The sequence below is a fragment of the Haemaphysalis longicornis genome, unplaced genomic scaffold, assembly GCF_048455015.1.
Source record: "Haemaphysalis longicornis isolate Haplotype H1 unplaced genomic scaffold, Haemaphysalis longicornis Haplotype H1 scaffold_6, whole genome shotgun sequence".
In the NCBI taxonomy this organism is placed as follows: domain Eukaryota; kingdom Metazoa; phylum Arthropoda; class Arachnida; order Ixodida; family Ixodidae; genus Haemaphysalis; species Haemaphysalis longicornis.
The window spans coordinates 172,980,630-173,052,718 of NW_027526407.1; the positions used below are offsets into that span (position 1 = coordinate 172,980,630).

The 72,089-nt window shown below is 47.4% G+C and overlaps 2 protein-coding genes across 2 annotated transcripts in view; one reads left to right on the forward strand and one right to left on the reverse strand.

Annotated features, from left to right (window-relative positions):
• Window positions 1-18,318, forward strand: part of LOC144141273 (aspartate aminotransferase, cytoplasmic-like) — a 101,211-nt gene extending 82,893 nt beyond the window's left edge. Inside the window, exons 7-9 of the mRNA XM_077672851.1 lie at window positions 11,230-11,395; window positions 17,696-17,838; window positions 17,965-18,318. Coding sequence (XP_077528977.1) covers window positions 11,230-11,395; window positions 17,696-17,838; window positions 17,965-18,110 — 455 coding nt within the window. The 3' untranslated portion in view covers window positions 18,111-18,318. The remainder of the gene's footprint in view (window positions 1-11,229; window positions 11,396-17,695; window positions 17,839-17,964) is intronic.
• Window positions 18,319-35,780: 17,462 nt separating this feature from the next.
• LOC144143376 (endothelin-converting enzyme 1-like) lies at window positions 35,781-56,953 on the reverse strand. The gene is made up of 4 exons (XM_077675141.1): window positions 56,909-56,953; window positions 55,877-56,221; window positions 39,390-40,561; window positions 35,781-36,270 (listed from the first exon to the last, which is right to left on the reverse strand). The coding sequence occupies exons 1-4, from the start codon at window positions 56,951-56,953 to the stop codon at window positions 35,781-35,783; spliced, it is 2,052 nt and encodes a 683-aa protein (XP_077531267.1).
• Window positions 56,954-72,089: the final 15,136 nt, after the last annotated feature.

Consider the following 72,089-nt stretch of genomic DNA (forward strand, 5'->3'; position numbering starts at 1 on the left):
CAACCGTTTGAAGCCCTACCACGAGCCCATCGTCTCGCCCTCGCCATGAAGTCGCCAGGATGGCTCCTTGTCACCCGGGGGCGATTGTAACGAAGAAGAGAGGTCCGGGTCAAGGGATTAAAGCTCAGGCCAAAATTCAAGCTGATGCAGGGCAATCCCCACGGACAATCCCCACGCATCAAGTGCGCAGCATACGCAGCGTGATCGAGTTCAGTTCTGGCTGCCCCTGCTTCTTCGGCTCCTCGAGCTCCTTCGGTCTCCGTCGCTTGAGCCCCTCGGTTCCTTGGCTGTCTAAATAAACCCCACTACAATATATATATATATATATATATATATATATATATATATATTCTGAGGGGATGTATTGCTCAACGCAAGATAGCAGCCGACGAAAGGCCTTTAATGACCGTTATCCAAGATGGAGCGGGTTCAGAGACGCGCGCCTGTCGTCTTCGTTGTTGGTGGTTTTTGTTTTGTTGTCACTGTCGATACTGCTTTTGCGGCTGCTGAGTCTGGTGCACTATCGTTTTTTGTTCACTAGTGCCTGTACCCTTCGTGCCTGTGCCTGTACCACTAGTGCCTGTACCCCTGGGCGAATAGGAGCCATCCTGGAGACTTTGGGGCACGATACCATGGCGGGTTCGAAGTATCGCTTCAGGCGCGCTACGTGAACGGTCTCTCGGCCACGGCAGCGATTGTCAGAGGAAGGATACAGACACTCGACCACATAATTGACAGGCGAAGTCCGTTCGATGACATGATACGGTCCGTGGTACTTTGAAGGCAGCTTGCTCGACAGCCCAGGAGTCGTGGCCGGAATCCAGAGCCAAACGAGATCATTCGGACAAAATTCTGGGGTAGGCGTCGACGCATCATGGCGGAACTTTTGGCGCCCTTGCTCGTCTGACGTGAACAAGCGAGCCAGTTGGCGACACTCCTCCGCACGTCGGGCGACGTCGGAGATTGACGAGGCTCCAGACACGTCGGGACTGTAGGAAAGGATCGTGTCAAGCAGGCACGACCGCTCGCGTCCATACACAAGAAAGAAGGGAGAGAAACCCGTGGTGGCTTGCTTGACAGTGTTGTAGGCGTAGGTTACGAATGGAAGAACCATATCGCAGGTGGAATGGTTGGAGGATACATATATTGCCAGCATGTCCCTCAAGGTGCGGTTAAAACGTTTGGTTAAGCCGTTTATATGCTGGTGATATGCAGTAGTCGTGCCGTGGGCGATGCGGCAGAGCTTTAGGGGCGCTTTAGTGACGTCAGAAAGAAAGACACGCCCCCTGTCACTGAGAAGTTGCCGAGGAGCGCCATGACGTAGGATGATGTGGTTGAGTAGAAATGTTGCAATGGTGTCGGCAGTACCGGCACGCAGCGCAGCGGTTTCGGCGTACCGTGTCAGGTGGTGCCGACGGCTACGATGACCCACCTATTGCCAGCCGCAGTACAGGGGAGGACTCCGTAGAGATCAATTCCTACCCGGTCAAAAGGTCGAATCGGGCACGCCAAAGGCTGCATCGGGCCAGACGCACGACGGGGTGGTGGCTTGCGCGGTTGACAGTCCGTGCAAGCGCAAACATAACGACGATCGAAGCCGTACATACCACGCCAGTTAGATCGCAGTTTAAGGCATTCGTAGGTCTTTATTACGCCGACGTGAGCGCACTGAGGCTCACTGTGAAAATGGTCGCACTTCAGAGCGCAGATGGCGGGGAATGACGAGCCGCCATTTGCGGCCATTAGGGTTGTAGTTCCGCCTGTAGAGCTAGCCATCACCAATAGCGAAGTGGGACGCTTGGCGCCGAATTGCTCGAGGTACCGACGACTTCGACGGGTTCGAAAGGTAGTTTCAAAGCGACATGACCCACGCATCTTTTCGCTGTTCAGGTGGGATGGAACTCACATCAATGAGCGATACAAAGCACTCAGGTGTCTCGTCAGACAACATCGGACACTGGGAGAGGGCGTCAGCGTCGCGGTGCTTGCGGCCAGAGCGATACACCACGCGGATGTCAAAGTCCTGAAGGCGGAGTGCCCAACGTGCCAGTCGGCCAGAAGGGTCTCTCAGGGACGACAACCAACAATGCGCATGATGGTCGGTGACTACGTCGAATGGTCGGCCATACAGATAAGGACGAAACTTTGAGAGGGCCCACACAATCGCCAAGCATTCCCACTCAGTAACAGAGTAATTCGACTCCGCAGGCGTGAGTGTGCGGCTCGCGGAGGCGACCACGTATTCGTGGAACCCGGCCTTTTTTTGAGCCAAAAACAGCACCCAGACCAACTCCACTCGCATCGGCGTGGATTTCAGATGGGGCCGACGGGTCGAAATGGCGGAGAATTGGCGTGGATGTGAGGAGGTGACATATGGTTGTAAAGGCCTTGTCGCAAGCCGATGACCTTGCCAAAAGACCAGTCTTGTTGCCAAGAAGTTGTGTCAATGGCGCGTGATGGCGGCGAAGTTACGCACAAAGCGGCGGAAATATGAGCATAGCCCGATGAAGCTACGAAGCTCTTTGATCGTGGTTGGCTTCGGGAATTCAGCCACGGTATGAAGCTTGTCTGGATCGGGAAGAACGCCATCTCTGTAAACGTCGTGGCCAAGGATCGTCAGCTGGCGAGCAGCAAATCGGCACTTCTTTAGGTTTAGTTGAAGGCCTGCGTCCTTCATACAAGCTAAAACGTCCTCGTGCCGCCATAGATGCGTGAAAAAGTCGGGTGAGAACACTACGACGTCCTCCAGGTAACACAGGCATATCTTCCATTTGAGGCCGCGAAGAATATTGTCCATCATCAGTTCGAATGTGGTGGGCGCGTTGCACAGGCCGATCGGCATGACGTTAAATTCATATAAACCGTCTGGAGTAACAAAGGCTGTTTTCGGACGATCCGCATCGGCCTTCGGGACTTGCCAGTATCCGGAGCGTAGGTCAAGCGACGAAGAATATCCTGCTCCTTGAAGGCAATCTACGGCGTCGTCGATGCGTGGTAGCGGGTAAACATCCTTGCGATTTAATTTGTTTAGGCGACGGTAGTCGACATAAAAACGGATGCAGCCGTCCTTTTGGCGACGCCCAGGGGCTGTTGGATTGTCGAATGACACCGCGCTGCAGCATGTCACCCACTTGTTCATCAATTACGCTCCTTTCGGAAGGGGCAACGCGGTAAGGTCGCGGACGTAAAGGCGCGTGGGAGCCGGTGTCGATAGGGTGGCTCACCGTCGTGGTACGACCAAGCTTCGTCTGCGCACAATCAAAGGATCAACGAAATTGACAAAGCAGTTCAATCAGTTGGTGTCGTTGGGGCAGTGTAAGGTCCGCGTCGATGGCACGATCGAAAACTTCCGGGGATAGCCGAGATGCAGTGGCAGAAGGTGGGCAGAGTCCGGTCACCTCAATATGCGCAGGTCGTCTAAAGCGGCGATGAAAACGGCGGACTCCACGGACTCGGCGCGCCCAAGGCGCTCGCCACGGAGCACAGAGCGAGGACTTGCTCCATGATTAGAAACGAACAGGGTGGTTTGGAGATCGCGGATACTGAGCAAGGCAAAAGGAAGCAACATACATCAGGGTTGGCAGAACAACTGCGATGGCGTGAAAAGTGCATTGACGTCGGAAGATGGCAGATTAAGGGCACAGGGACGGTGGAGCATGAAGGAATAGTGGTGTCGTCGGCGACAGAAACCTTTACCGAAAGTGGTGTTGGAGAAATTTCAGATTATATATCAAGCGCCGAAAACAACTCAACTTCGGCTCGGACGCAGTCAATGATAGCGTTGTGCCGGGAGAGGAAATCCCATCCCAGGATGACGTCATGTGAGCACGAAGGAAGGGCAAGGAACTGAACAATGTACAGAACGTCTTCGATGATCATCCGGGCCGTACATGTACCTACTGGTTCGATCGAACGTGCTGAAGCAGTACGCAAGGGTGGTCCGAAATGCGGCGTCATAACCTTTTTCGGGCAGCGGCAAAGCTCTAGGCGGATAACTAAAATGACGGCTCCAGTGTCGACAAGCGCATGAGTGGCGACTCCGTCTATTACGATGTCGACGACGTTGGTGGGTGAGAAGGTAGGTCTTGAACAGTTCGACGATGACGCAGCTCTTGCCTCCGGAACTGCGGCGCCTAGTTTTCCGCTTCTGCAGGAGGCAAGGGGCGCCGACGCATCTGCGAAAGTGAACGGCGTCGCGGGGATGGGTGACGGTTGGTGGTGTCACGCGAGTCGGCGGGTGGAGATGTCTCGGCAAAACTGGTCGGATCCCGAGGCACCGGCTGCGGTGAGACATACGGCACGTTCCAAGAAGGCTGCCGTGCAGGCGTCCCCCCGCTGCGGCAGTAACGCGCCACGAGTCCGGGAGTTAAGCAAGCAAAGCAGATTGGCCGCTTTTCCGGCGTGCGCCAAGCGGTGCTCGAAAATGACGGGTCAAGCCATACGCGTGGCGGCCTCTGCAACACAGGCGGCACCGGCAGGTAGCTGGGATACGTTGGTCTTCCTGTGAGCTCAGTGGGCTGTCGCGGCATGACTGGGACGATTGGTTGACTGATGGCTTCGGCAAAGCGCCTGGAGATGGCGTCGGCGTAGGTTAGAGGTCCGGCAACAGGTAGTGTTTCCTTTGAGGTCACGTACCATTCTTCATTCTTCTCCTTTACAATATATATATATATATATATATATATATATATATATATATAGTATAAGTAAAGAGTCGGAAACACAGCAAGAACAATAATAAACAATGTTTACTTACGTAGCGGCAACGAGACTTGCCTTCATCAGAGTAAAGTTACATAATTTTGCGGTCGCAAACATTTTGAACACGTTTCTTATATAGGTTTGCATAAAACTGTGAGAAGGAGCGGAAAATATTTCGGAAATGGAGAGTGTGCATACAGTCAGGCTACGCCTGTGTTACAACATCAACAAACAAACAAAACAAAAAGAAAAAAAAACAAAAAAGGGGGGGGGAGAGAGAGAGAGAGAGAAAAAGGGGTCGTGTTAACAATGCAGCGTTCAAGGTTGCACCATGACGGGTCAAGGTATGCCGCGCGGGCTGCAAGTTCAGACAATGGGGGAAACTGGACAACCGCGGTTTGAAAAGAAAGGGAAGAGTATACAGTAAGGTATTCAGTGGCTGGGGAGACTGGTTCGGGGGGAAGCGAAGATGGGTGTGCCCCCCGCGGATGAAGAGAATAGATAGGGGGCACAAAAGAGCATTTCGCAGAAGCTAGCAATTGAACAGGAAATAGGTAGGGTCACAAAAGGTTAAACATGAATAGATCACAAAGAGTTAAACATTCTTAAGTGGTGGTGGGAACGAGGCCTCCTTCCCCAGGACAAATGGCATTGTTGAGCCGCATTAGGCTAATAAAGCTGCTGTATTAGGAGAGTTTCTGCGAATTCTGATGGCAAACTCGAGGGTAGGAATAATGAACATAGTTATAAAAATTTTGAAGCCGCTAATTTTAATCGAGGGATAAGCACGTTAGTTTTCCGTAACTTTCATTAATTCCAAGTGTGGCTGACCCAAACTTATAAATGAGATAAGATTCCCGAACCTCGCGGTCGTGGTGCGTTTTGAAGGCGGATTCTAAAATCGTTGCTTTAAGATGTTCAAATGCATGCCCGGGACTGTTCACATGTCTTGACAGGGGCAAATAAGGGCAGCTTTTTGCATGAGAGCGGTGATTATTGAACCGCATTCGGAAGGGCGTTTCAGTTTGGCCGATATATTGTTGCCTACAAACAGTGCACTCTAGAAGATATACGACATTAGCGGAGTCACAGTTAAAGTTACCTTTTATATTTACGTAGTAGTCTGAAGCCGTGCTGGTGGCGCGCTGTGTAGTGGTCATGTGTGGGCATACTTTACATCGGGGTTTATTGCAGGGCATGCAGCCAGTAGTTGCCGGTCGGTTGATACGACAGTTAGTAAGAAAGTCACCTAAATTCTTATTACGCCGGTGGACAACGCGTGGTGGTTCGGGGAATATGCTTTTTAAGCGGTCACTTTGCATTAGGATATTGTGATGTTTTTTTAGCACGGATGACACTCTTGGAGCGGAGGATGAGTGGGTTAAAACTAAGTTAGTTGGCGGGTTCCCGTTCGGGGCTTTTTTCTTACAGATTTCGTTACGGTCTTATTGGATGGCTCGCACAATAGCGTCGTCGATAAGTTTTTCCAGGTATTTTTTATTCAGGAGGGCGGTCTTGAGTTCTCGACAGTTTGAGTCAAAGTCGGCTTGGTTTGAGCAAATTCTCCTAAATCGGTGGGCTTGGCTGTAAGGTATTGCTGTCTTGCAGTGTCTGACATGGCTACTTCGGAAGTGCAAATACTGCCGCTTGTCTGTCGGTTTTCTATACAGTTTAGTTTGAAGCCGACCTTGGAAGGTAGTAAGGGTGACATCCAGAAAGTTTACACTGTGTTCCGAATAGCAATGAGCAAGGGAAATACTAGGATGGGCTAGGGTAAATGCCTCAATGAAGGTGAGGAGCTCCGCCTCACCGTGTTGCCAGATCATGAATATGTCATCAATATACCTTTTATAGTACATTGGCTTTAAATTTTGGGTGTCAAGAAAGTTTGATTCGAGGTGAGCCATAAAGATATTAGCGTAGTTAGGTCCGATTCGAGTTCCCATTGACGTTCCGCTGACTTGCACGTAATGAACTCCGTCGAACTCAAAATTGTTAAGTTCAAGAATAAGCCTAAGGAATGTTTGGAGAGCAGAAGAATCGATAGGTTTGTCGCCCGATGACTGCTCATACGCAAGGGATACAGTGGCGATGCCATCTTCATGGGGGATGTTAGTATACAGTGATGCAACGTCAAGGGTGACTAGAAGGCAGTTATCAGGAATTTCGATTTTTGAGATGTCTGAGAGAAAGTCATTGGTATCCTTAATGAAGGAGGGAAAGCTGGGCGGAATGTCGCAAATGAGATTATCCACATAGCGCGAGAGGTTTTCGGTAAGAGTGCCAATGCCAGAAACAATGGGGCGCCCTGGGTTGTTCACCTTGTGAATCTTTGGGAGAAGATAGAATTTACCGGCTACTGGGCTTAAGGGGATCAGGGAACGAGCCGTGGTTTCATTTATTGTTTTATTTTTAACAAGCTCAGCAAGTTTATCTTTGACAATTTGCTTATAATCTTGAGTGGGATCATGTGGTAGTGCTTTATAGAACGTCGATACTGATAGTTGCTTATTGGCCTCGTTAACATAGTCGGTTTTGTCAAGGATTACGATTGCGCCTCCCTTGCCGGCAGGTTTAATAATTATGTCGGGAAAGCTTGCGAGTTCCTCTAGGGCTTTCTTTTCGTTGGTAGTCATGTTGTGGTGGAAAGAAATTTGTGTTTGGTATGCTTTTCGCACATCGCGTTGGACAGCTTTGATGTACATGTCGAGGCTACTATCACGCTGTGTGGGAGGGGTCCAGTGCTTATAGCTAGGTAGGGTTCTGCGGGCTTCTTCCGTCGCGGGGTGATCGTTCAAGTATTCTCGTAGCCTCATGTTTCTGGCGAAGTTATCTAAGTCCTTAAAAAGTTGAAATTCATCAAAACCACCAGTAGCCGGGCAAAAGTTTAGGCCCTTTGACAAGACGTTCATCTGAGCTGGGGAGAGGGTTATACTTGAAAGGTTCATTACATTCCCGGTAAGGTTTTCTTTTGTGACGGCAGGCGAGGGAAAAATATTAGTACAGGAGTTTAACTGAACGGTTTGGGGTGGAGTAGTCGAAGCATTTATTACAGTCGTAGTGACATTATCGGCCGTATTGTCAGAGTTGGGGCAGTTACTAGTGCCGGGGCTTGTTAGGTTCTTACGCATGTGGACCTAACAAGCCCCGGCACTAGTAACTGCCCCAACTCTGACAATACGGCCGATAATGTCACTACGACTGTAATAAATGCTTCGACTACTCCACCCCAAACCGTTCAGGTAAACTCCTGTACTAATATTTTTCCCTCGCCTGCCGTCACAAAAGAAAACCTTACCGGGAATGTAATGAACCTTTCAAGTATAACCCTCTCCCCAGCTCAGATGAACGTCTTGTCAAAGGGCCTAAACTTTTGCCCGGCTACTGGTGGTTTTGATGAATTTCAACTTTTTAAGGACTTAGATAACTTCGCCAGAAACATGAGGCTACGAGAATACTTCTACGATCACCCCGCGACGGAAGAAGCCCGCAGAACCCTACCTAGCTATACGCACTGGACCCCTCCCACACAGCGTGATAGTAGCCTCGACATGTACATCAAAGCTGTCCAACGCGATGTGCGAAAAGCATACCAAACACAAATTTCTTTCCACCACAACATGACTACCAACGAAAAGAAAGCCCTAGAGGAACTCGCAAGCTTTCCCGACATAATTATTAAACCTGCCGACAAGGGAGGCGCAATCGTAATCCTTGACAAAACCGACTATGTTAACGAGGCCAATAAGCAACTATCAGTATCGACGTTCTATAAAGCACTACCCAATGATCCCACTCAAGATTATAAGCAAATTGTCAAAGATAAACTTGCTGAGCTTGTTAAAAATAAAACAATAAATGAAACCACGGCTCGTTCCCTGATCCCCTTAAGCCCAGTAGCCGGTAAATTCTATCTTCTCCCAAAGATTCACAAGGTGAACAACCCAGGGCGCCCCCTTGTTTCTGGCATTGGCACTGTTACCGAAAACCCCTCGCGCTATGTGGATAATCTCATTTGCGACATTCCGCCCAGCTTTCCCTCCTTCATTAAGGATACCAATGACTTTCTCTCAGACATCTCAAAAATTGAAATTCCTGATAACTGCCTTCTAGTCACCCTTGATGTTGCGTCACTGTATACTAACATCCCCCATGAAGGTGGCATCGCCGCTGTATCCCTTGCGTATGAGCAGTCATCGTGCGACAAACCTATCGATTCTTCTGCTCTCCAAACATTCCTTAGGCTTATTCTTGAACTTAACAATTTTGAGTTCGACGGAGTTCATTACGTGCAAGTCAGCGGAACGTCAATGGGAACTCGAATCGGACCTAACTACGCTAATATCTTTATGGCTTACGTCGAATCAAACTTTCTTGACACCCAAAATTTAAAGCCAATGTACTATAAAAGGTATATTGATGACATATTCATGATCTGGCAACACGGTGAGGCGGAGCTCCTCACCTTCATTGAGGCATTTACCCTAGCCCATCCTAGTATTTCCCTTGCTCATTCCTATTCGGAACACAGTGCAAACTTTCTGGACGTCACCGTTACTACCTTCCAAGGTCGGCTTCAAACTAAACTGTATAGAAAACCGACAGACAAGCGGCAGTATTTGCACTTCCGAAGTAGCCATGTCAGACACTGCAAGACAGCAATACCTTACAGCCAAGCCCACCGATTTAGGAGAATTTGCTCAAACCAAGCCGACTTTGACTCAAACTGTCGAGAACTCAAGACCGCCCTCCTGAATAAAAAATACCCGGAAAAAGTTATCGACGACGCTATTGTGCGAGCCAACCAATTAGACCGTAACGAAATCTGTAAGAAAAAAGCCCCGAACGGGAACCCGCAAACTAACTTAGTTTTAACCCACTCATCCTCCGCTCCAAGAGTGTCAACCGTGCTAAAAAAACATCACAATATCCTAATGCAAAGTGACCGCTTAGAAAGCATATTCCCCGAACCACCATGCGTTGTCTACCGGCGTAATAAGAATTTAGGTGACTTTCTTACTAACTCTCGTATCAACCGACCGGCAACTACTGGCTGCATGCCCTGCAATAAACCCGATGTAAAGTATGCCCACACATGACCACTACACAGCGCGCCACCAGCACGGCTTCAGACTACTACGTAAATATAAAAGCTAACTTTAACTGTGACTCCGCTAATGTCGTATATCTTCTAGAGTGCACTGTTTGTAGGCAACAATATATCGGCCAAACTGAAACGCCTTTCCGAATACGGTTCAATAATCACCGCTCTCATGCAAAAAGCTGCCCTTATTTGCCCCTGTCAAGACATGTGAACAGTCCCGGGCATGGATTTTACCACCTTAAAGCAACGATTTTAGAATCCGCCTTCAAAACGCACCACGACCGCGAGGTTCGGGAATCTTATCTCATTTATAAGTTTGGGTCAGCCACACTTGGAATTAATGAAAGTTACGGAAAACTAACGTGCTTATCCCTCGATTAAAATTAGCGGCTTCATAATTTTTATAACTATGTTCATTATTCCTACCCTCGAGTTTGCCATCAGAATTCGCAGAAACTCTCCTAATACAGCAGCTTTATTAGCCTAATGCGGCTCAACAATGCCATTTGTCCTGGGGAAGGAGGCCTCGTTCCCACCACCACTTAAGAATGTTTAACTCTTTGTGATCTATTCATGTTTAACCTTTTGTGACCCTACCTATTTCCTGTTCAATTGCTAGCTTCTGTGAAATGCTCTTTTGTGCCCCCTATCTATTCTCTTCATCCGCGGGGGGCACACCCATCTTCGCTTCCCCCCGAACCAGTCTCCCCAGCCACTGAATACCTTACTGTATACTCTTCCCTTTCTTTTCAAACCGCGGTTGTCCAGTTTCCCCCATTGTCTGAACTTGCAGCCCGCGCGGCATACCTTGACCCGTCATGGTGCAACCTTGAACGCTGCATTGTTAACACGACCCCTTTTTCTCTCTCTCGCTCCCCCCCCCCCTTTTTTTGTTTTTTTTTTTTTTTTGTTTTGTTTGTTTGTTGATGTTGTAACACAGGCGTAACCTGACTGTATGCACACTCTCCATTTCCGAAACATTTTCCGCTCCTTCTCACAGTTTTATGCAAACCTATATAAGAAACGTGTTCAAAATGTTTGCGACCGCAAAATCATGTAACTTAACTCTGATGAAGGCAAGTCCCGTTGCCGCTACGTAATTAAACATTGTTTGTTATTGTTCTTGCTGTGTTTCCGACTCTTTACTTATACTATTTCTGCGCGCTTTGTGAGTTTATCTTTCTCTAGATTTATATATATATATATATATATATATATATATATATATATATATATATATATATATATATATATATATATATATATATATATATATATATATATATAACGAAGCCCCGGAAGTGCACGGGGGATGTGCTATATTTTTTGAGACAGTTAGCCAGTTTTGATGCTTTACTTTTTCTGCTATAGAAGATGTATTCTGCCACCTGTAAGTGCATTTGTTTGTGTTACTTGTGTTGCAGGCGAGCGGGTTGGCAACCTTGTGCTGGTCATAAACGACAAGGATGAACTTACTACTGTGTTGTCTCAGATACGCTTACTTATCCGAGGTAACTACTGCTGCCCACCGGATCACAGTGCTCACATTATCGCCACGGTTCTCAAGTCACCCGAATATTTCGAGGAATGGTGAGTAGAAAATTCCTTCTTTGGCCTATCTGTATTTGAGCACTCGACAGCATTGAATGTCGTCGCATTTGGATGTGACGTGAGTAAGAAGCATTACCTAACGCAAAACATGTTACTGGTTGGAATGTTTCTACTTCAACTACGGGTATCTGTGGCACTTATCCTGCTGAACTGCTGTGGGATAGTGTTTTTGCAGAAAGTTTGATATATAAACAACCCCGTGCGGCATTATATGCGAATGCTACGAGAATTTTTCTAGGAAAAACAATGAAGGAGAGCGCAAAAAGAAACCTGTGCGGAGTTATATATACGGAATTACACGAGAGTTACACGGAGTTGTGTCGAGCTACACGAGAATCTCCCTACAAAACAAATACGGATTTTATATTCAAAATGACGAGTTAGCGCATTGAAAGGCTCAAATAACGAGAGAACATGCGACTTTTAGCTCTCCAAGGTTAAGACATATCTGTGTGTGGTACCCACAATGCATGGCTCAAGTCTCCTTAGCTTTTTTTCAAGATCAAAGAGTGAGGTCCTTCTGGATCCTCGAGTCAAACCTAGTCACAGCTTCTTCCCACAGGTGTTGTTTCCCAGACGCCATATCAGATGGCATTTCCATGTAGCGTTCCGAGGTCACAAAAGCTGCAGTTTGAATGCCACACCTACATTCCTTTTTTTTGTTATTGCTTTGAGCGTTCGTGGGGACATTACGGAGAATGAGTTCCCGGCAAATGTGAACAGTGCGCTGGTATTTTCTCAGCCAAACGGTTTCATGGTGCTTGTGACTAGCACCACCGTGGATTCACCGGTGCCGTCGAAGCCTGCCGCGCGAGCCAGTCGTGCAGGCATTGCAAAAAAATTTATGCTGCTTCGCACTAGCGTAGGAAACATTGGGCAAACAGCAAAGCTAGTGGCCCCACTTAGCTCATTCTCTGTTAGGTTTACTTGTGGTTATGCTTAGAAACCCGGTTAAGCTTTGTGCGTGGTTTTTGTTTGGAGACTCGTTTAGGTTTTCTGCATGGTGTCGTCGATAGTCCCCCGAAAGAGTAATGAACACTCGGTCACTAAAATATGTACTCCGGATCTTCTGTAACTCGCTGATGTTTTGCCGCCGCTTCACCGAGCCAGTAATCGGGATTGGACCGGAGTCGTCGTATCCGTTGTCGTTTAGCGGCGCCACGGCTTTGGCGCCGCTCTTCCTCTTCTTCGGGTGCGACGCTTTTCTTTTGTCGTCCCATCTCTCTTCGTCGGAGACGCGGCTGTTGCACCCGACATGGATTTCTGAACTTGCCGCTGAAATTTTTGCATGAATGATAGGGCCGGTTGGTTTTATCTGCAGGGTTTCACATGTCTCCCAAAGTGGACGCGTTAGCACGCGTTAGAAACCGCGGCAGACGTTTCGTGAAATCGGCGTCTGTAGCGCCAGCTTTTCTGTGCCTACCCCTGGAGGCGCGAACGCACGTGAACTGGCGAGAAGAACAGCACACGAGAGATCACGCGGCAAACACTGGGCAATGTTTTGTCGAAGGTCGAGAGGCGCTGGCGCACGCGGATACATCATTGCTCCGCAAGGTGTTCCTTGTTTCTTGCGCACGTTCCCCGGCCAGAAACCAGCCTAAAGGGCATCGCTGTTAAAAAGGCGTCTGTGTTGCACATTGTTTGAATGAAGGAGGTTAAAGTAGAACTGATATCTGTGTAGACGACGAACAAATATCCTTCATATCTTGTAACCTATCTGTCTGTGAGCGCCAAGTCCAGCTTGGTGTTCAAAAGCTAGCTGGGCAGCTAGCAACGGTTCTTAATTTCATTCAGAAAAGTGTACTTGTGTTTTGTTTTCCAAGAGGCGTGGCAATCGGTCGGATCCAGACATCAAACACAAAGTTGTCTCGATTCCAGTAAAAACGAACACACGTTTCCAGGTGTTGTCTTTGACTAAAAGCTCACATTCATCCCACATATCAAGCAACAAAACATAAGTCCTTAAAGGCTATGACTATACTCAAGGTTCCCTCACACACTTCTTATGCTGCTGACAAACAACTTCTACGCATTTTACTAGTTTAATAGGTTCACGATGAGACTAGGGCAGTGTTGTCTATGGTTCAGAAAGTAAAACATCTCTCAAAATGCTGGGCCTAGTACTTCATCTGGGGCTCCGCCTAGCACGTGGTGCCTTCCGCACTAGCCCACTCGAAAGTATTTATATGGAGTGTAATAAATGGAACCTAGAATTTGAGCGAGCAAACACGGATCTATTTTTATGCTTTTAAAATCTCATCAATGTCTCACCATTCTTTCAAGCCTGAGTTAACGTGATAGCGTTATTAGGCTCTCTTTTTTCGATTCTCCCGTGGCTCTAAGCCATCCGCTATCAGCCGTGCTCATCACGCATCCACGGAAATAACGTCACCGCTGCCACCCGGAAGCTACGACTGAGGGATCAAGATTCGGGGGCTCCGCTGAATCGTAATTTGGCGTTGAGGCGTATGTCTAGGAACTTTAGGGCGTTTTTTTCCGGTGTTTCGTGCGTTATTTCATTGCCTCAAAGATTGCCTCAAAGATTGTCAAAGATTGCCTCAGTCCCCTTCAAATAACGCACGAAACACCGGAAAAAAATGCCCTAAAGTTCCTAGACATACGCCTCACGTTTTCATGTGACCAGGTTTGCTGGGGTTACGCCCCCGCAGCCAGAAGCCCCTATTGCCTTTTGACACTGCGCACACCAAACTGGTGAAACGCTCAGTAGCGACGATGTGTTTCACCAACGCCCTCAAAAAGTCCTGCGTTCACCAAGTGCACAGCGCTGTGGAGGCGCAGGTTTCTCGGCTAAGAGAATCTGGGTACCCTGAGCAAGTCATTGTGGCAGTCTGTGAGGCTGTCCGCAGGCGTGAAGGGCTACCAGGAAAAGGGGCCGAGACCAGTGTACAGGATGGTAGTGAGCGGCGTAAGACGGCCGTGATACCGTACCTGCATGGTGTTGCACATAGGCTCAAGAAAATAGGGCATAGGGCCGGGGTTCGGGTTGTCATGTCCGCACCGCTTAAACTCGCAAGGCTGTGTAAGGAAACGTGTCCGGTAAGGCAAGAAAACAGTGGCTGTAATGTTGGACATAACAACAAGTATGTCGAATGTGATGGCGGCGTAGTGTACCGTTTGCCGTTGGCCTGTGGAAGAGTATATGTAGGACAGACCGGCAGATGCATCAACTCAAGGCTACGTGAACACCAGAATAACGTACTAGAAAGAAAAAATGGGAACCTCTCAAATCACTCTGTTGAATGCCAGGGGTGCGAACCCTACTTTTCAAATTCAGTCATGTTGTTTCGTGATTCTAATCAGCGCACGCGTGAAATAGTTGAAGCGGCTGAGATGCAATTAGGTGATTTCGAATGCGTCAGCACAACGTCGATAGCCTTGTCAGTTAAGGAAGCAGTGTTCTTGAAAAAGAACTGATCATGGTAGTGCCTGACACGTGTGGAACAGCACCGAGTTTATCTGTTATCTCTTGTGTGTAATTCTTTTCTGTATCTCCTATCGACTATTTTTAATGTATATATTTCACGCTTGCTCAATAAAATTTAGTTGGAAGTTAGAGCGTGTCCCTGTCTCATTCAATGTCCCTGTAGTTTTTGGGGCTTAAGAAGTAGTTATGGAACACCAACTAGCCCGAACGCAAGCACCTTTAACGTCAAGCGCCATGATGACGCTTTTTTGTGACGTGCTGAGGTTGTCAATGACCTTTTTTAGGTCTGTAGCAGAATATTTTCCGTAGATAAGTATGGCCGGAAACCGTACATGGAGTCGGGAATCCTTACTTTGTTGTTGTGCTCTATGTAAAGGGTTAGGCGATCCAGGACCATGTGATCCTTGAGTTTCCCTACACACGATGTCAATGAAGGTTAGACAATCCGATAGGCTTGTTGGGCTTTGGAATCATGGTCACGTTGGCATGCTTCCACGGCGCCGGTATACTTCCATTCTCCCATACCTCGTTTATTCTGTTGAGAAGATCCTCTTTTATTTTTTCTGGGATGTTGCGGAGTATTCTGATGGTAATCTTGTCCAATCCTGGCGCAGTGTTCTTTGTTAGCTTGGCGATCTCCGCATCCAGCTCGGCCCTGGTGAATGGGATGTCAATGTCGAGGTTCGGTACTCCTGCGTCATTAGGGTGGTAAACGGGTATAATTTGGTCTTGCTCACAAATGAGTTTCTTTTTTGCCGCCCTAATTATATCCTGTTCAGTACCCGGGAAATTGTGGATGAGGTGCTCTATTTGTCGTCCAGTCGTATTTTTGGATCCAGTTTTGGGGATGAGTGACTTCGGGATATTCCACGTTCTTTGGGTACTGAGTGACTCCTGTAAACGGTCACATAACTGGTTCCAGTTCTGCCGTCCCAGCTGGCTAGCGTACTCCTCTGCTTGGTTTGTTAAGAGTGCAATGCGTTTCTGTAGCTTCTTGTTACACTTTTGTTTTTTCCACCTCCGTGTAAGGCTTCGGCGAGCCTCCCAAATATGTAAGAGTTGGGGTTTACTTCTGGATTTTGATATGTTAATTGGATCTCTTTTGTGAATTTGTTGGCTTTTTCAACCAGTTTTGTGATCCATTTTTCGAGATCTGTCTATGTTTATTGATTGTTGGTCATTTTCTTCTCGGCTTTCCAGTCTGTAATTCTTGCCTTTCCTGTTTTTGGGGGTGTTTGCCGATGGTCATGTTCTAGTTGAACAATGTAGTGGTCACTACCGAGATTTTCGTCCAGTTTCTGTTATTCAGCATGGGTGATGCCCCTCGTGAAAGTGAGGTCTAGTCTAGTGGACTGGAGTGGAGCTGTCTAGTGGACTGGAGGCCAAAAACTGGGACAATGCTCAAAAAACGCAGAAGCCCATGCGAAGCGCTTCCACACCACGCGGCCCCCTGGCAAGTTTTTTTCACCAGAAAGGAAAAAAATGATTTTTATGAGGGCTCAAGCTATAAAAGAACTTTCCCATGTGGTATCTTTTTGTATAAACACACCAGCAGAAGATAGCGCTGCAACTGTTCTTGGGACCACGTGAATATGTGTAGAAACAGTTTTATACAAACTCCGCAATACAGAAAGCTTTGAATTCAAGCAAATTGACATAGGCAGCAATATTTGCATTGTTTTTTTATGTAACGATACCTCTACGGGTTTGATGTGACGACGATTGGGATCGGTCAGCCGATGATCAAAGATGATGATGGCTGGTAGTTGATGGCACCTGTGCATTACGGTCTAGTAAAAAATGTACAATTTAATCTCAAGTAACAGTCACAACTCATATATTCTACCTTAGTTCCACAACAAAAACCCTGCCTCCTAAAGGAGCGCACGAACAGAGGGGGAGGTTGCGTAGCAACTAACCCATTATGCCGCTCATTGGCCACCACAACAGCCAACCGTGGGAATGTGTACAAATAGTTCTGCGACCCATCGTTTCTCTATAGCGCTAGCTCAGACGTGTTCATCGAAAACGTTAATAAACAGACGAACAACAATACCCGAAAGAACTGATAAACGCGCAGCGCTCAACAACATACCTCAAAGGGACCGTCAGGTCTTCCGGTCGTGAAGCTAACGCTGATAATCTCAAGTCGCCTCCAACCAACATTATCCTCCTTTATTCGCGTTCCTTCCGTTTTTAAAACTTTCTACTTGCAGCAGCAATACAAATGTCGCCATTACACTGACCAGTCGACGCCGCTGAGGCGGCAGATTGAGCTGTACACCGAATTAAAGTGCGCCCTGTAATTTTGGACAGCACAGCAACGCCCGACTCGACGACCAGTTCCCGCATTCGAACTTTGTGATCCTTGGTGTGACCTCACAGCTTTCGTGTCTCTTACGATCAAACGCACACGGGCCACGCATGCTCTAATGCGGTAGTAACTTTCGTTAAAGGCAACACGGGTGCACAGTGCAGGCTTCAAGGAAGGGAGGTGTGAAGAGATACTTCAAAAGCCAGAATCGCTCATGGCGCTGCGCAGAGGAAGACGGGCCTCTACATCGCCTCCTAGCGTGTTCACCCTCCAAAACACGAAGTTGAGGGAAATAGGTTAACGCTTCTTCTGTTCGCACCCCTAGTACGCTGCATCAGCCCTGGCTGCATTAAAACAAAAAAAAACATCACAAAGGTAACAATCAAAGGACAATGATGAATGAGTCACCGGCGGACGTACTCGAAATTAACATCTTCCTACCATTATTGGTTCACGGTGTTTAGCATTGCCCCGTGTTTTTGCAAAACTCTGTATGACCACTGTGCATTTCTTTGCGTAGGAAAACCGAAATCCAAACAATGGCCACCCGCATCACCGAAATGAGAAAAGCTCTTCGAAATGAACTAGAGGCGCTTGGTACACCTGGAAACTGGGAACACATTACAAGCCATATAGGCATGTTCTCGTACACAGGACTTAGCGGTAAGCACTACAGACGCCTCGGACCTGCCTGCAGGCATTCTTTGCATTTTGTACCCCGCAGTCCCAGGGAAGGCCTTGGCGGCACTTGGGTGCTTTATTTCTTCAACTCTCTGTATCTTCCCACAGCTCAGCAAGTCCAACACCTCGTGCAGGAGCACCACGTGTATCTCCCAAATGATGGTCGCATCAGCATTAGCGGCCTTAACCCTAGAAATCTGAAGTATGTCGCCAACGCCATCCATGATGCCGTGATAAAATTCCCTGAGAGCTAACAGAGGACATCCGTTTTCGCACTGCCTGTCAGTGGATCCGTGATGCCCTGCTTGCACTAATGGCTAATTACCTGATTGCCTAGTTTTCTATTCTTTACTTTTTCTTGTATTTTTCTGTTCTTTTGAACGAAAATGTGGGTGTGTCATCATTATTCACATGTCTAAGCATTATTACGCCATTTCGGAAAAGAGCGCCCTGGCACATGGTTTCACGACAAAGATTCCTGTTGGGCCTAAAAGATGAAATCTTTAGGGGAAAAGGTTATTTTGTGAATTCAGAGCTCAATAAACATGGATTTTTAAGTAATCACGTAGTCGTTTGGATCCTACCCAAGGTTAATCTCTCAGCCTCAATGGAGTGATATATGCGAAGTGGCTGTAGCTAAACCTTTCACAATAGAACTTATTTTCTTTAACTCATCGGTGTACGGTTGCTATCCGGGAGTTGAGTCCTGTGGTCTTGCAAACCTCTTTTCCAGGTCCTCAAAGCCTGAAATCAACGTTGGCCCAATGCAACGATACACGCGAAGTAGTGGTCATGATCTGTAAATTACATACAAACCCCCTTGGCAAACACTGTCGGCAAACCACTCCCTGTCGGCCTTTAGAATACCGCGGCCAAATTAAAGGAGGCCAACAGCGTCTACAACTGGAACGGTTCAGCGCGAGCGCTACCAGGATGCCACATTCTTCAGAGCCTTGGGCTCAATCATACCATCACCTCTCACGCGTGCGTCAAACTTGACCTAGACTTCCAAAACTACCTAATAATCAACGACCCCCTAAAAACCTAGATATTCTCCAACCAGCAAACGCCAACCTAAATACTGCAGAATGTTTCCTCGGCAAAGCAAATTCCGAGGTCGCTGTTGATTCTTCCTCATAAGTCCTGTCATCTCACCTCATGCTCTCCAAATATAACACGATAGTTTGTAATTAAGCTGCCATTATTACCAACCCTAAGTTTGCTGCTTTAATAAACGAGTTTTATTCGGCTATCGACTTTCCTTCCAATGTGAGTTTGCCTTGTACTTTACGCCTTGTCCTGCCATCACGCCTTCCTGTGCGACCGACTGGTTCTCTCCCAACTGTGGGTAAACGAATCGGCCCTTCTGCTTGATAACTAGATCCCAGTGGCACTGTCAACCTTACCGTACAGCTGGGCCAGACCGTCACTGAATATCCAGAGCTCTCTTCCAATCGCAGTACGGCAAGGTAACCACGCCGTCGTATGTTGAAACATTCAGCTATACCGCTCTTGCGGTTCCATCATTGTGCTATCATTGGCACCCCCTTACTAGTGACCACCCGGTAACGCACCTAGCACATGCCGTTTCGCTTTGGGATGAGAACCCGTACAACTAAAGACGGACGTCCCACTTATTTGAACGGCTTTACTGATGGAGGCGAAAACACCCGTGTGCTAGAGATTCCGGCGCACGTTAAAGATCTTCAGGTGGTCAAAAAAATCGCGCCAATCCACCCTGTGAATGTGGTCGGAAAGCAAAGCTGTAAACGGCACCTACAACGATTACCCACGCGACGTAACTTAAATTCACTCACGTCGCTCTACAAATAGTGTAACCAGAGAGAAGTGAAATGCACTTAACCACAACCTTTATTACTTAAAGGAGATATTCTTGGTAAGGTTAAGTCAATGCACGATGCATGATCGTTGGTTCGTTGTGTTGGAAACTCTTTGCGTTTGATTGATTGATTGATTGATTGATTGATTGATTGATTGATTGATTGATTGATTGATTGATTGATTGATTGATTGATTGATTGATTGATTGATTGTGAGGTTTAACGCGCAGACGCAACGCAGGCGATGAGGCGCTACGTAGTGGAGGGCTCCGGATCAACTTTGACCACCTGGGGATCTTTAACGTGTGCCGTAATCTCGCACACACGGGCGTTTTTTGCTTTTCGCCTCCATAAGTTTGAGTTGACTGGAAACTTAAATTAAAGGAAGCTCAAACCCGGTTTCAAACGATCTCAAGTTTCCGTCTCTGCCATCGCGGACAGAGACGGCGAGATGGGCGGAACAGACGGAAGAGGATAAGCAGGAGGAATAAAGGAAGGAGGATACGGAGGGTTAGGAGAAGGAGGCGACGGAGAGGGAAATGCTTCAGATTTCTGAACGGCCCAGAGTGCGGCCCGAGGGAGCGGTTCCTTCTTCACTGGAGCCCATATGCATTCCGCGCCGCCGGTACTGTGTCCACCAGCTGAAGCTAAGTAAGCAGAGAGAGGCTCGACAGCAGCATCTTCCATTGCTCTGTTTGGGTAGTTGACGGGAAGAGAGGAGGGTGCTGAGAGCTAAAGTGGCACACCCCGATTATGTGGCGGAGTGTTCCTACTTCTGAGCAAAATTCACATTCAGCGTCGTAGCGATACGGGTGCATTAAGTGAAGACGCGTCGGGACAGGGAAGGAACCAGATTGTACAAGCCGTAGGGTAGTTTGTTGTTCTCTGGAAATGTCAGGGTAAGGGAAAGGTAGGGTCTGTCTCTGAATGCGATAATACTGGGTAATCTCCCGGAACGTGACAAGTGGGTTACTGTTCTCGTGCAGCTCCATGGCACGGGGGGGAAGCGCAGGCTTGTTGGCGGGCGTATTCGTTGGGCCCCAAAGAAGCGCGAGCGGTTGTCCTGATGAGCTGAATGGAACCGTTTCAGGAGTGTTTTTTAGCACACCCAACCCGACTGGTAATTCCGTAGGCTTGTTGCGAATCGGTGACTACCGGTGAGAGGCAGCCAAAGCGATAGCTGCCTGTCCTGTTGCTTTCATGTCTTGGGTCTTGAATGAGGCACACGCAAGGAGGTTGGTTCCAACATCGAGGGAAGCAGAACGCCATGGTGATGGCGTTCTGCTTCCCTCGATGTTGGAAGGGGTCTGTGTAGATAACTGCATAATCCCAACCGAGGGTGGCGTTGAACGCTTGAGCCCATACTGGTCGGCGACCCTCGGCATGTGAGGGGTTCATTTTCTAAGAAAAGGGACAATCTTTAGTTCTTGTCACCAAACGTCCGGGAGTACATCAAGCGGACTTCATCAAGCGGAAGTACATCAAGCGGATTTCACCGGGAGAACATCAAGCCCAGCCAATCTGGTAAAGGATGCGGCGATGCGGCGCAGTTCTGCACAATCGGAGCTTCAGGTTAGAAATATGGCCCTCTATCAGCTGTTCTACCGTGTTGCAGAGCCCCGTGGTAAGCAGCCTCTTTGTGGACGCACTCATGGGAAGAGCAATGGCTTGCTCAACCGCCTTTCTAATCATTATATAAAGCATCTTTATGTCCTCCTTGCCGAGAAGAAGACAGGGGGTTGACGTAAGTGATTCTCGAGAAGACAAAAGCTTGAAATATTCGAAAGGCATCGGATTCCTTGAGGCCTCGCTTCTTGGTGGCAACTTGCCTGATCAACTTCGACATGGTAAAAAGCGCAGTAGATGGGGACACAAGAAAAAAACAGTGACACGGGACGAGCGCTGATACGTCACTCTTAGTGTTGACCTGTAGATGTAGGCCCAGGATCTTGATCCTGGGGCTTGGAGTGATGGCCTGGCCATCAAGCCGTATTTGATTGTGTTGCTTGATATGTCGTTTGGCGTGAGGGCGGACGACAAGGAGCTGTGATTTTTACGTGAACACTGGAGCTCACAGGCTTTAGCACGTTTGCGTACTAGAAGTGAGATGCCATGCGTTGGTGTGAGTTTTCTGAATTTTTATAACTCCCAGCGCATGCGTAAGGCGCGCACACGGCCGCTACACGTGCCTTGGGCTTAGCGCACACTGGCGCGAGAGGTCGCGTGACGCTATCACGTGGCATTCAGCGAGAATGCAGGGGGTAAACCAGTAGTTGTGCTTGGTGAATGCACCGCCTGTCTTTTCAGCCTTCGCGTGGGCTCGTAGCTAAAGCGGTAAGACAAAGGGCTCTCGCGTTGTTATTCTACTAGTTCCAGGTTCGATTCCTGGCGGTGCCAGTAAATTGTTTTATTTGTTCGCGGGAGTTTTCTGATGACACCAATGGTCGCGAAAGAACCCTGCGAGACAGCACTGTGAAGCCAAGTCTCGGTCCCAATGATATTAAGCAGAGTTGGAGAAAAGTAGTAGAGCATCTATAAACTGTATTTCTCTCCTTATATTTAAACAGAAAACCGGATATACTCAAGTTACCAAAGTTACAACGCAGAACGAGGTTCCCAGATCTGCGGACATATTTAGATACGTGACGCAGTCCGCTTGGTATCAAATAAAACTTTATTGAGATACACATTCAAGTGACGAGCAATGCCACATTTAAATATTCTGAAAAGGTTCAGGCAGCAACAAGTTTCAAAACGAAATTTGAATTGGCTTTGAAGACACAAATGCAATCTCTGTATTTTTTTAGGATGAAAACGAACACGAAGCTTTATGGCTGCGCTGGTAAAGAGGGAAGGGGCATCAGATAGACGAACTGATAGCGGCCATATTCATTTCGGGGTTTCGCAGTGATATGCCGATGGCGGCGGTCACGCCTTTCCTTTTCCCGCGAAGGATGCCGCAATCCAAGGAATCGCTGCTTACCCGGCTGTCCTGTTCTTATTACGTGTTTTCTGGCTTCGCACTCCGTACGTCAGCATAGCCGTTTCATTCGGGATTTTAAGGCAGGACACAAGGAGACTATGCCAATATCGGAAAGCTCGAAACTCCTGGCCGTGGTCGCTGTTGTTACGAGATTGCTGCTTAAACCCGCTTGTGGCAGAATAAATGCGTTCGCTGACGTCGAACCGTCGACCTCGCAGTGCCAGTCAAGCCGTTGCGGTGCTTCCTGTCATTAAACAGGAAGGTCGCGTTGCCATGGTGCCAACCATTAACAAGAGCAACCAAAGCCAACAGGCCGGTTGGCTATCGTATGCAGGTGCAGTCATTCCCAGTGGAGGAGAGGTCGCTTACAAAACGCCGTTTATTTCGTGTAGCGCGAGCTTACTGCATCAGCTCTGCTAAACACACCTAGCGCTGTGGCGAACATAGCACTTCTGCCCATGGTATCCTGCCGGCCACGTGGCAAAACCGGGTGGCACCACCAGCAGTTGACAGCTATGAAAACGCTGTACGGCGATCTACTGTGCACAACGGCGACGGCCGCTCACGACAAAAAACTGACCTATCGGCCAATAATAAAGATTTTAACCCCTCAACTCCTGCAAAAGCGGTGCGCGCAAAGCTTTACGCGGAAAGCAACGCGGAATTGCTTCTGCTGCTTTATTTTCGTATTTAGCGTTGTAGTCAGCCCAAACAATATAGTCCCCGTCATGCTTGCTGCACTGATTCGCTGAAAAGGGCGTCGCAGTCTAGTGTTCCTAATATTTTGTGCCCCGTATGTAGATTGTAGTCCGCGTGCCGATGGCGTGCAGACTAGCGGAGGGGTTCTTTGGTTCTTTCCTGCACGCTAGGTTTTTGGGGTCTTCGGAAACAGGTTGTATAAGGAAATTCAGCTCCATCCTAACGCAGGAAAAAACTCAATAATGAAAAACCTATTCTTCAACATTTCACATGAAAACACCATGCGAGTAAACAGGGCGAACATTCATTCAGCTACTTAGGCAAGTGCACCTGACCACGTATATTTTAGTTTAGCGCGTACCGTTAAGGGTCCTACGTATCCGAAAAGCATGTGTCATCAGCCGCATTGAGTGTGAGTGAAAAATCGCGTAGCGCCATCTTGCGGCACCCACTGAGACCTTCTGGATCATAATTAGCTGCCTCAACTGATGGAGTACGAGCAGGAGAGGAAAGTTTCCACCGTTTACAGTACCTGCTTTAGGGTACGATGACGTCAGCGTTGCGGCGCAAGGCGCCGTATGATCGCGCCGTCGCTCTTGACACACGTGTGATGGTGCACTGCTAAGAGATGGATAATGCGATATAAACGAGGCCCGATAACGCTAGCGCATTCGAGGCTTAGAGGCGATTTCGTAAGCTTTAAACTTACTCCAAATTTTAAATTACTGATTTGAAAAATAACAACGCTGTCAAACTCAGTCCCCAAAATTAGAAAAGACAGTGAACGTCACACCTAGCCAAGAAGGGGGCATCCTGCCATGGATGATATTCATCTTAGCGAGGTGTGCCATGGATAGAGAATGCAACACGTGCCGACAAATAGCGCCATGATATTTGGAAGTTTAGGCATGCACTAATGCATAAGTCCTGCAGCATGGCGGCACTGTGTCCGTGTTTCTCTTGACCGTCCTTCGCTTCCTTACGTTCCAGCTGAAAGTTTTCTAGGCACAAGTAAACCTTACACCTTCAAATCTGTGGTATCATTAATAAAATCCTAATCTATGAGCGAGAAATGACACAAAAATTCACAAAGACAAAATGGGTGTTTCCCCTCAATACATGCGAATTTAAATGTCCTGCATTACAAGTGTTCATTACAGAGGAGACGACAGAGCCACCCGTCTCGGGACACTGCTCATCGTGTTGTGCAACTGAATCTACGCATGACCTGCCACCTGCAGTGCTCGCGCCGCTGTTACTTGTTTAGCTGGTTCTGACATGCAAGCAGTTGTGCGTCATCTTCATACACCCTGTTTCATCATCAGCACCATCGTCCCTCTCCATTATTCCCGGGGCTCGCTACTGTGCCAGCCACGGCAAGGTTCACCCAGCCGTCAAACTCTCCCAAACCTGGACGCCACAGTTTTACAGCGAGGCTGTATTGTATATGTGTGGGTTTCCCCATATAGCGTGCGTGAGCATAAATTGCTTTGACAAAGAATACCACGCGCTTGCACGCCACAACTAGAGTAAAATACTCTGTGACTCTTAATCTGGCCTAAGTATATTCAAACACATTACACTGATATAGACCACTAAGACAACTATATCATTACCACAAGCTTTATCTACTTGTAGTAAGTACGTGTACAGTGGTGTGGCACATTTACAAAATTCCCGTCTGCTGCCACTATATGGTCGTCTACAGTGGGGATGGTGACTGAGAACGGCTCTAACTTTTGTTTTGGCGAAACTATCTCAAAACAATTTATAGGGCGATTGGCCGCAAAGTAAGGTAATTTCGAAAGGACAGCCCTAGACCGAATATAGATAGGCCTAAATATACAGCCATGTCCCGGTCGTGGAATAGAGACAACCTTGTTGAGAGGAAGAGCAACATATTGATGTGAAAGAACACAGACACCTTTGCCAGCCCAATACAAACGACGGTAAATTGAAAATAATTGTTTAAAATTAATAAGCTCTTTAGATTTCCACAGTTGCGGACAACTTTGTCTTATCTTGGAACTCATCCACCATATTAGTGCGTTTCTCGCTAGTTCCTGCTGGCAATTAACAAAGCTGACTCAGCTCGTTCACGAGAAAACAACGTCGCCGGTGGACATTGAGCAGTGGAAGGAGGGGCGAACCTTAAACATAGCGCTGCAAAATTTGCACTCACCCTTGTGTCTTTTTTTTTTTTTTTAGTTCCTCCCTGCAAAATCCTAAGTGGACAATACTCACAGGCGAATATTTGCACGCTACATCAGGTGAAATCGGTTTTAGTCCCTATTACGAGTGTTAGACATCTTGGCAAAAATAAAATAAATAAGATACTATGGTAATCGGCTGCAGTAATTTAATCAGCGCGTGGTTTGTCGGCGCCGGATGCACGGCAGACGCTCTCGAAAGCGTGGCGTCAGGAAATACTGCAGCTCTGCGAACGTTTTCCGCAGAGTGTCGAGTACGAGCACAATTTAGTTTTTAAAGTAAAGCATGGTTACGCAGCTGGTCGTAGCCGTGGTGTACGCGAAACAAGAAACAAACTGCACAGCAGTAGGAATACTTTACCGCGCCCTCTTCAAATTGTGCCTGCGTTTTTTTTCAGCCTGTAGAAACCCAACAGTTGGCTTTTGCGTGCTAAAAACAATAATCGTTTTTGTCGCTCAAAATCGGCAGACGCGCCACAGGAAGCAAATGTGAACTCCCATCTTCTGCATTTGTTTTGAACGTCATAAAGCACTGTTCAGGTCTAGTTTTTAAATAGAAGGACAATGAATTTTTGTGGAGTGCAAGTTCTGTAGCTCATACGAAAGCCAGCTTTTTTTTATAGTGGCGTAACCACGAGGAATTTCTAAATAAATTGGGGCAAATATTTGTAATGCGTCACTAAGTTCTCTATTGGTGGGACCTATAGCCACTAATTAAGCTACGCTGTATTCAATGACGCTATTGGGACCGGGTGGGTGGCGGCCTCTACCGGCGGCCTCGATAGGGTAGACCCACTGATACAGGGCCAGGGAGCAGTGGTCTGGCAGTCGCGGGTTCCTCTCCCTCCCGCAAGGAGAGGTACAGGGGAGGGAGCCTCCCGTTGCTGACGTTTAGCTGCCGATTTCTTCGCGCGAGCTGTAGAATTTTCACCGCTAAGTACATTTAATTTTGCCGCGTTCAACTGCGCATGCCACCTATTGGAACCTTTTGTTACTTTTGAACTTGTAACACTGCCACAAGGAGGCGCCGCGGGCGCTTTTTGATGGTGATGATTATGATGATGATGCTGATACAAACTTTATTGTCGTCTCTGTTCAGACGAGTCACTGCTTGGGAGTGGCAGTGTCCTCGTCCCTTCAGACGGCTGTCATGAACCGATTGGACCTGGCGGCGTCTTCCGCCAGCTAAACGACTGCTGCTTGGACGTAAAGTTAGGATCGAAGCAGCGAGGCCCTCCATTGCTCGTGACTTGTGGTGCGTACACCTGACGTGGGTGTCTCTGGGACACGCCCAAATCATGTGTGGGATTGTGGCGGCAGCTGCGCCGCACCATGCCATTGCACTGGTCTGTGTATGCATCTGGGAATTTGCAGTGGCACAGGACGTGGTGTGGGAAGGTGTTCGATTGTATCCTGTGCCATAAAACCGATTGCTTGGACGTAAAGTTAGGATCGAAGCAGCGAGGCCCTCCATTGCTCGTGACTTGTGGTGCGTACACCTGACGTGGGTGTCTCTGGGACACGCCCAAATCATGTGTGGGATTGTGGCGGCAGCTGCGCCGCACCATGCCATTGCACTGGTCTGTGTATGCATCTGGGAATTTGCAGTGGCACAGGACGTGGTGTGGGAAGGTGTTCGATTGTATCCTGTGCCATAAAACCGATTGCTTTCTGTTAACCCTTTCAACCATGCCAGTGTCAATTGCGCCACGACATGAAAGTTTTTTTTTTTGCGATAGAATGCCCGTTGGCATAACACCTTATTTACAAATATACACTGGCACCCGTAAAAGTTGCTCCAGCGCATAGAGAAGGAATCCAAAACTGCTAGTGTTTTAGGAAAAAATTCCTCCGTTAGGCCTATTGCGATAGGCATCACCATCGTTCTGCTTTAGTAAAGCTAAATGCTACAAAAAAATAGCAAGATCCACAGAAGACAAAACTCCTACACTGAGGCTGGAAGAAAACGGAGGTCCTCGCTTTATTCCCAAGCTAGTAAATCTATATATGCGCCCACTACAAAGCTAACTTTAAGGTCATGTGATCATAAAGATTAGGAAAACATGCAAAAAGGTGTTTCTGCTCAGCATAAGATGTTTAATTACCAGGTGTTCTAATTAACTGCCTCATTATAAATTAGTTAATACTTTCACTACATGCTCTATTTTGTTGTGGGCTTATAGGACCTTCGCCTTTGAGTAAACACACAGAAAACATTTGTTTACTTGAAATAAAAATTCAGGGCTGAAAAGGTTGGGTGTATGATGAGCGGATGGAAGTTTGCACCGGTCAAATCTATACCGCTAAGCAATTTTTCAGTAATTAGCAAGCGTGTCCCTCCCATCCAGCCGGTGACGGCACATTCTCTTCGATGTCAGCCTGGTAGCTGGATACTCGGGCTGCTTCGTAAGCCATCTCGTTTCCCCGGAGAGACGAGTGCACTGCTGGCTGAATTTTAATGGCACAAGGCCAACTGGGGCAAGGAGCGCCAAAAAGAGCGTACTTAAGGTTGCAACATTTTTCTAAGGCGCATTTCTTCTTTGCTATCACAAACGTCAACTGGCCATGTCTTTCTAATTAAACGAACAACGCAAATATAACTCATGTATTGATGTATTGCCTCAAATAAGCCTAAAGTTTTTTGTTTTTTTTTCACAATGCGGACAAGTACGAACACTGCCACCAGCTTTGGTAGTTTTGATATCCTTGCCTATATAAATGTCTCGTTCAAGAATAAGCTTAGTTTCAGCAGCGCGGCAGAATCGAGGGACTGGAAGACATGCCAACAGACCGAATTTTCGCGGGTTTAAGTAGCCCAAGACAGATTACCGTAATTACCCGATTCTAACGCGCCCCCGATTCTAACGCGCACCCGAGTTTCCAGGCAAAAAACCGAAAAAACTTCCACCTCCGATTGTAACGCGCAAGGAACTTTGTGAGCAAGAAAAACGAATGCGAGAGGAACGGGCGATTTATTTCCCGAAGTAATCTCACTCATCTCACTTCTTGTCGCCTTCCGCTGACCGCAACATCTCGTCATCGGTGCCGTCAAGCGCGTTCGCGATGCCTCTATTCTCAACGAACGTTCGATGGGATCGTTATGGGACCATGTTCGATGGGATCGTGGCCCTTGCCTCGCACGCCCATGCCACGAGCTCCTCCAGAGGCGTACGCTTCAGCCAACCGCTCGTTTTGAACGTGTGGGAGCCGCTCGTTAGCTGCGGAAGCGGCGCACCTTCGTTGCCGCTGCTGCCATTGCTCTTATCAAGCGCGCAAGTGGAACAATTTGACGATTTGTGTGAACGCCGATAGAAAAGCGTAGGCACCTAGATCCAAAAAATTGTTGCTAAAAGCTTTGGCACCATCTTGAGATAGCGATGGCGATGGGTGGAACGAAATTTCAGCTGTTTCGGCAGTTTCGGTTTTGTATCCGATTCTAACGCGCAAGCGATTTTTCGGCCTACTTTTTCAGACAAAAAGTGCGCGTTAGAATCGGGTAAGTACAGTCTTTAAAAGCCAACTTGAGCTGTGTGGTTCTAGCATGGCAGTCAAGCCGCCTCCGATATGATTAAGTGGAGAGCGGCGTTGTCCGTATGGACAACGCCGCTCTCCTACGTTGGGATGGAGCACTGTGTTTGGCCCATGAACACATATTTTCTATTGAAACCTGTCTAGTGCTTGCGCACTAAACCTTTTAACACGCAGGTTTGAGCTGTAGTTATTTATATATTTTATTTATTGGTACTGCAGGCCAATATTTGGGCCCAGGCCGGAGGGGGAGCAACACAAAAAAGACTAAGCAAAACAAGACTACCATCGTCACAGCCAATGCAGGAGGAACATCATATATATTAGGATACGTCAAAGTACATCACAAAATACAAGAAAACACGGCAAATCACTTCATAACCCCACTGCACTCCTGAGCAATCAAGAAGAGACGCTCTAGTTCCTGTAAATATTTGCGGGTTTTAGTTCCTGTAAATGCAGAAGTGCATTACTTATATTCCATTAAAAAAAATTGCTAACCAAAGTCCCTGGATCACACGTGAGATTCTTCAACTCAAACGTAAAATAAGACGACTATCACGCATTTCCAACGCAGCCAGTAACTGTCTGCTAACGACCCTGCGGACTGAGCTTCGGAAAAAAATCAAAAGCTCGAAATTTCACTTTTTTAATGTACGGATGCATAACTTCATGAGTGTTAGTCCAAGAAAATTCTGGATGCACCTAACTAACAAAAAAGAGGGAGTAAAGAAACTAAAAGTGAATAATGTTGATGTCATTGACCCGCGCTCCTTGGCAATAGCCTTCAATGATTACTTTTCCTCTGTATTTGTACGGACAGTCGACTCACCACCAGAATGTTTGGTGTCTTGCATAAATATACCTGATTTGGTTGTTACCGAGGAGGGCATTTTCTCCGCTCTGCTCCACCTCGACGCAAAAAAAATCAGCTGGACCGGACGATATACCAAATGCTTTCCTTGTTAGGTATGCTGAGTGGTGCTCAAGTTTTTTTTTTGTAATTTTTCGAGAAAGCATCCTACGAGGTGAAGTTCCAGAAGACTGGAAAAAGGCTAAAGTTGTCCCCGTTCCCAAGACCGGCGACAAATTTGATATTAAAAATTACCGGCCGATTTCTCTCTTATGCACAGCAAGTAAAGTGATGGAACACTTTCTTTTTAAACATATCAGCTCATTCTTGGAACAAAATAACTTCTTCTCTCCTAATCAACACGGATTTCGGCGTGGGTTTTCAACCGTAACGCAGTTAATTCATACTACAAACGATCTCTTTAAATCGCTTGATGAAGGCGGGCAAATTGACGCAGTTTTTATAGATTTTGAAATAGCCTTTGACCGTGTCTCCCATTCTCACTTGCTGTTTAAAATAAAAAAATTATTAGCTAACCCGAAAATTCTCCGGTGGCTTGATTCGTATTTGTCAGGCAGATGTCAGTACGTCCACATTTCTAATAACACGTCAAACTTAGCCCCCGTATACTCTGGTGTTCCCCAAGGTTCGGTCCTGGGTCCACTCTTATTTTTGATTTATTTGAACGATCTGTCTTCTTCATCTTCAGTGCGCTGTCGGCTTTTTGCCGATGACTGCGTTGCGTACCTTCCTGTTCGCACGAGAGAGGACCAGACTGCCCTTAGCACGTATCTAAGCGCTATCACTGACTGGTGCAATTCCTGGAAAATGAGCCTCAATGTAAAAAAGTGTGCCCAAATGACCATAACGCGTAAAAGAGACCCCCTCGAATTTCCTTACAAACTGAACAATACTGCACTGCAAACTGTACACCAGTTTAAATACCTAGGTGTAACAATAACTTCAAATATAAGCTGGAACACACATATTCGAATCATATCATCAATTGCAATTCAACGTTTGTGGTTGCTAAGGCACCGAATAAAACATTGCACAAGGAAAACAAAACAATTAGCATACGCATCTTTAGTACGACCTATATTGGAATATGCAGACGTTGTGTGGGATCCCCATACGAAAGCAGACATACACTGTCTTGAACGCATCCAAAACAAATCCCTACGGTTTATTCACAACGCGTACGGCAGGCGAGTTTCAGTTACAGAGCTACGTACCCGATCAGGACTTCCAACACTACAAGCACGCCGGAAAATACACCGCTTAAAATTTCTGTTCAACATTGTTAACAATAACTTAGGAATAGCCTTTGACACCTACATGCAGTTTAATAAATCGCGTCAAACACGTAACAAACATGCCAAAACAATCGAAATGCCCCGCACAAGAACTAATGCTCACCGTTTTTCTTTTTTTCCACGAACAATATCGGATTGGAAGGCGCTGCCACAAGCTGTCACTGAAATTGTGACCCCGGAATCATTCGTATCATCTATCAGTTCGTACTTTTAACAAACAAACAGGGCCCGCAAGACGCCAACGAGCGTCATCGCCATTGGGCAAACATTGTGTACATTTCAACTTGTGTTTATTTTCTTGGAAGCCCGGATGTACCTACCCAACAGTCTGTTTTCTGGTGTGTTACGCGCTTTTTTTTTGCTTGTTCCTGCTCCGGAAACTTTGTGATGGATGTAGTTAACCAAGAGTGCTTTTGTCGGCTATGTTACGCGCTATTTTGTTTTTTCTTCGGGCTGTTGGTTTCTACTCAGAAAACTGTCTCCCTTGTTCGGTTACGTGTTTCGCTGTACCACGCGAGTTCTCCGCTGCACCACAGTGCTGAATATATCAATATGTAACCACTCCTGCCTTGGCTGCCAACAGGTGGCTGGCAGTATATTACAAATAAATAAATAAATAAACACACCTGGCGGCAGCGAGTTCCACTCCGACACTATGCGTGAGGAAAAAGCTGTTTTTCAAAGCAAGTGTGCGAGCAAAAATTGGTGTTACAGCGCACTTATGTTCTGTGTTTTTTGGTCCTGGTAGTCAGGGGTTTCAATATTTGGGGGAGAGCTATTTTCAACTTGCCAGTTATACAATGATGTAAGAATGATAGTCGGCCAATTTTCCTGCATGCCTTCAATGTTGGAATTCCGTTAAGCTTTATCAAAGATATTGGAGATTTGCACCCCTTAAATTTTGAAAAAATGAATAAATCTTACAGCCTTTTTTGAATATTTTCCAGTTATAGCAGCGTAGCTCTTGGATGGCTGGCCCTGACAACAGCTTCTGCAGGTGTCGTGTCACATTCTCTTTGTAGCGGGTTTCCCCGCCGCACAATATCCGGTTCTCAGTACAGGCAAACATTTCCAAATTCATAAATAAAGCATAAACATGTGCTAGGGCCTTTATAGCTTTATTTAAGACGGCTAATAATGCCCCTGGAAGAATGTCTTGCCGGAAATGTATTTTGGTTTAGAAGTGAAGCCGACTGTAAGGGGTTCAGTTTAAGTATATGGTCCTTTTGTACGCTGGCTTTTCCACATTATGTGTTGCGCAGCGAATTGTGGCTACCTGAAGAGGAAGAATGAATACAGAAAGCGGCTCTAACTCTTCTGGAATTAAAAGCATCCGGAAAAGGTTGCACACCATCAGTCATAAAGACTCTATCATTACGCCCAGTTTTATTTACTTGGTATAATTATTTAGGTGACAGTGAAATTGTAAACATTACAGAATTACTCTCTGCTGTCAAAACACCGCCATCTACGATGGAAGTACACTTACAGAAAGCGGCTGCAACTGTTGTTTTACCGCAGCTACACGGAAAAAAATGTATGACAATTAGCCGCCAAGACGGTATATTACACAACACAAGTTCACTTCTCGTTTATCTTCACAGAGTGGAAAGGCTTGAATGCTTTAGTTTGGATAGTCACGTTGACGGTCACCAACCTACTTCGGAACATCGTTTTCACGGGTGATGCGTTAGTACATGTTGTGTACATATATATTTTGTGTACACTCCCGACAGTTACAGGAAAACGACCTTTTAGCATGCGATTATTATACAACGCTTTTTGCGCCCTATTTTCGCGGATGAATACAAACGCGGCCCATCCGAAAGACCAGGAATGCTGTGGGCCCTAATCTCAGTTTTCGATGTATCCCAAGGCTACCATCATCGTAGGTAGATTGTCCTTAAAATTCCTGACGTACGTAGACAGGGCATGGAAATTTTTTGAGAATTCTACCCAAGCAAAACATCGGGCACGCATATTACATATAGTTTATTCTTCCTGACGTTTGTCTGTCCCATGTCTTCCCCGTTTTCCCTCTCTCCCCGTGTGAGCGACAATGCAACAATATGATCCACCAAAAGCGCTCTCAACGGTTTCGGCGTGAAAGACGACGAAAAGGATCAGCAGCATCACGCATGCGCACATTTCAGAGACCAGACCAGACACAACTCCTCCTAACCCGGTCAAAATTTTTTTACCCTTTTCTCCCAAAAATGGCATCAATCACTGATTCTTCTCTAGATCTATTATATAATTCGGTAACCGTTTCCCCACTTCCTACAGGCTGATTGTACAGGGCTATAAGGTGGGCATTTTAGCCCCAAAAAGCCACCCCGTTTCTTGGCCAAACCCTCAGGTCGGTATGTGTCACCAGAAGAGGAACAACAACAACAACAACATCACTGTTCCAGCACCCAGTCTTTTGTCCGAGGAAACCATTTCAACCAACTAATCGAAAGCATCCCAGCTTTAACCAGCTGTTCTTAAGCTCCCCAAACCACCTGGCCAGAACGCCGACCAAATGAGGCTCCCAGATCACGGCCAATCGAGCTCGCCTACCAAAAAAAGATCAACGCCGCTACGTGACCACCACCTACTGGCGTCGACCGCTTAACAGCGATGTTCCCCATGGCCGAGAAGAATAGCAACGACAGCCAGAACAATCCTCCTCTTGCTCCCCAGGCAGTGTTCAGACAACGCCACTTTGCGTTCGTCGCCTCCCTGGGCCTGGTCTCTGCCGCGGTGTGGATCGGCGCATCGGTTGCCGTGTGGAAGGTCATAAGCCACTGCGGGGGCGTATCCTGCCTGTCGCTCGAGGCCGACCTTCGGCGCAGCCGAGACCATAGGGTGAAACCGTGCGAGGACTTCTATGGGCACATCTGCGGGCATTGGCCTGAAGTTGAGCGAGTTTACAGGACACCCACCATCAAGTACAACGCGGCCCACGAACTGGCTTTTCTCCGCGACGCGATGTTCCCGACAAGCAAGCGTCGCAACCTCCACGTTAATAATCCGAACGCAGCTGCAAATCGGTCATGTACTCCGCCCACACGTTTCACACCCCAACCCCCAGAAAATTGTATATCGGACATGTTGTTGTACCATCAACTTTGGAAAGTTGCCGCGGCGGTCGCTTTTCTGATGGAGGCGAAAAGCAAAAACGCCCGTGTGTACGAGATTTCGGCGCACGATAAAGATCCCCAGGTGGTCAAAATTAATCCGGAGCCCTCCACTACGGCGCGCCTCATCGCCTGCGTTGCGTCGGTGCGTTAAACCGTACAATCAATCAATCAACTTTGGAAAGTTCAGACAGTCCTCTGTGGGCAGCGAGTACACCTAACGATAACAAACCAATGTGCCTCTTCTGACACCCAGTGCCTCACCAGGGCACGTCCCAGGTCTCTTGCCTCTATCAGACAGACAGTAGAATGGTCATCGGGTTGGTATATGCCAGTTCCAACACGGTAATGGGGCACAGAGCACTCGTGTCCGCGCAGCCACCGGATGTCCTGCTCATATTCGCCTAATCCGTTGCCGCCGATGTATCTCGCTGAGTTATACTAGAGGCAAATCACAGTAATTCCCCGCAAGGAGTAACCAGGTCTACAAAAAGGAGTATATAGTCTACAAACATCAGCCCTAGAATAACTCCAAATAAAACAGTGCCGATAAAACAGTCAAGGCTTCCATATATATCGCAAGGTGTGTTAAGAGTCTCGCTGAAATTTTCTCTTATCGCTGCTTAGCGTATTTGTCAAACACCCCTCAAATTGGCAGAATAAAAATAGATATAAGGGGCTGTCTAATGTTCCAGATGCTTTCGCTGGTCAGTCGAATTGGGTTGCATTATTTACGTAAATCGAAACCTGCGGCTTTAAAATGTTATTCCAGAGTGATAGCGGCACTGTTTCCAATTTAACAGAACAGCCGCGAAGTGTCACCTCCAAGCCTTTGAGATAAAATAGAGCTACACAGTGTGAAGTGCACAAAAAATAAATTGTTTCAGAAAATCAGAACCACCCACAGTGATACAGGAACATTTTTCTTTGAACAGAGTAGTTGGGAGTGTAACCTCGCAGTCGTTAGGATGAGACAAACTCAGATGTCGTGAAGCCCGGAAAAAACAAATAAGTTTAAGAAATTGCAGCTAAGGCGAACCGATACAAGGAAAGTTGCGGAATGAAAATACGTATGGTAGTAACATAACACCGGCATACAAGCAAGCATGCATTTCCTCGGTCGGCAATAACGTGCAAAAAGTAAACACCGAACCTTGGGAGGTATGAAGCATTCACACTACCATTTCCGCAAGCGCGTCATCATCAAGTGCAATTAGCAACTTGTAAGCATAAATTCTACGGAGATAAGGTGACAGCACATTCTGTTAACAACAATTCGCAATAGTTATCTTCAGGCGCGCGTTAAAATAAGAAATAGCTGTCGGGTCTGTATACACAATAAGTAAACATTTCATTGAAACGTTTGGCGTGCTCAGTCAAAATAGGAACACGGAGTCTTGGGCTTCATGCTTGCACCATCGCGGCAGTGAAACGCCTCCGCAATGGGCGCGTAGTTTCTTGCTGCCTTGTTGCAGTCACCACCGAAGAAGCGCCCGGCGAGGCTTGGAATCGAACACAGAGTGAAACAGGCCGTAATGAAGAAGACCTGTTCCTCAGTGTAATCTAACGTCACTCGGCGCGACAGTGCGGAGTCATTGCCGAGCGCATGCCTGAATGCGGCGTGTGCAATTTCGATGGCCGGTATTTCCGGGAAGGGCGAGTCGAAGTCGGGCTTGAGGCACTGGAGCTTTGTCTGGGAGCCTTGCTTCCAAGATGGCGGCGCCCACGAGTCGGCAGCGATGTTGCCATCGGTGTCGACCGCCCAACCGCCATCTTTGAAGGCCCTGACCAGCTGGGCAGCATAAGAGAATCCCAAGCCTCCGTAGGCCATTGATGCCGTGCCGTAGGCGTCGTACAGTGGTCTGGCAAGTGCAGCCAAGGAAATGAGTACGGCGTTATGTATATTGTGATAGAAGAAGTACGGCATCACGAAGTTGAGAGGGAGCGTCGTGGCCGCAGCGTACCTGCGAAGAGTTTTCAAATGTGGAGTTGCTGTTTGACATTGTCTGATACGAAAAACGTGGGCGACAAATCTATGCAGTTTAATAAGCATAACACCAGTTTGGGTGGTATGACTGCCGCAGGCTTAGCGTCTGGCTGATTCGAATACAGGTTTCCTAGGAGAATTGGGCGCCTTCTGGACATTTGTTAATTTGACTTAACAATGTTTGAGGCGATCACAGCGACCTATGTTGTATTTGCTTCTGTCCGCTTTCCTTCTTGCGTAGCTTATGAGGATTTACTATTAGGAAATGACAAGATAGCAGCATGTTTTATAAGAAAGTAAAAAAAAGGAAGGATGTTACAAGGAGATCTCAAAAGAAGGGCGCCGCTTTGTCCCCAGTTATCACTACGAGGTGTCCGAAAAGGGTAACCATCGAGGCTGCGATGTTCAATTGGACAAAACGAGGAAAGAAGATGAAGCAGGCAGGTCCTGTCTGGCTGTTCAGATACCCTATGGTTTTTCCACGTTCATCCAGGTCCACGTGCTCCTTTATCCACGTTATGTGGCCAACACAAATGAATTATCTACTTGGTGTAGTTGTTCACAAACGAATGGTATTGTACACGCACTGAAGACTGACTGCTTGCTTCATTGGTTGTAGGGTTTAACGCCCCGACGCTTCACAGGCGATGAGGCGCGCCATAGTGGATGGCTCCGGATGAATTTTTGACGACCTAGGGATATTTAACGGGCGCCGAAACCTCGAACACACGGGCGGTTTTGCTGTTCGCCTCCTTCAGACATCTGAAGATATTTAGTACTATTTTTGTCTTGTTCACGTCTGTAAAAGCATTAAAAAAATGTCGACTGGTGATTTATTAGGCACATTTAGGGTGTGTTTTAGAGGAGAGAAAAAATAAAGATGCCTATTACAATCTCGAGGTGCACGAAACCATGGGGACGTTGAGGGTGGGATGGAAGTAGAAGAAGGGAAAGGAAGTGGTCCTGCCACGTATTCGAATGCAACAAAAGAGCTATGAAAAAAAAATATTGATCCGCGGTAAAAACTGACGTTCCTAGGCGGAAATTTTACTGATATAGTGGTAAAGTTTATACCTGTAAAGAGAACTGCCAGACCGACCGACCGACAGACCGACCAACTCGACCCGACCCGACCCGACCCCGACCCGACCCGACCCGACCCGACTGACCGACCGACCGACCGACCGGCTCGCTAGCTTACTCACTCACTCACTCACTCACTCACTCACTCCCTCACTCACTCACTCACTCAACAATGCCCGGACAAAAGTGCTAGACACAGAAATTAAAATTCGGGAGTAAATCTATCATGGCGTAGGGGCTTAGTAAGGCATAATGTTTCAAAATTGTACACCTAACCGTTGAAAAGGGGGATATTTGGATTTAGTAACCATGCTCACTGGTTCATATATCCAATCTCAAATGTAATTTTAGGGTTTCGCCCTAACCAGTGCTATTGGAGCAATGCATCTTTTCCGATCAAAACAGGTGTTCTTGAAGATTTTCCGATAAATGTTTCACGGATTGGTTTATTCAATCACCCGCCGCGGTGGCTCAGCGGCTAAAGCGTTGCGCTGCTGAGCACGAGGACGCGGGTTCGATTCCCGGCCGTGGCGGCCGCTTCTCTGATGGAGGCGGAAAGCAAAAACGCCCGTGTGTACGAAATTTCGGCGCACGTAAAGATCCCCAGGTGGTTAAAACTAATCCGGAGCCTTCCACTACGGCGCGCCTCGTCGCCTGCGTTGCGTCGGCGCGTTAAACCCTACAATCAATCATTCAATCAATCAATGCAAAAAACAAACTTTCACCCGCCGACAAAGCTGAAAGGCGAATTTTAAATTTCTGCCGATGAAGGGCGCAAAAGACTTCACATTTGCTGTGAACGCTAAGCAAACTAGTTGCTGTAGAAAACTTCAAATTTGAGAAGCACATTTTTTTTACGGTGTAGGAGCGTAATGTTGTGAATTATTTTACATATTACACCCCTGAGTGTGTGAGCAGCTCCAAAACCATGTGCCACAATTTTTTTTTATCGCAGGACCGTCGTAATATCGAACACTGTTTTGGGGATAGAGGTCAACAATCCAAATGTGTCAAATGTTTTTTCAAGTTTTTTTCATAACTGCCATGTAATGGGACAATCACGATGTTCGGTAAATTACCTTTTTTACAACAGATTTCCCGATCTATTTAGCCCCTTAATATATCCGATTCATTTTTGCATATACCTGCTGGCCATAAAATAGCTCAAATCAAGATTCAGGATATTGTCCCATGAAGCGTAAAAGTGGCTGAGCAGTATTTTAAAATTACACTCCTCTCGAAATAGAATTCAGTTATACTTTAACGCGTAGCACAGCGAACGCCATCTGTAGCGAGCTTCCACAACCACGCGGCTCCCGTATAAACTCGTGTTATTTATTATAATACTGTGACTGGTGAGAGTTCGTCACACCTGCCAAGTAATACTTCGCATGAATAAATAGTCTTTTGATGACACCATCTCGGTACAATGTCGTTCAGGATAGTTTGAACAAAACGGATTCCCGCAGTTTCCTGCAACCACATACCTCTTGGAGCAGCCCATGTATTTTGAAAGCCGCCAGGAGTTTATAACTGCGTACAACTCCATGGGGAAGTACCCATGTAATACAAGAGATAACAAGTGTTATAGCCATTTCTGTAATTATTATAGTGGCCCACCCAGACATGGCCGGGTAATACCGCTAGTTCTACATCGGCGTAAACGCCGCCCATTATGTGAGTGGTTGTATGTGATACCAGATATGAGCCGCCCTGGCTTTTAGTGACTAAGCCTTCCTGCTGCTTAGAGCTGGGTCATTGGTGTGCATTGTACGTATCGTGATAACAAAAACGACTGCCTGTGGTACAATTAAATAACCCCTCGCCCCTTAAATATTAGCCTCATGTGATGGATGTAGACTCGGCACGCACAACCAATATGAAACAACTTATGCTCAAAGCAAAGCATACCTGGGGTCATGAAGTAAGGCCCGCTTGGCGTAGAAGACGTTGAACCAGTGTTCGGCGAAACAGCTCTCGTTGGCCGAAACGTTTCCGTACATGGCCAGCAGCTTGGATTCGTGTAGGAGGTCAGCTGGCGGCCAAAGGAGTGTCCTGAGACTGCTGACCTTAGCCGCGAGCAGCTCCCGCGACGAGTTGTCCGCCCACGTCGGACGACCAGAGGCAATTATTCCGAGCGCTGCCTCCTTTACAGATTCCAACTGGAAATCAATCGCCGCTCGAGCCTCAGACGAAAAGCGTGACTTTGTATAAAGCGCGGTGACCAAAAACCGGTACGTTGCCTCCACTTCAGTTGCACAATAGGCATGTCTCTTGGTGTCAGCCATGGCTTGGCTGCCGTACCTGCTCACCAAGAACTTGCGGTCCGCGATCGGCGCGAAGACCTGGACGAAGAACCAGCCAATATGCTCCAGGATCTGTTCTCTGGTGTACTTGGCGTAAAGACTGTTTATAACGGCCATCAGAGCCACGTCACTCACAGTGATGCTGTTGGGCAGCTCCTGCAACGTTGACGTGACTTCCTCTGAGGCAACCCTTTGCTCGATTTCACGATTCCATACAGCCGCCGATATGTTTGGAGTGTAACGTTCAATATCACGGATCGCAAACCGCGCGGGATGTCTCGTGCTCGACCGTGTAACCTTGAAGAGGGCCATTAGTATATCGGCCTCCCTGGCGGCAATTTCCTCTACTTTGCTGTGCTCGGCATGCGTCGTCGAGGAGTCAACAGCGAAGGCGTGTCGCAGCGAGTTCCAGTAAGAGGTGTAAGCACCCGCGTGAACCACTGTTTGGTGTTGGGCTGCCCGGGATCCGACAAAGCTTCCAGGTTCGATAAGCAGAGACCAAGTGCGTGGGTTCTGCACATTTGTGGCTGTGAGAGGCGAAGCCTCGAACCAGAAGCCGAGGTTCCAGTTGTAAGCGAGATCTAAGAGGACACCCAGAGGCTCGACCCCGGCAAAAGGAGGTGCTGGCCAAGGTATCCGTAGCTCGCGCATGAAATCCTGCAGCTCCCTTATTCCTATCATGGTGCTGGCCTCGTCGACGTCAGACATGCATAGCTCGAACATTCGCAGTGGACGCACACCAAATGGAATTAGCTTGGTGCCGTTTTCAAGCATCTCCTGCAAAGAACACAGGTAGAATAGAAGCAAGGTGAAATAAGCCTCGCTAAGTGCACTGTCCAGTGATGATGAATTACTCTATCTCGGTGATTGCGTTCCCAATCGCTGTTTGAAAGCCAACAAGGTGTGCGAAGAAAAGTACGGTTGCATTGAGGTGCATGTCAAACTTTCCTTCGCAGAAATTTACTCAACCTTGGGGAGTTCCCCTAAATCTGGCTGACCAACAAGGTACGGTGGTGTGATGGGGACGTGCGAGTGTTTTACTTAAAACTGTGTGATAAGTACGGCTAGCTGTATGAGGAGGTATGTGGAATTATCTAGAAGAGGTGCAGAAACGACCAGGTGCGCTTTATGTACGTATCCACACGTCTAAGCGACGATGGTTACAAGGGCTCATGAGCCTGGCATCCAGCCCCCCCCCCCCCCTTAAACAAAGCGTTCACTCTATCAAAAGAGCCGAACTTTTGACCAAGCTTAGCGCACGCTATACAATTAACACATCTGAATTCTGGAACGTTATGTGGTCTAGGTTTGTACGGACAGCCAATAGACAATAGCTAAACGCCACAACTACTGCTGTAGCAGTCAAACTGTGTTAAAAATACAAATTCTTGAAATAGAACTTCGGGCCAATAATTTAAATACGCTGTAAAATTTTACAATTACAAGGACAACGCGGCATCATGAAAATGAAGAAAATGTTTCCTCGGGGACCCTCCCCGCACACAAAATGAAGCGACCACCCTCTTAGTACAAAGTGGCAACCTAGCGAGACTACGGAAGAATCATATAAAAGTAAATGTACATAGAGGAAGTAAATCCCCTACGGCCAGTAAAAACATCTATTTCATCACCTTCAAGATACATACGGTAAGCGGCACACCATTGGCGATTTATGCATCTGGTGTGGCATTTACGCTACCGTCTCCCGGATTATCAGATTGATGTTGCTAATCTTTAAAATCAAGGGCTGGAGAGCGCTTCCGCCAAATTGTTGCATCGTATTATTATTATTCTAGCTGGTCAGATCAACTACGCGACGTTGACGGGCCGAGTTCACTTTTAACAAGCCTTACACTCGACAGGAACAGATCCGTTTCCTTTATTCCACTCATCTTACCAACCTCCCTCAGCTTTTGCAAGAACCGACACATTGGGAAATACAACCTAAATTTAATTTTAGCAAATCACCCAGTTAACACCTGTGTTCGTGTTTTGGGAGAAATCAGGGCCTATAAGCTCGTTCATTGCTTGCTATGGCTACCGCACTCAGCCCAACTGTAAAACGGAAACGCTTGCAGATGTTGGTATAAGGGGATCTCAGTAAAATGCATACGGGGACCTCTATAACGGGGACATCAACAGTATGCTTGCGGATTCACATAGGACATCAGAGCTATTTTGAGAGTAGATCAACTAAGTAAATTTGTAGCATCTATGGCGACAAACTAAAGAGACAGTGCCTGCATTCCCACACCGACTGTTGAAACAAACAAAAAAACGAACCTTGGTTTACGCTGGATGTCAAGATATCTTCAAAGGAGAAAAAAAAGAGCGTGAAGGAAGGCTTCGCGAACAAATGTTGTTGCCGACTGGCTGCAGTTCAAAGAGCTTGCTTAGCTTGCAGAGCAGCGATCGTATAAGCTTAAGAAAAGTACTCTAATAAAACTACCGGCTCTACTAAAAACGTACCCAAAAGACGTTCTGCCGCACGGTAAGCACCAGAGGTCGGCGAACTCACTCATGAGTCCACTCACTCAGACTCATTTGGACTCAAACTCACGCGTGAGTTTCAGTTTGAGTGAGCGCGAGGCTAGTGTGGCATGGTGAGTTTGAGCTTGAGTGAGTTTGTGCCGAGTGATCACGACTGAGTTTGAGTCCGATTGAGTTTGAGTCCATTTTGAGTTCTGAGTACATTTTGAGTTTGAGTCCATTTTGAGTTCTGAGTACATTTTGAGTTTGAGTCCATTTTGAGTTCTGAGTACATTTTGAGTTTGAGTCCATTTTGAGTTCTGAGTACATTTTGAGTTTGAGTCCATTTTGAGTTCTGAGAACATTTTGAGTTTGAGTCCATTTTGAGTTCTGAGTACATTTTGAGTTTGAGTCCATTTTGATTTCTGAGTACAATTTGAGTTTGAGTCCATTTTGAGTTCTGAGTACAATTTGAGTTTGAGCCCATTTTGAGTTCTGAGTACATTTTGAGTTTGAGTCCATTTTGAGTTTGAGTCCATTTTGAGTTCTGAGTACATTTTGAGTTTGAGTCCATTTTGAGTTCTGAGTACATTTTGAGTTTGAGTACATTTTGAGTTTGATTACATATTGAGTTTTGAGTACATTTTGAGTACTGAGTACATAGGAGTTTTAAGTCCATTTGGAGTTCTGAGTACATAGGAGTTTTAAGTCCATTTGGACTTTGAGTACATATGAGTAGCCTAGCAGGCAGCTATGGTTGGCTGTTAAGTTTCATGCGTCACTGTGGGCTCGGAATTCAGGTTACCTGCGGTTATGGCACCAATCGCGATCTGCATGATCGGTTGGGAGGGAGGTGGTGTCTGATTTTTTTTAGTTTCTTGTTGAATTTTTATAGCCATAAGCACTTGCTGTATACCTAATTTTCGCGGCTGGGCGCGTGAGTGATAATTGACTGGTGAGGTCATAAAAAAGGGTTGTCTTAACTTTTCCTCCTGACGAATCCACTAAGAGCGTGGGAAAGGGTGGTGGAAAAGCACACGGCGGCGCTGGCGTGCTGGTTGTTCGCCTGCTACTGTTAACAGCTTGATATACTAGGGGCCACAAAGGAGGAGGCGGGAGCAGGGGGGAAATAGGGGCGGTGGCTGTCCTTTCTTCTGTTTCAAATGAATTAGCTGAATTGACTGGGCAGCGCCCCTTAAGACAATAATGACAACATTAGATTGGGTGAAAAATGAAACTGATGAGGCTAAAGCATGTAAGGTATCAAATGAAAGGTCCGGATTAACGGAATCACGCGGTGTAAATAAAAAAATGCTTCCTGATTGTAGTCATCAGGCAGTCATAATGAGTCATAGATTGGGTTAAAATTCAAAATGACGCTGTGAGGGCATGTGGGGAATCAAATTCAAGGTCTCGATGTGGGGAATCATTCGGGACGAACATGAGATATGGATATATCATGACTTAGTCATGGTAAGTCAAAGATTCGGTTAAAATTCAGGTTCATGACGCTAGGGCGTATCAAATTAAAGGTCTCGATGAGGGTAATCACGTGCTTCCTGATTATTATCATGACATAGTCAAAATGGGTCATAAATTAGGTTCAAATTCACAATGATGCCACTGGGTGTCCGGGGCATCAAATTGAAGGTTCCGATAAGGAAAATCACGTGGGACAAAAATGTGGTAGGGCTATATCATGAGATAGTCATGGTTTGTCATTGATTGGTTTAACATTCAAATTGATTCCACTAGGGTGTGATGGGTATCAAATCAATGGTCTTGATGAGCCGAATCACGTGGGAGAAATACAAAAATGCTTCCTGGTTATAACCATTAGATTGTCATGGCGAGTCTTATATTGGGGTAAAATTCGAAGTGACCCCGCTAGGGCGTGTAGGGTATCAAATTTACGGTCTTGACGAGGGGAATCACGTGGTACAAATAAAAAAAGGCTTCGTAGTTCGAATCATGAGATGGTCATTATGAGTCATAGATGGGGTTAAATTCAAGGTGAGGCCGCTGAAGAATGTGGGGCGTCAAATTGAAGGTTCCAGTTAGGGGAATCATGTCGGACACCTAAATAATGCGTCCTGGTTACAGTCATGAGAGGCATCGTTAGTTTGACTGGTATGAATTTTGTATGACCCTCCTAAGGTGTGTGGGGTATCAAATTAAAGGTCTCGTCGAGGGGGATCACGTGGGACAAATATAGAAATGCTTTCTGGTTATAATTATGAGGATATAGCAAAAGGTATATAGCAAAAGGTACACACTCACACTCACACGCTCACTCACTCACACTCACACGCTCACTCACCCCCACTCACACTCACTCACACTCACACTCTCTCACTCACACTCACACTCTCACTCTCACACTCACACTCACACTCACACTCTCACTCTCACTTTCACACTCACACTCACACTCACACTCACTCTCACTCTCACTCTCACTCTCACTCACACTCTCACTCTCACTCTAACTCTCACACTCACTCTCACTCTCACTCTCACTCTCACTCACACTCTCACTCTCACTCACACTCTCTCTCTTTCACTCTCTCTCACTCACACTCTCACCCTCACTCTCAGTCACACTCACACTCTCACTCACTCTCACACTCACACTCTCACTCAGTCACACTCACACTCACTCTCACTCTTACTGTTACTCTCACTCACACTGACTCTCATTAACACTCACACTCACACTCACTGTCTCACACACTCACGCTCTCACTCACACTCACACTCTCACTCTCTCACTCACACTCACACTCACACTCACTCACACTCACACTCTCACTCTCACTCTCACTCTCACTCTCGCTCACACTCTCGCTCTCGCTCTCGCTCTCACTCTCACTCTCACTCTCACTCACACTCACACTCACACTCTCACTCTCACTCTCACTCAGTCACACTCACACTCTCACTCTCACACTCTCACTCTCACTCTCACTCACACTCACACTATCACTGTCACTCACACTCTCACTCTCACACTCACACTCACTCTCACACTCACACTCACACTCTCAATCTCACACTCTCAAACTCTCACTCTCACTCTCTAACTGTCTCAATCTCGGTGAGGCCATGTGAGTTCTGAATTCATTTTGAGTTCTCAGCCCATTTTGAGTTCTGAGTTCATTTTGAGTATTGAGTACATTTTGAGTTTTTGAGTCCATTTTGAGTTTGAGTACATTTTGAGTTTTGAGTACATTTTGAGGATTGAGTACATTTTGAGTATTGAGTTCACTTTGAGTTTCAGTACATTTTGAGTTTTGAGTCCATTTTGAGTTTTGAGTTCATTTTGAGTTTTAGTACATTTTGAGTTTTGAGTCCATTTTGAATTTTGAGTCCATTTTGAGTTTGAGTACATTTTGAGTTTTGAGTCCGAGTGAGTTCTGAGTTTTGAGCTCAATGTGAGTTTGAGTTTGAGTGAGCGCAGATGTGCTGCTCAGCATTGAGTCTGAGTTTGAGTGAGTGGTGATTCGAGAAAAAATTGTGAGTGAGTTTGAGTGAGCCGCGCCAACTTTGCCGAGGTATGGTAAGCACTAAGCCCACTAACTGCGTTCCTGAATTTGAAAATGCTGATGGCCGTGCACTACCACTTTGTAAGTGCGCCGGGATTCTGTATAAGCATTTTCGTGCTGTATATACTGGATACTTTCCAAAGGATCATTTATTAAACCTAGCAGAAGCCGAGATTAAATACTTGTTTTATCAATTAGGCATCACCGCAAATGATAGACTGCACAAATAATAATCATACTATTGAAACTCCCGATTGATAAATTATGATTTTATTTTGGCTCACCTCTTAGGAATTACTTGAATCAGGATGAATACCAGACGACTTGAGTATTGTAGAACTGACTTCTAGTTTTACATCCGGTAACAGCTGAAATCCTAGTAATCACAGAGCCATTTATATATTACGTCAATTTGTTGCAATATACTAGAATGAATATTGCATTCTCAAAAAATGGCTCGTATAAACCTCAATAATCTGCTTCTCGAGACGCAGCACAGCTTCAGACGAAATAAACCCTATCACTCGCATATATTTTAAGTAGCGACAGATCTTCACCGTTCTCTGCATTCTTCTTGGTACGTCTGTGACGTATTCATAGACATACGCAAAGACTTCAAAAACGGTCCAAAAAAAGATTGCTGCTTAAACGCAGTCATCTCCAGTCGGACCTTTACACCAGAAGTTGCACTGACGTAATTCTGAGTGGTGGCACATGTAAACAATGTTTGCTCCAAAAGCGTGCTCGTCTAAGCTTGGGTACACCAGCCGTAGTGGCTCAGTGGCTAAGGCGTTGTGCTGCTGAGCACGAGGACGCGGGTTCTTTTCAAGGCCGCGGCGACCGCTTTTCTGATTGGAGGCGAACACCGTGCAAGAAAGGGGCCGTGGACTCGGTGAGCGGTAGCTTCCTACATTTATTCTAGTGCGCAAGCTCCGCCGGAGCTGGAGAGCAGCGATGGCATGCTACCTCCCAAAAGCTCGGTGGTGTTCGATCTCCTCTTACATGGCACTGCTGACGCGCCAGTATCAGGACCGCTGATGATGATGGTAGACAAGCGTTCATGAAGAGGATAGTGGCGCCAGAATCAGATTAAAATGATGCGCCACTACAGAGCTCCCCCCTCCCCCCCTGAAGCGCGATGAAGTAAAAAAATGTCCAGAACAATGCACGAAAATAAACAATGTACGAGCATGTCCAGCGGGCCATTAGCGAGATATATCCAAGTTCGAGGTCTTTGGACTGTCGTGGTCGGTTTCGTGGGAGCGTCCGGTTTGTTGCAGCTCTCTGGGGGCCGAGGCTGGGTGCTCGGCAGGGACCTAGACGTGGTGAAAACGGGGCTGCGTTGGCTCCCAGGTAAGGTGAACCAAGGTCGTTGTGACTGCCGTGCAAGTTTGGCGTTGTACGGGGGTATGCGTCTCAGCTCTTTCATGCCACCGAAGCAGCGACAACGCAGCCGTCGAGCACGTACAGGTTGCCGCTTAAACTGCATTCGAGCGCATTCTGATGGCACTAGTCTGGTGCGTGTCGCGTTTGAGCCCGACGGTGGCCGTGCAACGGAAGGCTAGCCCGGCCTGTGCGCTGTGCGTAGTGACGAGGTCGGTGCTTACAGATCATTTCAAAATGATGTCTTGTACCCATGGGTTCCATATTCGGACGGCTCGGTGTGGCAACCACTGGCACTTGCGTCACTCTATGCTGCAATCGATCAAGTCCAGACTGCTGTGTCCACGATGCATCCGGGTGGGCTGAGGATAGGCGTGGACGTAGAGACTCGAGGGGTACAAATGATGTCGTCCTTGATGCGAGCGAACGGGTCACATGAGCTGGCACGTGATGATTTCACCAGCGTGTGAGAAATAAAACTTTCGCAGCATCGAGTAGGCAATATCGCAGAGGACGTGTCTTGCCTGGCAGGCCGCCCTTGCTGTGGAGTCTGAACTTCTGTAGGTGGCGCTGTTCGGATTGCCTCTGTTTCGACATCGCTCGGGGAGAAGCAGAACTCCCGCGTTCTGCTGCGGGCTGTAGAATAATTTGGAAGGGCGAATTATTGCAGCCAGTGAGCGTCTGCCATGACGTCGGCTGCGACTCTCGTCTGTAGACGTGTGCCTTCTCGGGATGCGGTAGCAGCGGACGAGGCAGGTTGTGGTTGGTGAGCGGCCGCAATGACGTAAGTTGCACGTTTTGTCGCTGGAGGTGCGGCTGCAGCACTGTAGGTGAGGACCACGGTGTCCGTGTCGGTACGAGAGGACGTCACCATGCTGGGTGACACGCAGGATACCGTGTGTGGCGGCATAGTGTGTGCAAGCCGTGCGGGTACCTCGTGTGTTGCAGGCGACGGCGGCTCGTCCCCATAACCGTAGTGAGCCAGCACGGCAGCGCGAAAGTCATCGTACGGTGTTTCGCTGGGCGGTGGTGTGACTAGGACGCAGCGGAGCTCGACAGGAAGCGTTTACCTGACGATTGAGTGCTTGAGCTGCTGAATGGTAACGGAGTTCAGCGAGAAGGTGGCCTGAAGCTCCAAAAACCAACGTCTGAGGTTTCGTGCCTCGAGCACCGGAATTGGCGGGTCCCCCTGCGTCGCCATGTGTGTGTGCTGCTGGCCAGGTGACATGGGCGGAACGCCGGGTTACCACTTGCAGCAAAGAGGCCGTGTACTCGGTGAGCGGGTGCCTCCTACATATATTCGAGCGTGTAGGACCGGCCGGTACTGTAGAGCGGCGATGGCATGCTACCGCCAGGCGGTGGGTCGTCTTCGATCTCCTCTCGCGTGGCACTGCTGATGCGCCAGTACCAGGACCGCTGATGATGATGGTAGGCAACCGTTCATAATGAGGATACTGGCACCCGAACCAGATGATGATTATTTACAAATACGAGCGAAAACCACCGTGTGTTCAAGATTAAGGCGCATTTTAAAGGTCCCCAAGTGGTCAAAATTAATCTGGAGCCCTCCAATACGACGCGCCTCATCGCCGTATTGCGTCGGCCTGTTGAATCCTACAATCAATCAAAGCCGGCGTACCACAACACTCAGTAAAAGGCTCCATAGTGCTCTTAAAATAAAAACATCATCATTATTATTATTATTATTATTAACAGCCTATTTAGGTCTACTGCAGGTCGAAAGCCTTTCCCATTACCCTCCACCCGCTCTTGTCCTGCCCAGCCCGAGTCCACCTTTGCCTCCGAATTTCATTTCATCCCTCAATCGAGTTAATGACGTTACCCTTCTTCCAATTCCATCTCTCGATATCTTTTCTGTTACCCTCGTGCTACACCTGCTGTCGGTTCGCATCAGTCCATTTATTTTTCTAATTTCAACTACGATATCTCCAACTCGAGTTTGCTCCCTCATCCAGGATGCTCGTTTGCTGTATTTAAAGGGACCCTGCAACACTTGCCATCGACTGCTAGCAATGTATTTTGGGATAAAGTCTATTGTCCCAGAAATCTCCTCCCGCATAAATTATGAAAATCAGTTCACAATTAACGAAACTACGCGCGATGAGAAATCGCGCATAATCGTTCCCTCTCAACTCGACCTCGGGCAACGCGACGAAAGCTGCGCGCTCTCTCCCGGAGAGGGGGGCGGCTCGCGGCGTTCTCTTCGGCGGCCTTCGATATATCACATGCCGGGTAGTTTTCTCCTTTTCTCCGCAACGCGGAGGGGCCTACTTCCGGTCTGGTGCCACAAAATAGCATGCATGGGTGCCGGCTCGCAAGTGCGCGCTCAGGCTGGTAGAGCGTTTTTGAAGCAATAAACGTTTGTAGTCGAGTGGTCCTGTTGAAAGGGAAGTATTGAGCTCATCACTCAAACTCCGCGCGCACTCAAAACACAAAAGAAACGGCAAAACTGTGCCTACAGGTTCAGGCATAGCAGAGGTTCGTACACAGCGATGACGACGACGGAAATGGCAGAATCTAGCCGCGAAGTTGACCAGTGACAGCCAATCGGGCAGCCATGGCCTATGTGACGTCCCTTAGGCCATGTCAGGGGTTGCATAATGAGGACAACTGAAGAGAGAGCGGTTGGTTTTTCCGCGTCTTTCACATCGATTTGCGCGCTCACCGCTTCACGTGCACGTGTAATATTTGGCTCAGGTATTCCTGGCAGTGTAATCTAAACGTCGCGCAGGTTTACTTGCAATGCTCAAAGAGTGTTGCAGGGTCCCTTTAAGTCTTACTGCTATCATCATTCAGTCGATGGCCCGCTCGCTGGGCCAACCTAAATTTTATTTTCAGTTGTTCCGTAAGCTGCCAAGTTTCCGCTCCATACGTCATCACCGGCAGGACGTATTGGTTTCATGCTATTGTTTAAAGGGATAGAAGGAGCTCACTACTCATTATTTGTGAGTGCTTGCCGAATGCGCACTAGCCCATTCCTGCCGTGCGACTTATTTTTTGGTGGTTGGGATTAGCACTGACAATATGGCTAAGATAGTTAAAAAGTTGTGCTTGTTCAAGCGTTTATTTTCCAAAATATTAACTCCTACATTCGTCTTTTCGCTGGTGATTGTTTATTTCCCGAAGCAATCGTTAATCCGGACGACGTACTCACAATACTCAGGCTGGGATCGTGCATTGCAAATGTAAAACACGAATGTGTGAAGTCTCTACGAATGGTGACCAATCTCGTAATGGTTATATAATTCATCGCACTCTAGTTAAATCCGTTTTTTGTTCCAGCATTAAGGAGCGTATCCATTATTAAATCTAACCTTGGGCTTCCTGACCTATCTATCAGATGGAAAGTATCTCGCATCGTCCTCTCCCACAAAATCGACTTCACCAATCCTGATATTAAACACGACCTTCTCTCACCACCTGCTTATCTTTCCGAACGTATTGACCACAGATTTAAAGTTAGCGTGCCGAGCTCACGAACAAACGTGCACTTCATTTCATTCTTACCAAGGACAGCCACCGACTGGAACCACCTTCCCGCCTCCATCGCCAGCAACACTGACCCATCATCGTTCAAGACGGCCATTATAAACTTTGTATAAACTTTACCCACTCCTCTCCGTAACGCCCTTAGAGGCCTGGAGAGTATTGTAATAAATAAATAAATAAATATGTTGCAAATATGACTTCAAACTCTCACGTTGCCATTATCAATTTCTACTAAAAGGTACTTAACACGCGTTTGTTTCCTGACCCACTCTGGTCTCTTCTTGTCCCTGACACTCAACATCTCCCGTTCCACTGCTAGCTGAGTCGTCCTCAATTTAAGTAGAACTCCTTTTGTGAGCCTCCAAGTTTCTGCCCCGTAGGTGATTACCGGTAAGATGCAGATGTGATAAAATTTGTTCTTTATTTCTTTCACGGCCGCGGACGTACATATACGTCCTCTGCAAACGCCTTCAAAATGGTCAATAACGTATATGTACGAAATCGCTTGTATGTTTGAAAAGCGAGCCTTTTTCGTCAACCTTCTCTTGCTTGGCGTGTGCTGTCACACTGCGGAAATACGTCAAATTATTTTCTTGCGCCGATTGCTCTTTTTGTTTTTTTTATGATTTACTTCAGCGGCGCGCCGGATATCGTTTGCGCATCAAGTAACGATTGGGCGCGCTGGGTATCGCCTACCGGGCACCCGGGCGCCTCTCGCTTCTTGCGCTCGCCACAGGCCAAGGGCGCCTACGAAACTAATGAAGCTCTTTTCTCTATTTTTTGTATTTTATAGGAGCGGTGCGCCGTCTATCGCTCGCGCATCGGGCCGCGCGCTCGTGCGAAGCGGCTGGTATCGGTATCGTCCTCCGGGCGCTTCCCGCTTTTTTGCGCCCGCGGAACTGATGTCTATCTGATTTCGACTCACTCAAAAGGTGCCGGCTTGTTACTCTCTCGTGGTAACTTGGAATTTTCCGTGTGTTACTCATGAATAATCCACGTGTATTTAACACAAACGATTTTTTGTCACTTTATGTTCACAGTAACAAAATTAGGATAATTGCTTCTAGAAATATCTTCATCCGAACAATTTAAATCAGCAATACAAAAATCGACCCTGGCATGGTCGCATATGGCGAAAAAATTCGACCCTCAAAGTGTTAGGGACAATGGTAGGCTGCCATTCATTATCTGAGAATGCCTACCAAATGCGCACCCCCCCCCCCCCCCACTATTATCCTTATAATTATTTCTGCCTCGTGGTTGGGATCCGGGGTCACTACTTGGCCAAAGTAGACATATTGACTCACCAGTTCCCCTGCCTCGCCACCTATCTGAAACCGCTGTGCTCTCCTGAGATTATTAAGCATTACTTTATTTTTCTGCATACTAATTTTCAGGCCCATGACTCTACTCTGCTTGTCCGCCCAATATTGATCTAGAAATTTGGTGATTGTTGGAGATGTAAAATGTTCCTCTTGCGCCTTACTTCCTCGGTTATACTAAAAATATTTTGCACTTACGACTACAAATTCAACGTGATGCCTATTGCTCGGAATTATAACTTTCATTAACGACTGAGAGCAATAAGTCGAATTCTGAGAAGAACTCTGAATGCAAAGAGTTTAGGGCTACCCTGCTCTGACGCGTATGGACAAAAGACGTGCTGATACAGATTGCCAAGAATTGAAAAATCATCTGAACCCACCGAATAAGGCCCCTTGGATTGAAAATGGTTAATGGTTTGGCTAATTTGACCTTCACTAGAGTATGCTTCAATAATATGACACCTTTACAATTTATTTTGAGAATGATAAATTTCGGTTCAAAATAACGCTAAAAGGTTCATTTTATCGTAATTGCCTCGACAGCAAAGTATATCCTCACTGCAAGAACCCCTTGATCGCTCCAAAGTTTTTGAGGATATCATACTTCCACGCTTTGTATCAGAGCCCCCACCCATCTGCCCGCACTCACATTCGTCATGACCGTCATGTTTCATGCAGTATTGATGATGCGGATAAACTCACCTCGACATACGCCAGTGCTAACGCCCATCAGAATTTATCCCCCGCTGTTCAGCATCACTGAAAGAAATCAGTGGCATCCTGCATAATGAACTTTACCTAAACGCCGAAGTTTCAATCTGCCCTTCCAGCTTTCCTCAACAACAAGTATTTGCGGCGCTTCTTGCAGTATTACGGTTACTTGTTTGCACATTTTGGCTATTTCCACGGTTTCTGTACCTTATATCATTTTAGATGCGACGCATCTCTTTAAGTCGCCTTGTCCCGCGTCGTTGTCGCGGCGTAGTCCGCATCCTCGGCGCGGCAGCTGTGCGCTCCGCCGCTCTCACCGCAGCGCCATCTGTGCGTCAGCGCGGTCAGCTCGCTCCCGTCACCGTGCCAGCTGTGCGTTAGCGCGCAGCTTGCGCTCGGTTACCACATGCGCATGCGCTGCTATGCGCTGCTATGCGCTTCTCTCTCTCATTCCGCTGCATATAAACGCGGTAAGTGCGCCACTCCGCTCAGTCGTTCCGCCGCCGGCGCTCCGATGACATCGTCCGATGATTTGAATAACGCAACGGAAACCCCCAATGCGTCGCATCTACCCCATGGTTCCCCTCGCGGGAAGATGGTGTAAATTTTTCTTCTTTTTCTTTTCAATAATGTAATCATACTGTTCATGTGGTTCACCTAGCAGAATAGTGTTCTCAAGATGTCCCTTTCGTTGTGTAATCCAGTCCCTCCCCCCTATGTAGTGCGCCATCTTCCTCAGGGTAAGTATATTGTTACGTGGCGGCAGGACACAGGAAATAAACGATGGAAGGTGCGAGTGATGTATTTACACTATTTACACGATGTCGGCCATGAGGGAGCCCGCCCTGCTGGGTCTTCTTTTTCTCCGGAGGTTGGGCCGATAGCTCTCGTCGTCTTCTTCCCGTGACAATATGAATAAATGAATAATAAATCTTACGCGGATGAAAGCGGCTGACAGTGCTCTTGTTCTCAAGGGCCCCACGTTTTCTGTTTACACGACAGAATGTGGGCAGAGCCTTCCATGTTCCTCGCATGATTGTCCATAACGAGCGAGCGGATTGGTCCATAAGGAGTAAGCAGATCGCACTCTCTCAGACCATCCATCACACCAACTGGGTACTAAAAATGTTATCGCCAGACATCCACAAAGCAGGCACGACAAGGCTGTTGAGCTCTATTCATAAAGCGGCATACGGGACCGCCGTCATCAATCTTACTCAAAGCTCATAGGCAATCTTGAAGAGGTGCCTAATTAACACTTTTTTTTTCTTTCAACAAACGTAGTTGTAGCTTTCACCCCGACGCCACTGACACAGTATGCCATGTAGTGTCACTCTTTGAACCTCAGCGGCGTTTGTCAATCAAGGCAATATTCCATCTGGCGTATAAGTGGGAAATTTCTATGGTATACGCATTGCAAACCTGACACGAATGATTGGACAATAGGCAGACAGTAAGACACCTGTTGTCTGTCCCATTAGCGATGATTTATTAGTCCCATTAGCGAACTATCCCATCAGCGATGACGGGCAGCGCTTCTATAAGCAAAGCTTTGTTCTCCTCACTGATATCGTTGCACGCGAACACGCCCTACAGGAAAGAGCTTTCCCTGACGATGGTGCTGAATGGTTTTGGGTGAAGGGAAAGAAAAAAATCAACGACCTCTCTGCCTAACGACAACAATGGGGAAATTCGGAGGTTTAGTCGTTCAGTTTGTCGTTTCATAGGTGTGTTTTATCAGCTCCGTCTAAGGACGACGATGGTTGGACGCGAAGCTCTCTTCTGGTGGATTCTTTGGTTGGCCAGTCCCAACCAAACAAGCACGTACCGCCAGAGTAGCACATAGTCCCAGCGTTGGATTGGCTACCGTAATTGGTATACCGCGTGTGATTCGTTAAGAGGATGAGCAGGCTGCCTTTAAGCAACGCCAGCGCTAGCGGGAACGTGAGCACGCACGTGCTCGTCCAGGGGATCAGGGTTTCGTCTCGTTCTAAAAGATAGAGGCCAAGCGACGTCGAGAGAATCCTGTCGTTCTTTGATGACTCAAGTAATGTAAAAACTGCCCGATTTAAGTAATGCGTCTTCATTCTCTCAACTTAATTGAAACAAAAATAACTACCCCTTTGTCGAACGACGACGATGGGAAAACGCGAAGCTTTAGTGCGTCTACCGGCGTGGAAACCGCCGAACCAGAGCTAAACTCGAGCGAAGCAAATCGGTCAAACTCGTCGATAAAACGAGAAAACTCAACCACAAAAGCTTCGCGTTTTCCTATCGTTGTCGTTACACAACGGGGTAGTTGATTTTCTGTTTTAATGACGGGCATTGGGCGAGCACGATGTCCTAAATGAAGGATTGATTGGCTGGCTGGTCTTGCTCTTCTCTCTACGCACCCGCGTGCGCAGCTTGACGGATGTGAAGCGAGAAAGTGGCATTACTTTGCTCGCGGAGAGCGTAAAATTATACTAAACCGTTTTAGATTAGTGTGAGGTAGAGTTTAGCGAGCGCAAAATATTAGGGTTGCGTTCTGCAAATATTTTGTCCAGTCCCGCTTCTAGTCAGGCGCCAGGCACGTTCGCTAATAGCGTGGTTGCGAATAGTCGCCAGCGCCACCCAAACAATAAAAAGGTAGCTATATTTGGCAAGCCAACCAAACACCCATTCGAACGTGACTCAAGGAAGGCGGCGGTTGCCGTCACGCGGATTTTAGGTACGATTAGGTACAGCCATAGTGTCCAGTACCGTCAAGCATTCTGTGCCACCGGAGGTACCTGTCAGCAACATATGATATCGTCGATAAAGGACAGGAGCGCGCTCAGAGCAATTTTGTCGGGTCGCCCAATCGGCGGGGTAATCTCGTGCAATCACATCTCAACACACAAGCGCCAGCCGGGCGAGTCCTGGAAACCCTCCAACGCACCGCCCGCAAACTATCAAAAATTGCGTGCGTCCGCAAAATGCAAACTATGCTTCACGCTTCACACCAGCGCCCGCATTACCTAAACTCTTTGTCGTTTCTCTAAAACCGCATGCACGTTTCTTTCGTAGGCCGCATCGGAGTTCAAAGTTGCTGCGATCGGTTATGGGTAGAAGGAACATAGCAACAAATTCGCATTGGTAACTGTCACGATTGTGGCGAAGACCTCTACCTTGAAGTCCTTAAACCAGGCGGTCATGTGGCGGCTCATGAGCGCCGTGCCGTAACCGTTGGGGTCTGCGCCGTCCGTCCACCGGGAGCAGGCGAAGGCTTTGAAGTCGTGGCACGGATCCACGTTGCGGTTGACGTGTCTGTCTATCAGCTCCGCGTGGCCCAGGCACCCCTGGCTTTGGCAAAGGCCTCGGTCACGCTCACCACCACGGCTCCGCGCAGGGTTGATCAGGTAGAGCAGTAGCACCGCAGCCAGGCAGACACCGAATACGCTCGCCAGGACCAGCTGAAGCCACTGGATTGCTGGCTTCTCTGGTGGCTGCTGGCCAGACAGAGTTCCCGCGCCCTGCGCAGCAGAAGCTTCTGGATAGCATTCCCTTACAGTTCGCTCCAAGTTGAGGTTCTACAGCGTGAAAATTGTTTCAACTGCATACAAAAGCATTGGGGTTAAAAGAAATACACTAGCATCAATCTAGGATGTCACATCTGAGGAGCAAGCTTTGGTGGCTGTTTTACGATACGTTGGATGTCTCGATTGCGAATCCGCTGCCGCTTTACTACATGGTATTGACGACACCAGCAATAACATCAAGAGAAGTTAATCGGTGGCGTAACTGGCACACCCAACAAGTGACATCCACTTCGGTTTCAACATCCGTAATGAAGTTTTTTTCCTGCCGTAAGGCCGCATTCGTTCAAACGTGGCACGTGCTGATAAGTTTGTGCCGCTTCTCGATTGATTGTAGGGTTTAACGCGCCGACGCAACGCATGCGATGAGGCGCGCCGTAGTGGAGGGCTTCGGATTAATTTCGAGCACCTGGGGATCTTTCACGTGCGCCGAAATCTCGTACACACGGGCGTTTTTGCTTTTCGCCTCCATCAGAAAAGCGGCCGCCGCGGCCGGGAATCCAACCCGCGACCTCGTGCTCAGCAGCGCAACGCCTTAGCCACTGAGCCACCGCGGCGGGTTTTTACCGCTTCTCTCGCCATTCGAAGGATCTTTTTGTGTCTGCTACTTTGCAGTGTTCTTACGGACGCGTTGACGTCTGTGCACGACTGCGATTCGATAAGCGTCATCCCGGTTAAAAAACGGAAAACGGTCGAAATGGTGCGGTAATTATCACCTTTTGCCAGTTCCACACTCCCACTCAAATATTGTTTCGTGACCTCCTCATCTTGCCTCCAAAGCTTCTTTCCGAAATAAAAGTTGCAATTGCTCTGAATAAGACCTTGCATAATGGTCAATCGTTGCCACTAAATTTATCGTTGCAACCAGCAAAACTAGGCATGCCAATAACGTAAAGTTTAATCTGCCGATAACTCGTAATACGTATGGCGAACGATTAATCCAAAAATTTGGGGCCAAAATCTGGAACGTGGTACCTCTTGAAATCAACATTGCTAATAATTTATATTCACTTAAAAAAGCTGTATTATTAAAAGCTAGGGTGAAAAAATCAATACAAATACCATGAAAGAATCCTTAGCAGGAACCGGGTTGGTGCATGCAAATATACTTTTGAACGGTTTATGTTAAATAACTTTCAATTTTATGGTTTATGGTCGGTTGCGTAGCCATTCCTGCCAAAATGCATGGAGGTTTGTGTTGCTCTGCACTGGCATTGTTGGGCTCTTAGGTGTGTATATGTAGCTTTGTATTATGTGTATACATAGGCGTTGAATTGATTCATTTGAAGAATAGAGGGATATAAAGGCACTTTAGTGCTTAAACAATCAATCCCGAGTGTAAGACTGAAATGTGTATAAGTGTATTTTTTTTTCACTGTGAATAATTTAGATTTGCTTTTATTTTCTGCATCCGCGACCTATGAGCGCCTTTGCAACATACACTTAAACAGTGTGCGTGCATTAACTATTGTGCTTGTCTTTGTTGACTCCTTAAGTTCGTGTTTTTCCCGTTGCCTATCTTTTATCTGGGCCTCAACTAGCTTGGGCAATTGGCCCAACACCTTGTTGCGTATTTTTAATGCGCAGAATTCTGTAATAAACATGAAAATGAATGAAATGAAATTGGACTCTTCAACCGTCCGTCAATCGTCGGTCGGCTGTCGAATTATTGTCGTGCACCTCCCCTCATCGATACTCACTTATTCGTTAAAGATGTTTACACGAACTTCACAGGCGTGGCGGCATACGCCCGCACCCCGCCCCCCCTTGCCGAGCGCTCGCGTTGGCAGTGAGCCCTGCCCAAGAAGTACAGGCTATTACTGCCTCCGTCAAAACACTCGGACGAATGATGCTGAAGGGGTGCAATCGGCGTGTCAATCTCCTCTACCCAGAGTACTGTAGTGACGGACAGCCAAAAGTCCTGACGGCACTTTCAGGCCTGAACTGTTGACGCTGCGGCTCCCGCAATGGTACTGCGTCACCCCCTGCCATGACACAACTAGATCATATGAAAACCAGCCCATCTGGGGTTACAAGGTAAGGAGACGGGACGCGACGTCGCGCGAGTAATGACAGAGAAGAAAACGCGCCTTGGAGATATTTACTCCCTTCCTCACATACGCAGATATGACCCGACGTCAACGCATGGCCCGACGCACCCTTGCCCTACCCCATTGATGCCTATATATCAATCAGGCTTAAATCTACCGTGTCTTGCAAACGAACACCTTTCCACACCCAAAAAGGGTCCCCCACTACTCCATTTAAATCAGCTCCCTTGTTCTCCCCTTCCGTAGAGCGGGATCCTTCACATGGCTGGTGGATGCCCCTCACACACTCAAGCCAAATCACATAATTTCAACTCTCTCCTGCTCTGGAGGCGCAGCCTGTCCAGCTCATGCCTGTCCGACTACCTTCGGCTACTGGAGCGGGTTGTAACGGCTGGCGAGGCATACAGGGTCCTAGAGTGAGGATACAACTTCTGACACACCATGCACATTTTCCCATCCTTAAAGATGTTCATCCTCCGCAGAGCTTCTCTAAATTGAAGAGTCGCTTCCTGGATTCTTTGAGCAACATTGCAGAAGTGACAACGACAGGACCATCAGTATGATGACGGTAGCTATAAGGCATGCTATTTAAAAAGCACAGTCCCTCACGTGAAGTTACCTCTGTTTGCGTTGTCTTCTTTTTGCTTTTGTGGTCGCATGTTATTACCGTGTACCTTTTAATGTGACGGCATTTTTTGTACGATGGGTGAAAAGGCGGCGTTGTTTGGAGAACAAGAAAATCGGCGCCGAGGCAAAGAATTGTTTGATTGATTGATTGATTGATTGATTGATTGATTGACTGACTGGTTGATTTATTTATTTATTTATTTATTTATTTATTTATTTATTTATTTATTTATTTATTTATTTATTTATTTATTGATTGATTGATTGATTGATTGATTGATTGATTGATTGATTGATTGATTGATTGATTGATTGATTGATTGATTGATTGATTGATTGATTGATTGATTGATTGTAGGGTTCAAAGCACCGAAGCAAAGCAGGTGATGAGGCGCGCCGTAGTGGATGGCTCCGTATTAATTTTGACCACCTGGGGATCTTTAACGTGCGCAGAAATCTCGTACACACGGGCGTTTTTGCTTTTCTCCTCCATCAGAAAAGCGGCCGCCGCGGCCAGGAATCGAACCCGCGACCTCGTACTCAGCAGCGCAACGCCTTAGCCACTGAGCCACCGCGGCTGGTCGCTGAAAAGAATACAAACCACGTAGAGGAGAAATCTCGCTAAACATGGGCTTGTTAATCAAGCTCCGTTCTCTGAATGAGGAGGTGCGTGGGTCACCACTGCGCCACATAAGCACGTGGCGTGCTGCGGAGAAATAGTTCGGAAGTGAGGGAGCGCGGGAGCGCGGGGGTGGTATTTCGGGAATGATGTACGTGACGGCATGTCTGAAAAGAACTTGGACACAGCAATTCTTCTTCCGGGGAAGTAGCACTCGCAATAAACGGAGCGAACTCTCTCCAATCTTCTCAATTTTATCTCGTTGCGCTTGTGAGTCTGTTCAATGGATCCAGAACATTTACTGTAGCCGCACCTGCGAAACGTCGCAGTCTAGCGAAGGATACATGGGAAACACGCTACGAAGATAATGGCGGATTTCCGAGCAGGAGGGCAAGAAACTTATCAAGAGCGAAAGGCGACCGTCCATGGCAGTGCACCACAGCTGATTTTAGGGAGCAGAAGAGCGCCACAAAACGAATTAACGGAAAGGGAGCAAAATTTACCTTGACTGGCAACGCTCCATTTCACGAGGGAATCCACAAGCATTGGCGTGACGTGAAGGAGACATGTCGAAACCCTTTGAAAGAGTTGGGGCGGAAGCTGATGGTGAAGCGACGTGTCTCAAGCCGCAAGCACACGAAACCAGTCAAGAACAAAACGCCAAACACAGTCTAAACTGTTCAATTGGTTATTGATAATTTCGCCTTCACGACGCATGACAAGTCCTAAGGCGTCCTGGATGTTTTCTTTTTTTTTTTTTTTTTTGAAAAACATGCACGAATGTTTAATAACCTAGAAGAGTGTGGCGGAATTGTACATAAATGCGATAAAGCGATGTTTAAGGCACACTTTAGTTTTCAGCGGACGGTGGCTACGATGCTGGCACTCTAATTAGGCCGTGTATATTTGTATACTACTTGGCCTTTGAAAGTTGTCATACTGCTTGGCTCTTGAAAGTTGTCATCCGTTTTTACATTTTATTTTACCAAGACTCTTTGCTACGTGGAGCTTCTTATTTTGTCGAGGCTTTTTTATGTCATCATTGTGGAATTCTTCAGCGTGATGGAAATTTCTTTTTGCACAGCTTGACTTTTGGCCCACGCACTTGGTTCTTGCTTTGTGCGCAGTTTCAAATTCAGGATGTTCATCTAGCACACTTTCGAGCTATGGACACAACCCCGTCGAAATGCATAACCGTAATTTTGATAACGTTTCACACAAGCGCTCTTGAGATGTATGCAAAGGATTTTACATTGCTTGTAGCCAAGTCGACTCCTTGCTGTAGGCGAAATATCCTCTTTCTACAATAGTTTTACTAAGTTTCTGAGCTGTCATAAATTTGAGGGAAAAAGGGACCCCGACATGCCCCCGCGGGAGGGGCACGAGTAAATGCAGAGCATTAGCGGCGTTACGCGCGTGGCGGTGGCGATGGGTGTTGTAATGGTGATGGCACGATGTCTTGAACTGGTGCCGCGACACTGAAGTTGGATTGCGTCGCGGTACTAGTTGAAGGTCTTGCTTCCATCGCTTAGCAACTGCGACAACCGCGACGAGGAGAGAGCCAAGCAGAACTGGAGTGCGGCTGACGCGCCGACACCCGGGTTTATATTCCCAACGAACGCAGTAGAGGGAGAGGAGGCGGAGAGAGAGCGCGCTATCACGCCACCGTCACGCCACGACGTGCCCGCACCTGCTGTTGCTACGGTGCTTGCAACCATGCTTGCAACGCCGGAGCGCGCGCTGCACCTGTTGTTGCAAGCGTGTTGAGGGCGAGGAGTAGTGGGGGAGAGGGCGCAGCTGCAGTGGTGCGGACGCCGAGTTACGGACGCATAACATCGTGAGTTAAAGAAATGCTCTGCATTTAAAAGTTGGGGATGTTAAAAACTTGCCAGGCTTTGGAGAGCGACAGCGATCTCGCGTGTGGATGTGTCCGTCGAGGCTCTTGCAGAAGAGGGTTCTCGGGCTCTGGCAGCGGCCGAAGCTCCTGTAGGCTGACCACTTGAGGTCTCCGGCTTCGCCAGCGGTGTTCTCTCGTCATTTATTCCGATGATCGTGACCTTCACCGGGGTCGCCGTGCTTTGCAGGTCTGGAAGGCCTGCGCCAAACGCTGAAAAAAACGCAGAATATTTGGACAAAAAATGTTTAATCGTGACCGGCCAATCAAATATAGGACCACTTTTGTTTGCTAAACTATTGCTGCACTTCTTGAGTACAGGTTAACGTTTTCTATATCTGACGCTGGAAAACGCTGCGGGAGCCGTTTATGCACGTAAGACGTTACTTTGCGATAGGTTTAAATAGACTCAGGCGCTGCAGTGTCCACAAAAACAGACAAAGAAATCATGCCGTAGCAACGCGGATGTCTCACCTTAGGATGTTACTAGAAACGACATTTTTGTTCTCGTGCTTACCATTTTTGCGCGTAACGAATTGTCAGTTTTAGGGAGCTTTCAGTCAGGCAGTTTTCGGGCATCAAGAATATTTTTCCCAATTGCTGGCCCAAAGAAGATTCCTAAAAGTCACTGATTTCCACCATTATGGTGTGTATGCATGCCATACTTTCTTACGTGCCTTCTATAAGACAATGTATCGGCAAGACATTGTTTTGCTGTATCCAGCATTTCCTTGGTATGCCTGATTTGGAAGATAAATCGATAGGCGAACATCCACAGTGAAAGCAAGAGAACTACCACGACTGGGTAAAACACCAAAAGCTGCGAGTGAAAGTAAAGGTACAACTCGAAGTGGTATAAATGCTACTACGGGATGCTACGAATGCTATACTCGGTGACAACTTAAGAACGGCACCAGAAGTTGCCGCTGTGCCTAATCACCGTAGCCGGATGTTTCTCCGCGCGGCGCAAGTAGGCGTTACTGGGAATATTTTGAACATGACGTGAGCCGTTCCCGTGATTTTTTGGACTTAATATTTTTATAAACGACTCTAGTGACGACAAACTGCGTGAGACAAGGCAGACGATATCACGCATTCACAGCAAAACCCTTTCAAAACGCGCGCGCACTGACGTCACGGGTCCGGCAGCTTTGGCGGAGTGATACACTACATGAGGTGGTGCCGTTCTTGAGTTGTAACCGACTATATAATAGATTTTTCAAATGTTTCCTTTTCAATGCGGATTTTGGACCTTCTTTCTATTCTAAACAGCCATCCTCATTTTTGGGCACGGAAATCATCTTGTAAGCTTTGAAGACATTGCAAGCTTGTGATCAATTACAAGGTGGGATGGGGCACGAGCTTATTGATATTAGCCTGGAAAGATGATTTCTAAAACAAAATGAGACTCATTTTCAGAATTTAAGGCGTAACTAATTTGATTGCCTGCAGACAAAAGGCTGGTTTGGGCCGCTGTCCTTCAAACCACCGCCAGGATGTCTTCGGCCCTCTGGACGGTTCACTGCGGGATGACCACCCTCACATAAAAGTTGACCGGATTTGTGTCCGGATAATGTTTGTTACGGTCAATAATACGTGATTCGTGAAACGTTGGGTATGCTGGACCGAGTCCCAGAAGACCAATTCGCTTGTGCCAGTTGACAAATGTAAGCTCAACGGCTGTGCAGCTATTACCGCCATGGGGCGCGCTGTACACATCGGTGTTTATTTACGTGTGCGTTTGTAACTTGTATTGGCACTATTACAGAATGAATATGCTATAAATTTAAGGTCAAGTACCCCGTTCTTGGAGTGTATAACCTGTTCATTTGCGTCGGATTTTTTTGGGACGTAGCCAATCGCAGAGCTGCCCGTAATACGTCATACGTGCTAGTGCGGTGATTGAGCTATTGGGTCGTATAGCCATTTTGTTTTTTCCTAGTCATATAGCTTATTTGAGCGAAGTTTGCTTTAAAAATGGTGTTGCTGTTATTTTAACGAAGCGATCTTTTGAATAATGAAAATCTCATTTGGTGTGTATGGCTGCTTTAACGTTGTTCACAGAGACCAATATTACCTTTTTGCTAACTATGTTGACAAATAGCGGGCATATATCAGGAAACATAAAGTTGAACAACGTTATGCCTATATGAATGCGTCACTCAATAACTCCTTTTGTATTCGGCCGGGCGTCTGAATAGAGGAACAGAGAGACGGACCAAAATTCTCGCATTTGATTTGCCGAAATAAGACTATCGCTTTAAAAGCTATGCTTAGCGCTTACTGATGAAAGCCTCGTGTGTGCTGACCGTCTATGATGCCCGTAGATCGAATAAATCCCACATTCAATTGATGAGGGGGGGGGAACGCTATCAAATCTGCAGGCTTTGCCCCCAAGTTCAACAATGACATCACCTCAGTCGTAGCTGGTACAAGAGGTGAGCGGCGGCTTACCTGAGACCTGGGTCTGATCGGATGTCAGTGGAGTGAAATCTGGATCGTGTGGAATGGGGCCTTTTGCAGAAACAGTTATTTCGGGGGCCATTCCTTCCTTAAACACCACTGGAGTTTTGGGAGACTGGAATTCTTGATGCGCCTTCGGATAGTCCTTGGGTGCTCGTCGGTCTTGAGGCAGTGTTAAAGGAGCGGCCGCCATCGCAATGGAAGTCACCTTTGGCGAACCTTCAACTGCCGTTTGCCGAGAACGTTTGCCGGGAGTCCTCTTTTCAATAGTTTCCTTCGTGTGAGATCCTTTCGGCGACCTTGTAGAGGAACGACGCTGGCGGGGCAGTCTCGAGGCCTTCCCATGTTCTGGGGATGTTCTTCCGCTTCTCATCGGCTTCGCTGAGCTCCCTGATAGCTTGGCGGGTGCAGGAGAGTCCTGTGTGAGCTGAATCTTTGAAGGCGTGGGCTGAGCCCCTGGGTTAGCCATAGGCTTTTCTTTGGGCGATCAGGCTGGGAGAATCTTTTGCGGTAAAGCAGGCAGGCGGTTGAATGTCACGAGCGTGCGTTCGGGCGTCGATGAAGCGCGAGGATGGTCTGAGGGTGACGATGATGATAGTGTGGCGCGGTTCTTGATGGTGTCCTACATGGCTCCTACCTGTGATGAAAGCCCTTAAATATACTGTCATCTTTTTTCTCTGTCTCGGCGCGTTGTTGCTCTGCAAAAGGGTAGAGGACGGGGCCACGCGGTATAAATTTTAATGGTGAAAAAATGTGAAATGCCCCCGCAATTGCACCATTTCGTGTCTTGTTGCATGGCTGCCAATTTTTAATTTTGAAGTTAGCCCTGTGGCACCAAGATAAACGGTTTCACAGGCACGCGAACAATTTGGATTCGTGTATAAAGTTCAGCTTTTTCTATAAAACGGCCCATGTACCTAACGATGCAGGTCTAGAGGCCAGCGTAGCTGAAGGCTGGTCTCACAAATGTTCCACATTCCACAGCCGATGCTGCTTATTCACGTCTTGTGTGGAGGAGTGACAGAATGGACAGGTGGAGCTGTATGGGGCACCGTATTTGAGTGGTCAGGAAGCAGTCGCACATGGTGTAAGGGCTACCCGAACACCCAGTCTCCGCAGCACAATCTCCTTCTCCGCAACTTAAATCACCAGGGAGGTCTCAACCATACCGGGATATGAGAGTTCGTGTGGTGCGCCTGACAATTTTCTTTTGTCGTGCCAGGTGGCCGATCGGATCTTCGGGGAAAGGTCCTATCGGCCGCATTGCGCTAAATGGGTGACTTGCCATGTCGTTCTTCCTACTGCAAGGTACAGCCTAATCGGATACTCGCTTTGTGCGGATAACTAATACAGCCGTTCTTGCTATTTCTTGAATGGCGTCGGCAAAGGATGTGGCAAACGCTACGCAACAGATATCGTGAATGGCTTTGGTGAAGCCGGTTTGTATGATTAGTTGAGACTATGGCCCTAACAGGAAAACAGACAGTACTAGGGCCACCTCATCATGATTTGTGGCCAATTCTTGGGAGGCACACTCAAAGGAGGCCAAGAAAAATGGCGCGAAAAATAAGGCACTATACCCTCGACAAAAGTTTTAGCATGGGATTTCACGGACGGCTACAAGAAAGCCAGAGGAAGAACCGCTAAAAGCAGTTGTAAAAAAATACGTTTTAAAAACGTAGTTTTCGGAGGGTCTTATCCTTGCGATTATTGACTTTTAGAAGGCGTCTTTTCCTGTATGAAATCCCTTTCTGACGTTTAATCCATGAATACGACGCTTTCCAGATATTCTGTGCTGCTTGGGCCTGTCCCACTCATATGTGCCGCCACGCTCACGTGATTGATTTGATTGATTGTAGGGTTTAACGCACCGACGCAACGCAGGCGATGCACGCCGTAGTGGAGGGTTCCGGATTAATTTTGACCACCTGGGGATCCTTAACGTTCGCCGAAATCTCGTACACACGGGCGTTCTTCCCTTTCGTCTCCATCAGAAAAGCGGCCAAGCTCACGTGTCACGCTTTATTATTCGAACTTTGGCGTCGCTCTTATTCCGGAGACCTGTGCTGAAATCCGAAACTGAAATGTTTCTTTTTATTTTCTGGTTACACCAGCGGCCATTTTCATTACCGGACATTATTGAAGGTTTTTTTAAAGAATGGGGAATTAAGGCTTTCGTTTTAAAGGAGTACTGACACGAAATTCCCAAGCTCAGATAACTGCATGTGTAAAAAGCTGCCTTCGTATGTGGAGATACCCCTTCAGAACTTTAAACCGTAACCGTTCAGTAAAACATATTTTAAATCAATCGTAATTTTTGCGCGCACGAGAAAGCTCATCCGCGCCATCGAGCAAGCTCATGACTTCATCTGCCCTTCGACCCAAACGGCCGACGGCAGGGCTCCCGTGTCGTATAGGGACCGGGCAGCTGGACGGGTGGCGCAACCACTCGGCGCTCCCCTCGTCAGTGGAATGAGCCGGTCACCGGTGCATTGGACTACACAGCCTCCCGTTGTTTTTGTCGTGTTTGCTTCGGTGCTTTGAATGTTTTGGTGGTGTTTTGAGCGTATATGTGCGGTGAAACAAAGTCTAGACGGATGTGTTGGGTTCTTAGATGCAGTAATGACTACGTAAACTTGTCGGATGCTTCTAAAGCTGGGTATCGGCTGCAATGGCATAAGCGCTTTTTGCAGCGATCTGCGCTTGGCTACACCCGTTCTGAGTACGGATAAAACTACTATTAGTAGTATCAAGTGTAGGGACAGTATCAAGTGTATCAAGTGTAGGGACTACTATTAGTAGTTTCAAGTGTAGGTGGCAGCTTGTAAACCGACCGCAGCATTCAGTTGTGAAGCTGAGTACAGGTTTCGGGCACCCTCCTGTCTTGCGTCCTTCAACCACGCAGGAATTGGTTTTTTAAAAACCATTTACCAACTATACTCGGTGACAACTTAAAGGGGCACTGACACAAAATTTTGAAGGCGAGATAACTTCGGAGATAGATTAGTGGGAACACATACACATCATCTGCAAAATATCAGCGGCGAATACAGCCTAGAACATATTTAAAATCAATTTTAAAGTGTGCTAAACGTAACCGAGCAGCCAGCAGAGGACCACGCGCAATCGACATCCCGAGGATATCGTGTAAATAAACAACATCCAAACACGTCACGAGTTTGTGTTTGCCGCTTCCGCACTGCCGGCGTTTTTCGCCGGCTCGCCCGGCTCGCCGCTCCAATCGGAGGGCCGGAGGGCGGAGCTTCTGCTCTCGAGAACGAACGATGGACCGGATCGCTGGCGGCGGAGGCGCCGTGATTTCGTCAGCTCATCGGGCAGCTGGCCGCGACCAGAGTTCTACAGCGATTCCAGGCACTCTGTTTCTATTACTGTTTATTACCATTGGATGCGAAAACGCGCCGGAGGCACGAAAAGCCCACTGAGCTAGCCGCACGGTCGCTGTGCAGGCGGCGGCCACGGCCGCGAAGTGGCCCAGGCCGGCGCAGGTAGCTCGAGTGATAGCTTGCTACCGCTGCACAAAATTGTCCCCAAGTCCCGACCATGGTGGCTTACATGAGAAAGGAGTTAATGATGCGATGGCGGGTTGCATTAAAATTGTCATCTGCACCGCTTACGAGAGCGGCACTCGAATATCCGCCGCAGTGCTAAGCCGAACACATCTGTAGGCGGACCTGTAGGCAGACCGGGCGGCTGCTCCCAGCGCGCGTCTTGCCACCCACCGTCTCGAGCGTCGCGCGTCGTTCTTTAGCCGCGGTAGCATTTGAACTCGCAGCGCCTGCGTCACATCCACGGTCGCTTTTTAATTAAGCGCCCCACGAGATCAGTACGTGGGGGCATTCGCAGAAACTGCCGTCTATGCGGATTCGACAGTGCTACGGCGGCTGCTCTGTGATATCCCTCCGACGGTCACGTGGTCAGCTTTGTTCACACAAAATCCACAAAATCCATCGTTTCGCGGCACTCGCTGAAACCGAAACTGCGACTGGCCGCATTTAAAATGCTTCTAATTAAACAACCGTCGCACGCTGAAGCAAATGAGGTTTCTACAGGTTATAAGTAGGTCACCAGCTACTTATCCCAACAAAAAAAAAACAAGATGCAAAATTTTTGTGTCAGTGCCCCTTTAAGAACGACACCGGAAGTTGCCGCTGTGCCTTATCACCGTAGCCCGATGTTTCTCCGCGCGGCGCAAGTAGGGCGTTACTGTGAAGATTTTGAACATGGCGTGAGCCGTTCCCGTGATTTTTTGGACTTAATATGCTTATAAACGACTCCAGTGACGAAAAACAGACTGCGTAAGACAAGGCAGACGATATCACGCATTCATAGCAAACCCCTTTCAAAACGCGCGCGCACTGACGTCCCGGGTCCGGCGCTTTGGCGGAGTGATACACTACATGACGTGGTGCCGTTCTTGAGTTGTAACCGAGTATAGCCAGCAACCATTGCAATTCTTGTAAAGCAATGCTTCTCCACGACAAGCAATAACGTTCTACTATCATGCGGTATTTATTCTATCAACGATTCCCGATGGCTGTAGTAAGAGCATTTCTGTGAAATTAAACACGTTTCAGCCGTAGGTAATGAAGTTACGGAAGCATCGTCCATCCACAATTTCTGTTTTGAGGTAAATCTTAGAAGACACCCCCCCCCCCCCCCCCCCCAACCTTGTCTTTCGCTTGTGCACGACGTCGACGCCGCTTCGTCATCAACTGCCCAAGGACAGCGCCGCAGCATTCCTAGATCGGTTGCACACACCGGCTTTGTGGGAGCATTTAGCTGCAGTATACTCCTCGATACGCAAAACTGCATGCAGGCATCAAAAAATTGCATGAAGCAACGAACTTTCACTTCCAGCCTGACTTCCAGCTTGGTGCATAGCGTCGTTTGATATTTGTAAATACTGAGTATGGGCGTAAATCACACACATGACATGCCTCGTAAAGGTCACATGCACGCTCAAGATATACCGATCTGAAAAATGCACGTGGGGTTACGTACGCTTTGCAAGCCGCACCGCAGAAAAACGACAGAAAGCCATGCACAGTTACGCTGCGCTGACCGCCATCGGAATTCCACTGACGAGCGGTTCGCCACGAGCGGCGCTGTTCGCTGAAGCGCGATCAACGAAAGTGGGCAGCTAAGGTTTTTAGGTACCTATACTTGAAAAGCGTGGACACGCAGTGGTTAAGAAAGACTAGAAGGCTCACGATGGAATACGGAAAGAACAGTGGAGAATCCAAAACAGCCAAGGTAACCAAAAAAGAGGCAAGGCAGATTGAAACGAATAAATGGAGGGAAAAAATGGAAGCTAAAACGTCGTTAGAGATGTAAAGGGCTGAGAAAATGAACATCAGAAAGGAAAATTTCTACGATAATTCCCAGGGCAGTGCTTTGCTTTTTGAGGCTAGAGCAGGTTGCCTGCGAACTAAGAGTTTTGTGGGGAAGTATTCACAAATGTGGTCTGCGGAAAAGAAACAGAAACTATGCGGCACAGTGTTAGAATGTGAGGGTATCCATCCAAATCTACATGAAGGGAATATTGGGCTTCCAGAAGCCCTAGGATTTAAGGGTATCAGAGAGGAAGTTAACCTCAAGGCTGTCGAGGGGACGAAAAGAAGATTAGAATGCTGGTGGACGAAAAGCAGAGAGGGGAATATTGCCTAGGACAGTTACCACCTGTAACAGGGAAAAGAAAGCATTTCGGGCCTAATAGTGAAAGAAGACTGTAAAGAACATGTGTGGATGAAAGGGATAGTGGAGGGTAGAGAGATGGCTTCAGGGGTGTCTTACCTGTGGACGGGTAAGGATAGCAAAGAACAAAACGAAAAACTGGTGGCGTGTCTAAAAAAGGACATCGAAGATTTGAAACGTTCCGGGGAGGTACTATTGGTAGGGGACATGAACGCCCACATTGAAGATCTAGACGGGTACACCGACTTCAACGGAAATCTAATGCTAGATATGTGTGAGTACCAGAAGCTGATCATAGTAAATAGGGAACAAAAATGCGAGGGTCAAATAACGTGGGAGTGTGGTAGGAGACAGTCGAGTATTGACTACTGCCTTAGTTCAGAGGGACTTTATGAGTGGTTGGATGGCATGACCATAGATGAGGAAGGGGGCCACAGTCTGGGCAGTGACCACAAGCGCATAAACCTGAGTTTTGGGAAACTGGGCGGTGAAAAAACGGGTCGACCGGGGCAGCACACAAAGTTAAACAGCAAACAAATTGCGGATATAGCCAAAAGCATAGAGGCTGACATAGAAAGAAATCCTGGAGAAGAGTGGGAATATGACAGGCTCATCAAGACTATGCAGGAAAAAACAGTCAAGGCAGAGGGGGTCAATCGATGGAGAGGAAAAAAAACACCCGAAAGCTGGTGGAACAAAGAAATAAAGGCGGCGATAGAGAGGCGTAAACAGGCGTCTAGAGAGCACAGGCAGGCCAAGAGGATGGGGAGACATCAGGAGGAGGTGGACCTAAAATGGGAGCAGTATAAGCAAATGAAGCAGGAAGTGCAGCAATTAGTGCAGGCGAAAATAAAGGGGGACAGCGAGCGATGGGTAGCACAAATACGAGGAAGGGGTAGAGACGCGCCGAAAAGGTTTTGGAACCATGTGCAGGCATTAGGGAAACGTACGAGTCCCACAGAAGGCGGTACTATAGAAAACGAGCAGGGGCAGATGCTCAAGGGAGAGGAAGCATTAGCATACCTGCACAAAATCATCACGGAGAAGTTCGGTAAGGTGGATGAAGAGGCCCCGCAGCGACACAGAGATGTCGCGGCGGGTAGGCCGAAATGTCTGGAGATAGATGGGGACAAGCTGAAATGGAAAAGAGCAGAGGAAAAGGTCCCCAAGAATACCGCGGCAGGCACGGATGGGATACCGATGGAGTTGATTAACCAGTTAGGACCAAAGAGCAAGGGAAAGCTACTGCAAGCCATCCGAACAAGGATAGAAGAAAAGGCAATTCCGGCCGCGTGGCAAATGAGCAGGATGAACTTAGTGTACAAGGGCAAAGGACTCAGGACAAACCCAAGCTCGTATAGGCCAGTAACCGTCACGTCAGTGCTGTACAGGTTAGCAATGGAGGCAGTGAAGTTCGAACTAGAGCAGTGGGTGGAAGAAAATAGGATATTAGGGGAGCTTCAAAATGGGTTTCGAAAAGACAGAAGACTAGACAACTTATTCGTGGTAAGCCAATGCATAGAGGTGGCGAAGACGCAAAACCGACCTTTGTGGTTAGCCTTTCTGGACATTAAAGCGGCGTATGATAATGTAGACAGGGAGCGGCTTCGGAGTATCCTGGAGGACGAGGGAGTTTGGGCAGAATTCATTAGCTTACTCAGGGAGCTATACCGGGAGAACCAAGTGCAAATAGTTTGGGAGGGGGTAACATACAATAGGCCTGTATACACCTACAAGGGTTTGAAACAAGGATGTCCTCTCTCTCCGCTGCTGTTCATGATCTACATGACGGGGTTAGAAAGGAAGCTAGAAGTCAGCACGATGGGGTTCGACTTATCCTACATGAAAAACGGGCAGGTGGTGGAACAACGGGTTCCGGGACTAATGTATGTAGACGACATATTGTTGATGGCGGACAACCGGATAAGTATGCAGGGCTTGATGGATATATGCGGTGAAGAAGCGACGCACCTAGGGCTATCCTTTAGCAGAGAAAAATCGGGGATCATGGTCTTTAAGGACGGCGAGGAGCACAAAACAGTATCAGTGCAGCAAGTAGAAATACCATTGGTGAAAGAGTATAAATATTTAGGAGTATGGCTGAACAACAGCGAAGATCACACGCAGGCGCATGAGGCTCTCTTTAAGACGAAAGGAAGACGGAACGCGGCTATAATGAAGCATAGAGCCCTCTGGGGATACAGCAAATACGAGGTGGTAAGGGGAGTCTGGAAAGGGCTCATGGTACCAGGATTAACTTTCGCTAATTCGGTTCTGTGCATTAAGCCAGAGACCCAAGCGGGCCTGGAAGTAAATCAGAGGGCGGTAGGCAGATTGGCCCTAGGGGCCCACAGTAAAACTACAAATGAAGCGGTACAAGGGGATATGGGCTGGTCGTCTTTCGAGGCGAGGGAGGCGCAGAGCAAGATAAAGTTT

What these genes read in the sequence shown, in the direction of transcription:
- LOC144143376 (XM_077675141.1), bottom strand. Translation starts at nt 56,953, where the DNA reads ATGACGCTTATCGAATCGCAGTCGTGCACAGACGTCAACGCGTCC. An exon ending in GCACAGACGTCAACGCGTCC is followed by an intron (nt 56,222 to 56,908) that starts GTAAGAACACTG and finishes TCTGCTGCGCAG; the next exon opens with GGCGCGGGAACTCTGTCTGG. An exon ending in GCCTTACTTCATGACCCCAG is followed by an intron (nt 36,271 to 39,389) that starts GTATGCTTTGCT and finishes TGCACTTGCCAG; the next exon opens with ACCACTGTACGACGCCTACG.